Genomic DNA, 60,948 nt, shown 5'->3' with positions numbered 1-60,948 from the left:
GTCCGGACGCCAAGACATCCACATCCACGGAGAACCGAGAGGAGAGGCTGGTAGGAACGACGGAGGGTTCACCGACCAGAGGACTGTCTGTGACCACATAAGGAGTCGTGTTAAGCGAAGATAATTCCCAACATTTCTATTATTGGCTCCCAGAGTCACATTCACACAGCGAGCTAGCGGAATGTAATGCTAGCAGGTTAGCATCGCGTTAGCTGGCTAATTAGCTAGACGGGCTCTTTGATCTTTTACTTAAATAGGTCATTGGTGGCGTTTTTACTTTTTTTTTTTTTTTTTTTGGGGGGGAAGAACAACAAGCTGATTTTAAAAGGCTTCATGCTGTTGGGATAATGTTCTAGCTAACAACAAGAGACAATAACCAGGAGCAGCTGCCTTTATTGGTGTGAACTCGCTGTTATTAACACACAGCCCCATTGTGAGCATCGAAGCAGAGGTAAAAACAAGACTTTTGACTGGTGACTGTCTGATGTTAATGTCGACCGACGTTGCATCCATACTGCTGCCCGTCAGTCGGGGGGTGATGGACAGAGACGTTGATACGGCAGCCGGACCCCTCGCCAACGCGGCCGGGGGTCCGGCTGCTGTCCGCGGGATGAAGCGAGGAGACCCGGAGCCCGACGCCCAGACAGCCGCTGCCCTGACGGACGCAGCCGCGGCGGAGTGCAAAAGAGCCAGGATAGACGGGACCGGGGGTGTTGTTGGGGACATTGGACAGGTAAGAAGGCAGAGCAAACACGTCCAGTGGATATGCATCCTTAAGTTTCCATCACAGTATCATCCTCCTCTTCTTCTTCTTCTTCTTCTTCTTCTTCTTCTTCTTCTTCTTCTTCTTCAGTGAAAGCTTTTGTTCTCAAGCATCAGCATCAGTGGTGATAATGTTTTGACAGGCCTTTTTTTTTTTTTTTTTCCCCTCATCTACAATGTAACCATGTATCATTGCAGCAAATACAAAATCTCTTTACTTGAAACCAGATGCCAGATTTGTGAATTACATTTTCTTTGTGAGGTGTGATGATGGTGAAATGTGGTTTGCTGAAATGCTCCAGGAGCTCCTCGGAGAGGGAGCATGACCAAGCCAGACAAAGGTAATATGATACAGGCTCCATTGCTATGACAGGCAGCAGCACAGCAAAGATCAGATCCATTCATCATGCCTGGCGTACGGAAAGTAAACCAGTGCTTTCTCACACTATTTCTTTATTTTTTTTTGATTCACGTGGATGAAATGACTCCGAGTTATGATGATGGTTTACAGGGAGCCATGGCATCAAATCCTGATACACACCGCATGTGCCATTTATTCCCCCCTGATTGTCGCTAGGTGTTAAAAGAGAGAGGCAGACAGGGATTGGGGGAGGGGTCACCACAGTGAAAGACAAAGAACAGCCTTTTGGTGGTGGCTGGAGGAGCAAGGGGGCTCAAGGGGGGCCCTCCTTAACTCGGGTCTTCCCTGCTTACATGACTCGTCTGCTGAGACAGCATCAGCAGCCATTCCTGCCTCTGCCGGACTGATCGGTGCATGTTACAGTAAAACCAGGGAAGTGCCGAGGCACGAGGAGGGGGGGCACCGCTCTCGCTTGCCCTCCCTGGATCTATTACTATTTATCCCCCTCTCTCTCTCATAAATACATTCACTACACTGTCATTCTTACACCTACGCACACATGCTTTTCAAGCCCCATAATCCAACAGCGCTAGGGCAATTTCCATCTGATGTTTTAGTCCAGGGAAAACAGCACGAACAGTAGTGGAAGGGCAGGCGGGTGCAGATAATTCAATCCAGGGGAAATGGTCAAATACTTTAATTGGCTGTGCGGTCGACCTGGTGCAATGACAAAAAGGTCCCGCTTAATGCCGTGATGCTGGGCAAGCTGCACAAGAGAATGGATGCTGATGATGGTGGTGGGGGGAAGGTTACAGCCACCGCCGGCGAAGATGATGTGACAATGAGCGGTGTGGCATGGGGAGGATGCTTGCTGCCCATCGGTTGTATTGATCGCTGGGCACTGGGGGGGTCAGGCTGGAAATAGGACAGGGGACAGGAGAGGGGGTGAGTTGATGGATGGAGGGATGGAAAGTGATCGCTGGATGCACATAGGAAGAGAGAAGGGGGGTCAAGGGGGTGGAGGACAAAGAGCGATAAAGAGTGGGTTTTTTGATTGGACACAATATGTGGGTGTACTACAGGAGATAAATTTGAGGGAAGAAGGATGGAAGCCAGGAGGGAGCGGACAGAAAGGAAGCCATTAGATTTCATCCATCAGGGACTCACGATAAAGGATGAGAGGGAAAGTGATGGATGGCAGGAAGGACACCGTCAGTTGTGGTGGGGGGGGATAAGCAGGAGGACAGGCCCTCAATGATGAATTGTAGAAAAACACTTAATGCAAAGGGTAAATAAAAAGAGAGACTGACATTGAGGGCTAATGCAGTCATGGTAGGAGCATGGCAGTCTCTCACTGTGTGTGCACGTGCTCAGGATGAGGATGCTCCCAGAACCGAACCCACCCAACATTACCATAGTACTCCCATCGAGGACTGGAGGTAGTGGAATCGCTGACTGTAAATCAGGACTGTAATAATAAACCAGAGTGCAGCCCTCTCTTCCTTTTGTTGCTCCTGCTCTCTCCTTCCCCCGCTCTGCCTCATACCTCCCCTCACACCCCCTGCTCCCCTCTAGCTGCCCTCTGATTTCTCCCCCAAGCATATTTCCAGATTGCTAATTGACTCCTGGTTCACAGGCTTTTTTAGTGTGCCAGTGAGGTGCGGCGGGGGCGGCATCGTTGATTATCTCTCCCTTTCTCGGTCCACCTCCCAACACTCAAATCTATCTACCACTTTTTATCCTTGTATACGTAATTTCTCGTCCCTCCTCTGTCTATTTTTATTTTTGTCCCGCTCTATGTACTACGATGCTTCCCCTTCAGGCAGTGCTGCCGACCACTCAGATACAGTGGGAGTACAGTTTCTCTCTCTCTCTCTCTCTCTCTCTCTCTCTCTCTCTCTCTCTCTCTCTCTGTTTGGGAGAGCCGATTTGTCCTATCGTTGGCAGTAAAGAGGCTTTGTGTCGCGCTAACAAGATCAAAGCTCATTTAGGAGAGGGCATTAACCAGACTGATCGCTTTAACGGGCCGAGGGGGGGTTTGATATGAACGGACAGATCACTGAGATTACCAGACTGGGAGTAGGTTCTGGTTTTCGGATACTCAAAGCCACAAGCAGTTTTCATACCATTGCGTGCGTAAACTTTTTGTTGTTGGTCCAGGAGCCCACTGAGAAATTTTGTCTGTCATATTGGTCACTAATGAAAATGTAGTGCTGCTAAAAAGTCTACTCCAGAAAACTTCTCTTAGAAAACAGGCATTTATGTGAAATGTTTCCTGACTTTTCTCCTTGGAGCTAGAAGTAAATTGGACCCAAAATTAAGTGTTCAAAATCTCATTCTCTGGGATATCTCGTTTTGATCTTAAGCTCATACAGTATTTTATTTTTTGAAGTCAAATGAAATAAGTCAGGGACATTTTTTCTTCAATTAATGGATTTTTAAAATCACCCATTCAGTAAACATATCAAACCGTGGCTGGATACGGCTTTATAAATGTTACAAGTATCATTTATCAGTTTCATATATTGTAAATCACTTAACTTTCATTTGACCAGAGGGACAAACTTTACAACATCAGACATCAGTTTGGTCTTCTTGATGGGAATTTGTCGTTATCTTTGACATTTTATAGACTTGGACGTTCCAAAAGAGTAAAAGATAATCATTGCTAGGTTTCCCTGATCACTGACTGTAAAATAGCATGATAAAAAGCCATTGCTGCGTTCACTCATAATTTTCCCCGATAAGCCTGATGGTTGCATCCATATAGTCTCCAATAGTAGCCTCTATTTACCCAGAGAGCCTGTGTGTAACTGTTGCCTACAAGTCCAAGAGTCCTTCAGCAGTCAGCCGCCTGAGTAACTCCCAGAGAAGAAGAAACATGCAAAGACTATCACAGAGAAGCGGAGGCCGTACTGACGTAGGTTAATATTTGCTACGGGGTCGTCGGCGATCCTGCCTCGTCTCACGTTCTGCTCTCCGCTGCTGATTAATGAGCACTGTTGAACTTTGAGCCGTAGCGCACAGTGGCGGAGTCACCCCTTGACTTTTGAACCGTTAACGATAAGCTAAAATATTTAATATTTTCTCTCTTGCGCGCTCCCTCTTTTTTATGTGTTTGCGTGTGTTCAGTTCTCTTTCACGGTGCGTTGTTGTGCAGCCGGCGTGTTGCCAAAGCATACAGGAATATTCAGATTGAAAACAAAGGAGGAAAAGGCACCATTCATATAAAAAAAAGGAGAAGAAAATAGAGCAGAACTCTCTCTCTCTCTCTCTCTCTCTCTCTCTCTCTGTACTCTTGTGAAGCACACTGGTTTCAGCTCCTTAACATGACACTTTCATGCGAACTCTCCCTTTATGGTCATCATGTCACCACTACTCCCCCACCCTCCACCCTCCTCCCCACGGCTGCCCCCAAACTGTCACATGTGCTCCCATCTCCACCCACACGCCGAGTGAAATGTCAATTCAGTGTTTCCCTTACATGGGGGGGGTTGTTATCATCTGTGATGCACTGCCACGGCGTTGTCACAGCTGCCACCGCGTCACGAATGATGACAACTCGGTTTGTGAGACCTACCTGGGTCCATTGAGTTGTGTTTGTGATGATTTTGTCCTCTTTAAGGTCAGCCATCCATCAGCCGTGTCTAATACTGACTCCAAATCTGTGTACCAAGTACTTCATTAGGAGGATCAGTGGATGCTGAGTGCAGGGATGTGACGCGTTATCAAATAAGTATACTGCTGGCGATTTGTTCGAGCGTGAAATGAAAACTCAGTTTCACTGTAATGTAATGCACGCCCCGTGGTGCACGACTGGCTTTGTCAAGACTGACTGAAATAATGAGATCTGACAACAATGAAGCAGATTCTGCCGCATATTGGCACAAATAACTGGGCCATTTTCGGACTTTTTAAAGACGTAAAACCTCAATAATGAAAATAAATAAATGAAACACACTGCCCGCATTTTTGTAATTGATTAATAACTGGCATTGACATTACTCACATATTCTGACTCACGGGAAAATATCTTTATTCCACAAAGGATGTGTGATTCAAAGTACTAAGAAGCTGTATTGTTAAAAAAATATATATATATATTTATAAAACTTGAATTCAATAGTGAGAAAAAAAGCAGCACTACTGCGGCTGTCTGCTTCGCACGCATTAAATGCACCGCATGATGGGAGACACCTAATATCACCACATTTTTTTTTACCTATTTATTATACTTTACTGTGTGATTACTTATTTATTGTACTTGTTTTCTATCTTGTTTTCTACTTATGTTTCTTATTGTTTGTTTGCGCTATCCACTCTGCTGCTGTAATCCTGCAAATTTCCCCACTGCGGGACTAATAAAGGATTATCTTATATTATCTTTTCTTAATTGTTGAAAATTAAAATGTAACGTCATACTGAACGAGGAATGATTCAACTATTTCTTAACCAATTTTGACGGCCCTACCGTTGGCCCACACATCAGTACCAGGTCATCTGTTGTCAGTAGCAGGACACACACTCAGAGGAGAGGAGACAGTCATCAATAAATCCAACCAGCAAATGCCCACAGCCACATGTTGTTTATCTGTCAGATTGGAAAAAGTATCGGAGGTTTCTGACACTCATATTCCTTTCAAAGTACATAAACTATACCTAAAAAAGAAACTGTTTAGCTGTAGCTTTTCCATTTTGAAAAATAAAGGTTCTGTCTTAAGAGATAAGCCTTCAGTCTGAGTGGAAACAGTGCAATTTATCTTGGCTTTCTTCCCTTCCCCCTCGGTTGTCTTTGTCTGTCTTTATGTCCCCAAAGTATCGCCAATCTCCATTGAATTCTTCATTTTCAACCTCATCATTTGGCTTTGCAACGTTTCGGAGAGTATCAAATTGACAAATTACTTTCATTGCTTTTTGTCCCGCGCCCCTTTGGCCTGTTCTCTAAATTGCTTCTACTTCAGTTTTTTTGCATTTTATTGGTGGCTGTTTGATCCTCTCATCTCCATTTGTTTCCATCTCAGTTGTGATTTGTTGACTTGGTAGAGTTTTGCAGTTGATATACTATATATACACTATAATATGCCAAGAATCTCCTGTAACATTTTGATGAATGATTGTTAACTGGTGTATCAGATCCTGTGATGTCATAGTGAGGCTGTTAAAAGTAATTTGAGCAGATTCTGGCTCTTAGATCTCCATCACACCTTCTGTTTAGGTGCCTCAGTTTTCTGCAGTAATGTGTGTACTGTTTTTTGTCAAACATCATTTTGGTTCTTTTGAGTTATGATTTGTTGGTGGCGGCAGGTGGGATTTTTTTCGTACATTTGCTGATATAATTGAGACCGTAATAAAGCCAAACCTCGGCACAGTCCACGTCCTCAGGCTGTTCTGTCGGGGACAACTGAACGCCTGCAGCAGCGCCCCCCCCCCCCCCCCTTTAATTACCCCAGCTCCCCTCCTCCCTCTGTCTCCCTCCCCTCTTTCTCCATCTGTTGACCTCATGTCATTTTGCTTTCCCTCACCATCCGCTGCTCCGCTTTTTTCTTTCCCCTGCTCCTGCCCGTTTGCTCCAGCAACTCCCCAACTTCTTTCCCTTCTCCTAAAATAGCAAGTCGGAGAGGGAGTGAAAATAAACAAGAGAGACGCCCTTTAGTTTTTGCCCTCCGTGGAGTCAGAGAGGGGGACAGAGAGAAAAGAGAGAGAGAGTGTGTGTTTGTGCGTGTGTGACTGGTTTTCTGTGCTTTTGCTGATCCCTGCCAGAGCAGTCTGAAGCTCTCACAGTCAGCCAGCCGGCGCCTTCAAAGGCTCCTCCTCGCTCGCAAACTATATGGAATTAACTTAATGGAAACTTGCAGAAGTGCAGTAGGAGAGCCCAGCTTTCAGCCCGGCATGTAATATACTTACAGAGCAATGCCATGCAGAAAAGGGAGTGTGTGTGTGCATGTGAAAAAAAAAACTAGGTATCAAGTTCAGGACCCCCCCCCCCCCACACACACACCACACACACACACACACACACACACACACACACACACACACTCACTCCCCTCCCCCACCCCTTAAGAAAATATAAATCACATGGCATTCCTCACTTATGACTCATTGTCTCCATTTCGCCAATGTTTGACTGCTTTATATTTCTCTCTCTCCCATTTTCTTGGCTTTGGCCGTCTTTTTCCCAGCATTCCTCCACCTCCTGTGTGCATCTGTCTCTGCCCTTATTTTCTGTTCTTTCTTTTCTTCTCTCTTTCTTCTCTGTCCCCCCCCCCCCCCCCCCATCCATCCTGCTCCCCCCTTTTCACTTGCAGATAGATTGATTCCAGATGTTGCTAAACTCTACCCTCCTCTCCCTCCTCCTGCTCTTCTACGTAAACTCCTCCTCCTCTTTCTTCTTTTCCAACCCTTTCCACTGCAGAACCAACAGTGACTCTATAATTTGAGGGTTTGGGTATACTTTGGTTTAGATTTCACTGTCATTCCAGTGTTTTTCCTCACTGTTTTTGTAGTTAGTGCGGCTCCTTCACCCTCACTTTGACTGCAAACGGATAAAAAACACTGATTCTCAACATTTTAATAACCTGCTGCAATTTTATGTATTTTGAAGCAATAGACCTGAATTATCAAATAGCTCCTTTGGTGGCCGACCAGTACAATGTTGAGCGCCACTGAAACCAGAATGTCCTATTTGAAATGCACCGTTGGTAACTCCCAACATGCATCTTTTTCTCATTCAGAATAGGAAGAGTTTTCTCGTCCCTGTTTAAGTTGCCCAAGGCTTCGTGGACTTGTGCAATGCCGACCTGAACAGCCGGCCTATACCGCCTTTCCATCTGTGCCGTGGCGAGCACCAGTAGCTTTATACACAGTCTATATTTTGCTGAGTATAAAGCCTGTCCACTGCCCTGTAATTGCGGGCGCACCAAGGAGAGTGTTCCCCCTGGGGACGAGGCACGAGGGGGAAATTGGTTCCAGATGAAACAGGAAGTGGAGAGTGGAGACAAAGAAAGGGTTGTTTCAGACGGGGAAAAGAAGGACGGATCTCGAGTTTAGAAGAAAAACACACACGGAGTCAAGAGTTTACTGCTGTCTTTCTCATTCTTCCCTATTGTTTATATCTAGGCCCCTAAACCTCTCGTCTCATTCCCGCTTAGCTTCCCTCCATCTCACTCCGTCTAGACACTCCCTCATGCATCCATACACCATCACCACATCTGTTTTTGGATTTAGCCAACACAAATCCACAAGTCCTAGTCTCTGAAAGAGTTCCACTGCATGAGCCAGCTCTTCGGGATCAGCTTTGATAGCTGTGTGTTTAGAGAAGCGTGTGTGTCATTCCGCTGTCACCGTGGACCTCCGTCTCAAACACTTGCCCCACAGATTGGCTGGATGAATGCAATCAAGACGTGATTTCCGCTAGGAGGCAGCTAGAGGTCAGGGCCAAGAGGTTAACTCTGTTGACACTCAAGAGCTTAATCTGCCCTCCTCATTGCCGCGGCGCTACGCGGTACCACACTCAAGCTGTTTGCTGAATGGACGAGTGCATGCAGGCCGAGCGGCGGCACACGGACGGTTTTAAAAAAAAAATTGTCTGCCTCGCAGTCCTGAAGATTAAATGTAATGAAAACATCAGCCGTTCTCTGGGACTACAAACTCCATCCCCCACCCCATCCACACATTTCTCCCCCCCCCCTTTCTCATCTCATGAGACTCATCCCTCAAGGAGAGCAGAGGCATGAGTCTCACTCGGCGGTCATGTTTTCTCTGTGAGGCATGCCAGCAGGCTAGATTGTGCCGGTATCATATCTCTCTCTCTCTCTCTCTCTCTCTCTCTCTCTGCTGTCAAAATATCATCGTTTGGTTAACTAAATCCATTGTTCCAGTCCCCCCCCCCCCCGTCTTTTCTTTTGCCTCCTCCTCTCCTAATTCTGCCGCAAACAATGGCTGCTCACGCCGGGGCAAAAATTAAACGGAGGGGGAAAATAATAGTTGGAGAGAAAAGAGATGGAGAGTCAGAAATAATCTAATTAAAAGTAATTACCGAGCAATTAACCACAACACTGGTTTCTGGGGCAGGGTCAAGGGGGAGGGTCGGCTAGTGGATTTTGATTGGTTAGTATGTGTATGGATATGAAAGCTCTGCCGTAGTGGTTCATCAGTCATACTGCTGATCACTTAGTTCACTCTTCCATCTTTTTTCTTCAGTGTCTTCTGTGCTTGTTTGTACTTCTGTTACTGAGCATTTCAGTTATTCATAATCTTGTATATTGGAAAAACAAAAACCCTGTAATAACATTTGGGGATTTATTAAAGTTTTTAAAATGGTGTAGTGTTGTAAATGAACTATATTGCCCTTTTCAGCCATTGTGACTGACTTATTACAAAATCTACCAGACAATCAACGTATTGTTTTTATGGCTGGTCAGTAAAGCAAATCTAGTCACTTGAATATTTTACCAGCATTTGGCTTGTGCTTCTTTCCAAACCCTGGTGGTCAGTTGAGCTTTTAGATTATAGAGACAAGTTGTCAGAATAATGCCTCATTTTTCCTTTACTTACTTTGAAAACACACTAGGTGGAAATGTTTTGTCTCGGAGTACCTTTCACTGGTTTTGGTCTGTCATGCTGCATCCACTCATTTGTCAAAAGCCCAGCCACTTACACCGCTCTCTTCCCTCCTGTTGTCTCTTGCAGAACAATGAGCCTTTAAACCCCGGTTTCCATGGATACCCACCTCACAGTCAGGTAAGAGATTAGTGTTGGCTTGCAAAACCTTTGTAACAATGAATTAAAAAATGATGCAATACAGAATCCTTGAGTCACTACAGATATTTTTCAGCCACCCAGCTACCTTTAAATTACCATTAATCAAATGCTCATCATTTGATGTAGAAAATTGTAAGAAAATTGAGACTGAATGAATGAGACTGAAACTGTTTAAGGTTTGTTCCAGTCTGTTCTCTTTCAAAATGTTGAGCAAAATTGTTTTGTAAACAGTATAAGGCTATTGAATAGTTTTAACCTTGGACATTCCAAATATTTTTCCATTCTTTTTTGCATGCCTAATCGTTGTGTTAAGTATTTTTCTGCAGATAAAGATAAAGATCAGGTTACACTTTTATTAGTATTGTACTATTTGAAGGATTAGTTTCCAGTGGTGGCTGCATATGATTGTTTCTGACTCAAGGGAGCCAAACACCTCCAATAATTTGCAGTTGTAATGTACATGTTTTTATCCAACAAAATATCCTGCTTCCAACCCATATTGTTGGCGTTTAGCCTTTCAAAAACATTTACACTGCCGTCAAAAACGCTTTGCTCTCCCGCTTGCCGCACGCGAAAGCACTGACGAATGATATTCATTGAAGAAAATGTATTTAACAAAAAAAGACTTACTCATTACATCTGCTGAATTACTTAAAGGATTTTTATTGTTTTTCTTTGGGTGATGTCAGCATAAAATCTGCCGACAGACATTTGAAGCTTCGTTCAAAAATCTCAATAGATGCTATGAATGTCAAAACAAAAATGGCATTTGACACACGCCCTAATGCAGTTTAACGTAAATACTTTTGGAAACCAACTCTTAACTTTTCTTGGCCAGAGGAACGCAGTGTTGTGGCCACTTAGTCTTAGATCCGTCTCCGTTACACAACGACGCCATTATCGAGACAAACCTGAAGTTCTGCCCTTTAAAATTTTCAGCCTACGGTAGCATATAAATGATGTCTGTTAGAAAAATTGATGAAAGGAACTCTGGAAGCAACTGAGCTACTCCATCAAAGGCTTGACCCTTCAGAAAGAGAAATTAGGCTATCAACTTCTTTAAACTAAGCTCTGCGCACTCTGTTTGCAGCACTGTTTCACTTTACCGTTTCTATCCTCTCACACGTCCTCTCTTTATACGCCTCTCTCTCGGCCTCGCTGTCTCTGTCTCATTCTAAGTGGCTCTCCATGCATATTGCTCTCAGTAATGAGTGCCGTGTGTGTGCAGCGTAGCGGCAGGGTAGCTGACTATTTCCTTATCTACCTCCGAGCAGCAGAGCACATTGAGCGGCTCAAACCAGCTCAGTGCTCGTGCGTGTCGAAGCCCATCTGAGCGTGTTTGTGAGAAAAGGCCTCTGCATTTGAGAGCTTGCGTGCGCCTTTGTCTCTGTCTGCGTGCGTGCATGTGTTTGTGCGTCTCTAGCTGGTGTTGGGGATGTGCAGCTCTCTGGCAGTGCCACAGGAGGGGAGTGTTGGTCCGCATCCCTGTTTGCCCCGGCCTCCCTCCCCAAATCACAACATGGGAGATTCTCACAGGCCTCATCCCTTCTCATGTAATCTTTTTTTACCCCCCCTCTTTCTTGACTCACCAATCCTTGGTATCTCCTTTCTTGGGAATACAGCTCTCTGAGTGTGTGAGAGGGTAAACGCAAAAAGGACGACCCTGTAAGAATTTGGCTTTTAGGTTAAAATTTTTAACATTTTTATGTAGATTTAATTTCCCCCTCCCTTGTGTCAAGTATTTTTTTCGGGGTCTTGATTGATGCAACACAAAAGTAAAGATTGTGAGAGAGATTACAGGTGTAAAAGAAAAAGAGAGATGAGAGGATAAAGCAGAGAAGTAGAGCAGAGGTGAAACAGAAATGGAAGCAAGTTATTTAAGATGGCTCGCCTGCAGGCTACGGAATCACACAATAGTCTGCAGCACAGTTACAGCAGCCTCGTGTCTCCAGTCTTGGCCCTGTCCGGGTTCATCTGCTTGTAAGACCATCACCTGGGCCGTTTCACACCTGTGATCTGCAGCACGTCTGAACTCCGCTTTTTAAACCCTCTGTTAAATTCAAAGCCGGCGCACACTGCTGCGTTTGTTTAATAAATGATTTAAAAAGTTGTCCCCCGCCTAATGTATTCTGCCCTTGAGCACACACACACACACACGTTAGGAGACTCCTGCACACCGGCTGCTGGTTATCATGCAAATGAAGCTAGCACGGGCCTAGCTTAGCCGCCGGGTTGGTCTCATTGCTGCAGCACATTTGTCTTGGTAATGCTCCTGTCTACTGTTATGTATGCGTGTTTGAACTGCCTGTAGGTCCGCCTGTGTCAACATGAATGTGTTAAGTGGTGACAGGCGTCTGTGGGTCCCTGCTGCTGCACACTGAGGGGTAAATGTTTGTGTGTGTGGGTGTTGTGTGTGTGTGTGTGTGTGTGTGTGTGTGTGTGTGATGGACTATTCTGTCCCCTGAGGCTGTACATGTCAGTCGTCCACTGTTTAGGTCACAAAAAGGATCAGGGTCAACAACAAACACATAAAAACCGGTAATATAGGCTTCAAACCTGAGCAATTTTTTTTAGCAACGGCAACACTGTATTTAAATGTAATTGCCGGTCATAAACTTCACTTGGGGCAATTCTCCTGAAATTGTCTTAATGTATTCCTATAAAAAAGTTCAGACTAAGCTATTGATTATCTGTAGATGCTGCGTTAGGGAGAGCAGGCCTTTTGTTTGAATTAGCTGACGTGTGTGTGATAGATATAGCTCTTAGTCTGGGTCCCTGTGTGTGAGCGCCAGCCAAAGTGCAGCAGCATGAATATGATCACAGCACATCTTTGTGTACATACTGAGCATGTGTTTGTTGTATGTGCGACCGTGTGTGTTTATCTCAGCGTGCTTAATCCTCAGATCATCCCCTATTCATCCTCTCATCCTCCTCACTTACAGCCCTAATCCCGTCATCCCTGGCCCTCTTTTTTTTCACCCAGCCCTTTATCCATTTATCCCTCTATCCCGTTATCTCTCAGCCCAGCTCCCCTTCTTTTTGCCACCCTGTTTTCCCTCCACCACCACCTCCAATCACTTATCTTGCATCCTCCCTGCATCCCTCCATCCCTCTGGACCCGGTTTCTAGCCAGCCTCAGCAGATGCCTGAAAGCTTGGCATCATGGCTTTATTTTTTTTTCAGTCCCTCCCATATATAAATGCGGTGCAAGGAACTGCACTCTCATCTCTGCAAATTAAGCACCTCCTAACAATACAGTGGTGGGAAGTGAGGGAACTGAGCCCGAGCCAGAAGATAAAAAAAAAAAAAAAAAAAAAAAAAAAAAAGGCGCAATGCAGCGAAAAACAGATTCATGTGCAGGTTGAGGTTTAGATGCTGGCGCTCCCACAGTTTTGTGAGACTTCCATCTGTGTGATGAAGGCAGTTGCAGCAGAGAGATGGCGATCTAGGAGCCTACCCACGCAGCTAGCTACCTAGCCGTCTACCGACTGGCCTTCCCACCGCTGCTTTTTTGGAGCTGACAGGCTGCCACGCAATAAATAAATCATCATCAAAAAAAAAAAAAAAAAAAAAAAAGAGCTGCAATGCAGTGGGGGTCGCATTCGTGTTCCGTACTCTCAGTCAGCCAGTGCGTGGATAGAAGACAGCATCTCCTTCCTTTTTCCTGTTTCCTTTTTCTCTCTCTCGGGGGGGCTTCGAGGAGACGGCAAACAGCAGCTTTTTGACTCCATCCAGAAGCAGGGTTAGATGGCTTCATGGAAGGATGGATGCTTTGATGGATAGGAGGGACTGAGGCTTAGAAGGAGGGAAAGTTTTAAAAGAGGGGCGGGAACGAGAGGAAAGCAAAAGGGGGGGAGCAGCAGGACGAGTAACGCAAGCGGTGTGAATGACAGACGCAGAGCAAAGAGAAGAGAGAGACACGGGAGGGAAGAGACTCAGGCTGTCAGGAGGAGAGAGACGGAGAGGCCCGAGGGGGATCAGAGCAGCAGGGCCGGGGGGAGACGCAGAAAAGAGAGTGACAGGCAGGCGAGGCTTGCGTGAAAAAGGGACACCGGCGAAGGGGAAGGGAGGAGGAAGAGGGAGTGAACGAGGGAGAATTTGAATGTGCGAGACAGACGTGGACTGAAGCCACCGACAGCTCATGGTCTAAGAGCACAGTGAGGGGAGAGGAGGAGCAGGAGGAGAAACACAGACACACAGGGAAGAGGGAGAGGAGGAGGAGGAACGGGACAGTGGAGAGCTGGTCAGCAGTTGTTCCTCTAGATCAGACGATGATGGGGCTGTACTACCAAGCAATGCTGCCGGTAAGTTGGCTCTCTGAAGCAGAGCTCCTTTCTTTATAACAACTTTTTGTGCACATGTTGAGAACGGCAAGATCAGAACTAGAGAAAGAGAAGATTATTAATGATTTGGTTCCAGTAGTTTAGTTTGGCTCGATGAAGCGGTAGGCGGTGCTGGTTATGATGTGGCCTGTATTTGGTTTGAAATCATTTGGCCCAGGTGAAGGCCTTTGTCAGATAGTTGGCACGGCATCAGAGTAACAGCAGGGCTTGTCCCTGCAGCTCCGCTCCTTTCACTTTTTAACTCTTTGCGCTCGAGTATCTCTAATTATTTTGGAAGAAAATATGCTAATGGTTCATTACCGCTCTGTAGTTATGCAACATTTTGTCCTGGTGTCACTGAAGTGGACACAATATACACATAGAAGTCATTAGAGTTGCATGCTGCTGAACGACAACATTTGACTATATTAAAATAGTTACTCAACACTTGACGTGCGCTATGCTGCTCTTAGCATATGGTGGGCGTGTCTGTGCTACTTTAGCCGAGAGACAGCCCGAGGACGAGAGCTGCTCTCTGGCTCTGTTCTAGCATGTCCTGCACTCTGGTCTTTGGTCCCTTTTGGGCCTTAAAGGGGGTGGGTGGGGGAGCTGGAATTCGGGGATGTACATGCAGACACGAGGTAGCAGCCGCACTGACATGCATGTGCAGTTGGTATAGCATGCCCTCGCCATGCCGACCGCGCACACAGTGTCATGTTAGATTTCTCATGTGCGCCGCGTGTGTCTCGTCACGTCATGTGCGCAGAGGGGTGGAGGCCGAGATCTTGTCAAGCGATTCAACGTTGTCATCCAAGCTGTCCATGCGGTTTAAACTTCATCTGCCTCTGGATTGAGGGAGACAGGTGTCAAGGCACAGTTGTTTCAGCACACACACACACACACACACACACACACACACACACACACACACACACACACACACACACACACACACACACACACACACACACACACACCAGTTGTTGCCAGGAGTACTTTACTACCCCCCTTCATTTATGGCACAACAGACACACATATTTATAAATGAATGCACACAGCAGCAACCCTGTCTTTTGCTAACAGACACACATACTCACAATCTGCATTTGACCTGTTCATAGGACTTTCTCTCATTGGTTATTCCCCGATCATTAGTGTTGACACAAGACCTGCAGTTCCAACCACATCACAGCTCAACCACAGAATTACAACAGAGAGATGTGGACACTCAATAATCGTGGTCTTTGTTGTGTTTCCACTCAAGATCCAAAGGACAGACAGTGGTTTAACTTTGTACATTAGTTTTCTGCATTTGTTCCACATGGTGAATTAGAGGTGTAGGTTGTTGCTCTCTTTTTACTCTCACCTGTTGTCCTCCCCCCCACCCCCTCCCTGCAGGCTAGAGCAGCTGTAATCTAAACACATTACTCCTCTTCAAAGAGAATGAGGATGGTGGTAGTAACTAGAGGGGTGTAAAGGGGGTGGGGGCGTTAGTTCCATGTGGGAATGCACTTTAAAGGTGACACACCGCCAGCCAAACTGTCCTACGTAAACCTTTATGGTACCGTCCCCTATTTTGTGTGACACCTCTCTGTACTGTAGTTTAGATCCTTAGTGTGACTTGTGTACCAGGACAGCTCACATTACCCTACTTTGGAAGTTAGGGCTGGTTGATATATTAAATTAATTGGATAAATTAAAAATGTTGTCGCAAGAAGGCTATTTAAATCATAAAACTCAAGTTATTTCAATGTGCACAAAAAATATGGAAGTATCATAGATGACGGTTAGTAACTTAAGCTGTCTTGGCTCTAATATGTTTGATACCGGTTGAGATGATCAAAGAGGGCGTGATGTTGAGACTGTGTGGACCCCCTCTCACTGGGTTAGCGGTGGACCTGGCTCCATAATGAGCCTGCCAATGTGCTGATTCTGAAATCTGTTAAATTGCCTAGTCAGCATCTTCACTGCTGCAGGATGGCACACAAGCATCCAGTCTGCCTCTTCCATTTCTTTCTTTCTTCATTCACAGTTCAATCATTCTGCGCCAATTTTTTTTTACATTTGAAGCATCTATTGAGGTTTTTGAATGAAGCTTTGAATGTATGTCATCATATTTATGACGTCATCACCCTGAAAAAAACATATACATATAACTGTGATTTTGGTGCTCTTAGATTGCTGCTAGACCGCCCCGTCAATGCCCTTAGCTTTGTGAGCATGCAAGCAGGAGAGCTTTCTTTAGCAGCACTGTAATTATCTGTTTTTGAAACGCTAAACGTCAACATATATTGAAACAAATCATTTTGTTATATAAAAACATCCATTTTGACTTTTGGACCTTCTAAAGTTCTTGAAAATGTTTGGATCAAGTTAGTCAGAAACAATCCTGCGTAGCCACCACTGGAATCTATTCTACACATAGTATCATACAAATAATAGAAACGTGCAGAAATACCGGCTTTAAACATAATGAATAGACATGCAAAAAATAAATAAACCGCCAGCGCGGCATTCAAATATTGATTTGGAATTGAAATGTCAGCCAAGCCGCTGCTGCACTGCCGTGCTTTGCGAGGCAGCGAGTGGCATCCGAGCGTTAAGACCGCTTAACTTTCCCACCTCCCACATTATCTCCTCAAGATGGCTTGGTTAGCCAGCAACAAACACCACCACAGGCCTTAAAGGAATTTGCAAGGGATCCACACCCAGAGATCTGTCACCCTCAGGGTGCTGTGTGTGTGTGTGTGTGTGTGTGTGTGTGTGTGTGTGTGTGTGTGTGTGTGTGTGTGTGCGTGTGCGTGTGCGTGTGGGCGTCTGTTTGAGAGAGCGTAGCTGCACGCCCATGAGGAATGGACAGCTGCGCTCTCATAACAAATTGACAGGTACCTGTGTGTTTCGCTGTAAGTGTCATGTCAACACCCAACTACTCACAGTTTAACCAACATAATATTTAGCTCTATTCATGATAATTATCCTGTGGGATTATGATTATGTTTTACTTGTGTGAAGCAGCTGTCACGTCAGAAAGTGACAGGAATTGTGACTTCCGGTCTCACAGGAACACAGTTTACACCTTTTACAGATTAAGCAGACAGAGTCCTCAGTATTGGTGGCTTAATGCACTGTGTGACTCTCCTCCACCTCATGTTTAACTGTTGTTTCTCCGTTGCAAATACAGCCATGATGATATTGTCTAACACTAAAGCCGCTCTAACTGCCACTGCCCTAGGCTTTGTGCATCGGGTCGAGGTGTGAAAAAACACTCTGCACATTACCTCACACCAAAGCACACATACGTACACACAGTGCGATGAAGTGGTGCAGCGGAGCCCCTCAATGTACGCGGTATCTCTAAGGATACCCACTGCTGCATGACAAGCAGCGCTGTACCTCTGCACTCACTGTACTCTATCTTACACTGCAGCACTCCAGTCAGTGCCGTTGGGTTTTTTCAAATTTGAACTTCTTATGCAGAAGCCGTGACAGCCGTGAACACATTCCCCATCTTGCAGCATCCCCTTAGGATAAGCCGTGCATGATTTTCTTTACCGTTCTTCTTGCAGATTCGGGCAGTGCAGCAAAGATATTACAACGTTTACATTTTATCTTTGTGGACATCTTATCCTACTGTTGCATTCTCTGTAAATCAGTCTGGATTAAAGTAAAAAGTGTAAATGTCAATCAGTGATTATGTGCGAGCGATTTAAAAAGATAGTGAGCACATTAATGCGACAGAGGTAGTGATACCCACTGACACGTGAACCATCATGACTCTGGACGAGGTCAGGCTGAGAACTAGAGGGCGGTTAAGTGTGTTTGGACTGAGTTTGTCTTTTTCATCGTTTAGTGGAAACATTGTAGACACTTCAATTCATCCTGTTTTTATCTGAGGGTTGTCCGCATCCAGTCAGGAATATTTACCTGCAGTATGGCTTATATGTAAATAACTGAGTTAAGTCTAATAAAGAGGGGAACTATATTCTGTTTTAGTCCACTTCAATTGTATTTCGGTTGGTTGTTGTTGTTATTTTGATTTTGGTTCACTCTTTAGTTGCACGCTTTAGTTTTTATTGAAATTAACTTTTTCTTATTATTTGTATTCTGCTTTAGTTGTCATCAGCTATAACAACTAGGGGCTATAACTAACAATTATTTTCAGATTAATCTGCTGATTATTTTTTCAATCGATAAATAATTTTTACCCTGTAATAAAATAGTAATTATTGCCAGTTATAATTTCCTGAACTTTTATAAATATCTTGTTTTGTCAGACCAATAGTATAAAGAAATTCACTTTACTATCGTTTATGGCCAATAAAAGCATCACATTTTCACATTTGAAAAGCATGATTATTTTGGTTTGATTAACAAAACAATTGCAGACAGATTTTGTCCCCATCAATTCATCGACTCTTTTTGCGGCAGTCTTGGGGCACAAATGCCACATTTCCACTGCAGGGTACGGAAGAGCTCTACTCGACTTGACTCAACTTGCTCTTTTCTGGTTTTCCATGAACAAAAGTTGCACCTGAAGTGAAAATGAGTCAGTAGTTCCCTAAAACATCAGGCATGGTTGAGGGTCTCCACCCTGTCCCTGCCCTGTTGCCCTTTTATTAGCAGCTGTCTGGTAAAGCCAGAACATCTGCTGTCTTATAGTACTATTTTATTTTTATTTTATTTTATTGTATAATATCTTTTATTTATCTTAATCTGTTTACTCTGTACTGAGCTGCTGCAACACCCGAATCTATCTATCTATCTGCAGTTGTTTTGTAAGTCTGTAAGTGCACAAGCAAGTCATGCTGCCACTGAAAACACAACCTATTTTCTGTTTATTTCTAATTATTTGATATCTGCATATGTCTCAGAAAAAGAACAAAGAGTTGTGCATAGGAATTTTTTTTTTTTTTTTAGATCCTCTTGCCTTGCCAAAAGTGAGTCAGAGTGTAGGAGAAAGGGCTGTCAGTGTGATTATCATAATGATGCTGATGTGAAACTCATGAACTGAACTGTCAAAAACAGGCGAGCTGTTTGTCACAGATCCCAGTGCAGCCACAGAGCTGCTGACACTGACAGACAGCATCACGTTTGCCTGTACTTTAAAGCGGAGTTAAAGCATTTCAGATTCACGTTGATACATAATGGCACTTATCTGTTTGATGTTAGGAAGGCACATGTTAGATTCCCCTCTGTTTTATTACATTACATTACATTACAGGCATTTAGCAGACGCTTTTATCCAAAGCGACTTACAGGAAGTGTACTCAACATAGGTATTATTGACTACAACATACTGAGAGCTTCAACATAAAGTTTTTCTGTTAGGCCATTTGTCCTGCCAAATACCCATCCATGTGCTGATTCCCTGGACTATTGATGTTTCTCCAATGAACTGCCTCTCTGTAATCTGATTGGTCCACAGTCAGGAAGGAGAGACAGGAGCTTCTGCACAGAGGCAACCGTATAAGGAGATGGGCTGCGGCTTACGCTTTGATGGACTTCTCAGTGCAGTAGAAGCTTTGAGGGGCGGGTGTCGATGGTTTTAAAAGGAAAAAAAAAAAATTCTCCCTCTGGCTTTCATCAAGAGTGGCAGGCAAGCATGAGGATAGAGGGAAGAAAAGCAAAGGGGGAGGTGAAGCAGGCATACTTAGTTCTCCGACCACAGGAGAAGAAAAGAGACTGGTTGCAGAGGGAGACGAAGCCGTAAAGACTATTTCTATCTCCAGCTAGGCATCTTTACAGGCGCTACATGGCTCCAATAAACAAAAACTGTTATGAATTTGCATGATTGATAAGTTTCAGTAGCATCACCACTTTTCTTTTTTCTCTGTGTGTCTGTGTGTGTGTCTGTGTGTGTGTGTGTGTGTGTGTACTTAATTTGGGTGTTAGAGGTTAAAGTGTGCAGACAGACATGTGTGTGTGGTTGTGTGTGGTTTGTGTGTGTGTGTGTGTGTGTGTACTTAATTTGGGTGGTTAGAGGTTAAAGTCAGCAACAGACATATGGTGTTTCAGGTAACACAAACTCCTGTGTGTGTGTGTCTGTGTATGGAAAAACATGTGTGTGTGTGTGTGTGTGTGTGTGTGTGTGTGTGTGTGTGTGTGTGTGTGTGCGCTTATGCATGAGGGGAGAGTGAAACCGTATGGATGGGTAGGTCCTTTCTCCAGATGGTCCTCGTTATTTAGTAATATCAGAAAACGTTTCAGTCGATACTTGGTCTCCTCTGTTTGCAGATCGCATTTCTTGTAATTTTAATACGGAGCCTAGCTTGTTTAAGTGTATCTCGGAGTTACACAATTCTGTATCTTATCTGACTGTCAAAATTCGGTTCTGAAAGTTTGGACCAGATATAACTCTAATAGAGAGTGTCATTATTTCCCATAATCCCCTTTCCCCCTCTCGTTAAGCCCCATCCCTTGTTTCTTTTCCATTATCCCCCCCTCCTTTTGACTATATGATGCTGCCATGTAGGGCAGTGCTGCTCCTCAGTCGGCGGGTCAGGAATGCCTGTGTAGACTTAAGGAGGTGCTGTTCTCAACTCTTAATCCACTGACAGCTTCCATTCGTCTGCCTGTTTATGAGTTCCTCCATTAATCCAGTTCATGATTGTTTATGCTATGTTGGCTAAAACAAACCTTCTAGTGAACATGGCTCCCGGTCACACGCACATTGTCAGTGTTCTTTAAACTTTCGCTGTCAGTCTAAAAATTCTAAACCCTTAAAATGCTTTTTTTTCACATGACTGATCATGTTAGAGCTAGAGATGAGATGCTCTGATTGCAATTCTCTTGTCTGATTTGGGGTAGGTTGACCTGGTGATTAAGATTTTCTGTCCAAGAACTTTAATTAACGGCAAGACTCCAGACTAACTTGTTTTTACCACCGTCCTGGAACTGTCCTGAAAAATAAATATAAATATCCCAAAGTCAGTGTAAACTGTCATTAATTGTAAATGTTCTTCTTTTACTTTGTTATAGTCATCTTTAGAAAAAAATTCACACAATTTGAAAATAAATGATTGCTTTTTTTGTTTGATTGATAAAAGCATTAGTTCTACATTGCTGTGAAAACATTTCCTTTACACAACTTTATTTGTTCTCCCTTTTTACAGAAAAAACTAAATTTTACATGATTACATTTGAACATATGATAACCTCATAATTTACCCACGCTCAATACTCATTTTCCCTGAGTAGAGCCTGAACGCATCATAATCAAGTCTTATTAGGTTAGTTGTTCCTAATGTTTTCAATGTTGTTCCTCCTCGGCTTTTGCAGTTTTGTGTGTTCTTCACTAACGCTAAAGAAATTGTAAGACATGTTGTGTGTGTTTATGTGATTGTGGCTGTGACGTTACCGTCTTTGACGCTGTGTGCCGACTTTAAAATATCATGCACACGTCTTTTAATGTGAGCGGCAATACAATCTGAAATAAGAAACTGACCAGCTGGTCGCGGCCAAACAGCTGAAAACCAATCGCTTTTGATCAATGGCCGATCGATCGGTGCGTCTCTAGTGGGAGCATTGTGTTGTGAGATCTAGTCCAATTGCTTCAGGCTTGGCAGTGCTTTATTCAGCTATTAACCATGAGAAAGAATAAACAAAGCTGCTTTTATGAACCTGCAAGTTGCTTCTCTGTTGCCCTAAAGCAGTCTCTGCTAAGCACATGATGATCCGTGTTTGTGATTTGGCATCCTGTTAATAAAATATCTAATTCCAGTGAGTCCCTGACAAGGCAAGCCAAGTCAATTTTATGCATATAGCCCTATATCACCAAAATCACAAATTTGCCTCAAGGGACCGGCTCTCCTTGACTCTCTCTCATGCTGTGAGACTTGAAGCATAGATGAGCACTCTTGTTCATACATGATTATTTCTAATCATAAGCTTTAACTCTTTGTTCTGTTGTCACCTTTTTTTGGAATTCTTCTTCTCCTCTTCCACTGCATTTTGGGTGTTTGTTACTCATCCCTGGGCCTGGATGTGCCTACAGGACACACCCTTTAGTGACTGAATGCAGGCTACTGCATGTTTATGAGCTCACATGCCCTAACAAGAACACTAAAGCCTAACCAATGAATTTAAATTGCGTATCAGCTCTTTTTTCAACAGCTTTTTGATGGTTCCTCTGTTATCACTAGATACGTTAGCAGATGGGGAACACAATCGGCTTTGGGGCGTTCCTCCCTAACATGCATTCACCCTCACCGCATCCAGAGTGGCAGCGGACCAGTTTCCCAGATTTTTTTGGGGGGATTGTGCAACCCTCTCTGATGCCGCCTCTATATCTTTTTGGGCCAGACCCCAGACGCTGTCTGTCTTGCAGATGGGCCTTTTAGCCTCAGCTGGCTGTTTACAGCCAATGCGGTAGACACTGCAGAAGAACAGTGAGCAGTCAGGCTAAAGGATTAGAGCACGAGAGAGAGCTTGTTCGCTTTTTACGGCATCTTAGTTACTCTGTCTAATTAAAAAGGCTGTCTGGAGACGAAGCGTCTTTAGGCGTCACCCAGCTCAGATCAGCCCACGGCAGAGACCAGACCAGTGGTTAATGGTGTCGAATGCAGTGTGTTGTGCTGCCTGGCTTGATGTGGAAGGAGCAGCCTTGACTCCAAACCTCTCTTTTTCTTTTTTAAAGCTTTCTTTCCTTTACAGCTCATTCTTTACATCTACTGTCTCCCCTTTTTTTTGCTCTTAAAGGATTTTGTGAAATCATCTGTGTGTGTTGGAGCAGCAGCTATAAAGACTCTGTGGATGATCCTGCTGCTGATAGAGTTGTAGCAGTGCAGAGAGAGAGAGAGATCCTGAGGCTGAGGTCCCAGCTGATACACAGTTCATCTGAATTATAGATGGTCTCTTAAAGAAATCCAGAAAAAAAATGCAGAGCAAGCGTTCTCACAATGCAGCAGCGGCTGTAAACATGTCACGGTTAGCACGGCGCTGTTGTTGCTGATCTCCCTGCGTGTCCATCCGTCCCATAAGCATCGTTGTATCTCAAACCGTGTATTGAATTTTCTTACACTCAATAATAGATGTGTTTGCTGTAAATATTTCATGGTCGACTGAAAACTCATGCCTGTGAGAGAGAGAGAGAGAGAGAGAGAGAGAGAGAGAGAGAGAGAGAGAGAGAGAGAGAGAGAGAGAGAGAGAGAGAGAGAGAGAGAGAGAGAGAGAGAGAGAGAGAGAGAGAGAGAGAGAGAGAGAGAGAGAGAGAGAGAGAGAGAGAGAGAATTTTAACCCTCTCATTCTGCCTTCACCAGGCCTACAAAGCACTGCTTACAGAGAACATATGTTAAGTTGTCTCCTTCTCTTCTTCTTTCCTCTCTCTCCTCTCCTCCTCCCCCTCGCTCCCCAGGGCTCTCAGGATTCGACAGGAGCACAGGAGGGACTGGTGGCCCCACCCTTTTCAGCGTTCCCCCTCCACCCCCTCCTCAAAACGGGCTGCCAGGGACAGAGTTTGGCCCCGGGGCCATGTTTGGTGCTGGGGGCCAAGGTGCGGCAGACGTAGGGGCTGGTGCTAACGGAGCCCCCTGCACCACCACCACCACCACCAACAGCAACAACGTAAGCACTGTCTTTAAGAAAATAGTTTAGTTATCTGTCTGACTTGTGGGATGTTGAGGTGTTTTTCATTATAGTTTATTGAGTCGGTTTTTTTTCCTTCATACTTGATATCTTGAAGTTGAAAAGGAACTGTAAGATTTTATTATTTTTATTTAATAAGATTGCAGACATAGACCCTGGCTTATGACTGCCATCGGCGCTATGGATGCACATCTTGCTCCACCACTTTCACCAAGAGTGGTTGGATTGCCATGACTTTTTTTAAGACATTAAGGGTCCCCAGAGGATGAATCGTAATAATTCTGGTGATCCCCCACTTTTTTATTTAATAGTCAAATATCTGAAGTGCTACAAGATTGGATTGGCATGAAATCTAGCACAGATGTTCTTGGTCCCCAGAGGGTGAATTTTAATGACTTTGGTGATCCCCTTTGGTGAGCCGTACATTAAGTTTTTTAGAAAAATACCTTAAATACTTTGATAATGGATTGCCTTGAAATTCATATTAATAGTAGTAATAGTGCCATCATCTACGGTTTATGACCAAACCTAACAAAACGTTCCCAGCTGGACTTTGTGTTCAGGGCTAATTAGTAATTTTTAGCATGCTAACAAGCTAAACAAAGATGGGGAACATGGTAAACATTATACCTGCTAAACTTAAGCATGTTAGCGTTGTCATTGTGAGCATGTTTGCAAGGTTGGCATTATAATTTAGCTCAAAGCGAAGCATTGCTAGCTAATAACCGTCATAATGTTTATTTCATGATGATATCAAGACTGTATGCAAGTAGATTTCTGCATTGTTTCCATCAGGGTTGATTTAAAAGAAGAGGTGCAGCATCGACCTATTCCTTCTTCCTCACCCACATTATTTTCTCCCTCCTTCACAGGGAAAGACAGAGGAGGTGCCCCAGGGTGAGGCGGGTGTACAATGCGGTACAGGAGGCACGGGAGGAGGAGGCTCCGTGGGAGACCCGTCAGAGGCAAAAGGGACCCCCAAACGTCTCCACGTATCAAACATCCCCTTCCGCTTCCGGGACCCTGACCTCAGGCAGATGTTTGGGGTAAGAAGCTGGGAATGCCATGGGGCCTCATTTTTTAACGGGGTTCAATAAATCAGTCTAGACACGCGGAGGGGCCAGCCCCACGAGGGGTGTGGTTCAGAGAAGAGACTAAATAGTCAAACTACAACAAAGGAAAGAAACTCATGGGTGTTCTCTTGGTGCGATTTAAGGGGCAATTAGCAACAAAGTGTGTCAGTGTGTTAACATGAGTGACAAAGTGAGAGGAATAAGGGGGCAGAGCAGAGTTCAAGGCAAACTGATGGGAGACACATTGAAATCATATGGGAAGTGGTCCTTTGTGTAATAGTGACACCTAGTGCTAAGCTGTTGTAATTCACAACATGTATTCAAAAGACTGATATGTGAGGATCCAAGGGCCATTCAAAGATGTCAGTGAATGCTGTCTTTGCTTTTATATGTTTGCTAATTTCTTCCCTCAAATTGATTTGCAGCAATATGGGAAGATTCTGGATGTAGAGATCATTTTCAATGAGAGGGGCTCAAAGGTAAGTGCACAGACGACACTTGATTCACCGAAACTACACCACAATTCTTCCATTCTGTTAACAGTAATTCCCACTTTGCATGCATCCTCTGTAAATGTGACGCTTTGTGGGGTAATATCAGCCCGCCACGTGGGGAATCTATGTCACAAAAAACTCCAATTATCTCCTAAACAATGTCAGAGTGCACCCCGAGGTCTAACGATTCACAGATTCTCCTCTCCTGCTCCACAATCCCTCCCTCACTCACCGCCAACCTCTTTAACCTCTGCCGTGTACCACAGGGTTTTGGCTTTGTGACATTTGAGACCAGCGCAGACGCAGAGAAAGCCAGGGAAAAGCTCCACGGCACATTGGTGGAAGGTCGTAAGATTGAGGTAATTTTCCTTTCTTTTCTCTCTCTCTCTCTCTTTCTCTCTTCTTCTCTTTTATCTTCTCTCTGTACTCATAATTCTGCTTGATCACTGACTGCTAGCTAGCTCCCATCCTCCCTGTAGTGATATGCTCTGATGCAGCCCACTGGTATCCCTCTCCCTGGTCCTCTGCAATATGTTCATCTAGAAATTTTCAAAAGACTTGTTTGTGGTGGGAATGATCAGGGGGGGTTGCAAGAACATTACATAAGGCATGCTGTGTACTTTTCCTCTGCAACATTTTTTTTTTTTCCACATTAAGCTGTTGCCTCTTCACCTTTTCCCCCTCTCCCCCCTCCCCACACTGATTCGCAACACGGATGTTACAACATTTTCGCAACATTGGAATGATGTTTGTGTATTTGGCACCGGAGGGGCACGGGAGGAACGCAGTGAAAAGGATGATGCATGGCAGATTGCTGTCAGATGCTCTTATTTTCTTCCCTAGTGTAGAAATCCTTCTGTGTTCCCCCTCTCTGCCGGTGCTGTGGCTAAGTGGTTGTGACAAGCTTATGGCCTCCTGGTGCAACAGCAGCATGCTGGGAAATCACAGCAACACCGACGCATGTTCACTCTATGGGATTCTTACAAAGATCTGTGCACTTGAGTTTTTGATGTATGTTAAGTTTATGTTTGTTCAGGTCATTTATTTTGATTAATTTGATTGTTATTTTATTTTTTTATTTTTTTACTGAAGCATGTGAGTTTTTTGAAGCAGTGTTTCTTCTCTTTTTTTGGGGGGGGGGGGTGTCAATCAGCCAGTTGTCAATATTGGATCTTTTGCCCTATGTAAGCCGGGATTTCTGCATGGGCTTACTGTGGTGATTACCTGTGTGTGTGTGTGGGTGTGAGTCAGTTCCTGCATGATGGATGAGGCTGGCTGGACCCTTTATTTATTTATTTTATTTAGTTCAGTACTCTCAGTTCTGCTGCAGTGTGGTTTGAGAATGAAAGACGGCCACCTGCATCCACCGGTTCAACACAGTCCCTCCGCCATCTTCACCTTCGGTCAATCAGCAAGCTGAGCGGATACTGATGGAGCCAGTTCACCCTGCATCAGTCCTGCCCCTTGTTCAGTCAACAGCCTGTGTTGTCCCTGGCATCGCCGTGACCTGATTATCTGTCCCCCCCCTCCACGTTTTGCATGATATCAGTCACTCGTATTAAACAGCGAGCAGTTGGTCTCTGTTTTGAGTTCTCACTCTGCATGTACTCTGTCGTGCTCCAGTAGTGGTGTCGGGCTGTAGCTAAGTTGTGCATCAGCTGCATGGCGGCCCAGCTACAGGAGTCCGTAGAGTGTCTCTCTCTCTCTCTCTTTCTCTCTGTCTGTTTATGGTGCATGGGCTCGAGGAGACAAAAGGCTGGCGCAGGACAAATCGTGGATTTGCGTTTACACATTCTTTAAACCGAGGAGAAAGGGCCAGAATTTTCTTTCAGAGGCGATGCCATCTGGCAGCTCTCCTTTCTTGCAGATGTTGCTCTGGCTTTGATTGGTTGTATCATTTCAGAGTTTCTTGAATTATGATTTAAGAGTTGAAGACGGCAGAAAAAATAGCTATTGTAATCAAATGTATATTAATGATAATTCATGAACTCTGAAATATAGGCCTACTGTATACACTGGTTATACATAATTACTTAACTATTATTATTGTGTGCCACTGCAGTTCACTGCTATCCACCGGCATGAGTTGAGTTGATGTAGGCTGCATGGTTGGTGATTTAATGTGGAGATGTGGAGCTGACGGAGGACCACAGACAGCTGGATGTTTTTTTCCCGTGCATGTTTCTTCTCTGCGGCCATATGTTGAACTCGTTTTGGTGATGGGACTGTTAATAACTTGATCGGTTGGCATGAAATCCGTTGCACCTGGGTGCCTCATAGGTTTGCTCCACTCACTGAGAAAAAAAGAGGTTGATTATTTGAATTCTTAGTTTTAAGAGTACGTTTTGATTGACCTTAACTGGAGTGCTGACGTTTGGTATTCTTTGTGCATGCCACTGGGAGTTGGTTAGTAGTTCTTCTCCTAGCTTAGCTTTCCCGTAGCGTGCATGTGTGTAGCCTGTAGGAACAAGAAAGAGAATTGTTGTGCTTAAAGTTATACTGTACTTCTCTTTGTCTGGAATAAAACTCTGCGCTTTGAAGAAGTCAGTTTCCTGTGTGCTTCCAATGTATCCATGTAAGTGGCCCAACTACGATTCACTTTGTCTCTACCTGCTTCTCTCTGATCCCATCTCATCCCCATTCATTCTATATATAGAGTCCTATGGGCCTATATATAGATGCAACAGTGTGTATCTTAGTGTGCACTCACAAACATACACACCGTAATGCATCTCCACCCACTCAGGGCTGTCTCTGTGATTGTGCTCTAACATGACGTCTCATTGCATCTCTCTGCCTTGGGAAGTAACAGTTTGGCTGTCATTGACTTGTGTTACTTTGACTGTCGGACACCTTACTAAGCTGATGATAGAGAATCTCTCCAGACCATTTAGTCACATGTGTAGTCACATATTTCATTCTTACCCTGCATTGACTGGCTGTACAGGAAGTGCATTAGAGTCCCTTCATGGTCTTGTTTGTGCAGCCTCAAATCCCGATCAGGAAATCATTGAGTTAATGTTGCATAAATTTATTTAAAAAAACAAATAATGCGGTCAGTGCTTCTTGTCGATGATGAGTCCTGCATTGTGACCAACAGCTCTGATCAGCTAGTGGTGCAATTCCATGCTTCTCGATATCAAATTTGACACAATGGTAGAAAACAAAACAATAAATCCTGTGTATGTAAACATACACAACTTTATTACCGTTTGCCTTCTTTTTAAGTTTATTATAATCCCTGATGTTTCCTGCCAAAAACAACGTTTTTGATTATAAAATTTGAGCACATCATGATAAAAGTATAATCAACATTTTCCCAATACTGATTTTTACTGAACAAAGCTTGAACATATAATTGAATTCAATGCGACCTCCATACCTGCTGTAAGCTCCGTTATTTAGCCAAGCAAGACTGGGCTGCTAAAAGCTAACGTCTACTAGCTCTCCTCCTGCCAGTTTCAAAATGGAGTTTTTTTTCACAATGTAGCATTTAAAGGGAAATCTTCTATCGTCCCCGGGACTCTGGGATGCTGTTAACCTTGAGCCCTTATCCTCAGCATTTAGGGTACCAGCATTGTAGTACGGTAATAGTACCGTAACATTTAGAGATTTTGGGCATGGACTTGGTACCTAAGTATCGATTGCCGTGACGTCCCTACTGGCTATTAGAATTCAAATTCATTATAACCATAATAGTTTCATTTTATTTGGGAATGCAAGACAAAATAAATAGAACGTGGTGAACATTTATTTATTTATTTATTTAATCAGCATCGAACAGTGAGCATTGTACACAAAAGATTTACCTTGTTTTAAGCTAACCCTCGTCTACTGGCTGTAGATTGAAGTGTACAGAACAAAAGCACAGCAGTTTGTACACGCCATTGGTTGCACACAGTGTGCACACGGCCACCGAGGAGATTGCGCTTGGGCGGGTACAGAGACCATGCCAAACCCTAAAGACTCCCATTCACTAACTCCTGCTCTAAGGTTGTGTGTTTGTGGTTGATCTGCTTGAGTGTTACAGGAAGTGACTGCTCCTCTGCAGCGCAGAGTTTTAGTCAGACATTTGAACACAACAGCGTAGAATAGCTGAGGTGTGTGTCTGTGTGTGTGTGTGTGTGTCATGTGGTGCAGCTCTGCATGCAAAGGGAGGGGGGGTGCTGCTGTTGAGTAAAGTGTCTTCATCAGTGCATGGATGAATGCGGTGAAAAGGATGAGAAGAAGTTGTGCCTGTGGTTCTGCATGCCTGACCGTGCACATTCTCACCATCCACACTCCTCAAACGGGACTCAGTCGGCCTTCAGCTCACATAAACCATACTCACTCTGAACCTGTCGGATGCTTGTGTTCAGTAGCATTAGTTCCATAGTTTTGAATTTGTACGATTGTGAGTCGTTGGGTGGGCCAGAGGTGAAGGCTTACCAGCTCCTTGTGTCCCAGTTTCACAGATGACCCTCCCTCCTGCTTTGGATTTGACCGGTGCCGTTTTGTTATTGGAACATTCTCTTACTGCATGGTTTGAAATTATTTTTTAATGAATGAAATGTGTGAGTATCCATGTGTGTTTTGCTTTGTACGTGAGTGAAAATGTATAGAGAAAAAAAGGTTGAAAGAAAAGGGGAAAGACAGTTTGCACTTTGCCCTTTCCAACCTTCTTTGTGTCGGCTCCATTTTCTCTCTCTCTCTCTTTCTCTTCCTGATTAATTCATTCTCTTGTTGCCAGTCAAGTTTGTCTCTCTGTCCCTCTGTGTTTAATTTAAAGGCAATCTTTAGCCGTTCTCCTTAACTTTAACCTTCTTTGTTTTGCCTTCATCTCCGTCCGCCTTACTCTGTTTCCGTTCATTGTCATCTGTTTTGTTTTTCCAATTTTTCCGTCTTATTTTTATTGTTTGACTATCAAACAACCCCTCAGTGTTTTTTCTTTTTTTTGTGGTGACAACAAGAAATTGCAGCCGCTCTACCCACAACCAATTTCCAGACGTTTGCTTTTCTCTTGTGGCCTTAACCTCACCACACAGGAATGAGTCACAGCTAAAATACATCCACTTGTCCTTTTGACTGTAACAGAGCCAGACAGCGTTAAACCAACCTTTTTTTTTTTAACTGTTACTGCTCTTATGAAGAAAGCAGCTCTGCGTTTGTATCCTGGAAGTGTTCCAATTTGCTGCACATCAGTCCCTCGCTGTACAGGCGTAGTTTTTGTGGGTAAAGCAACGTTCTCCTTTTGTTCTCTAGAGCACCGACATGCCTTCCTGTCACCGTTCTGATCGTTGTAATGATGCTCTGAGCTCCATTAGGCACCGAGAGCTAGCATCCTCTCTCCCTTTTTCTTCCTCTCTATTTTCTCTCATATTCTGAGCTGTCACACTGCTGCTATCAGGTTTTTTATTTCGCATGGGTCAATGAGGAAGAGGATGGGGGGGGGGGGGGGGTGCATTTAGGTTTCTTTTGTTACTAGGATTATTTGTTCCTTTATTTATTATATTTTTTCTGTTTCCCTGACGACTTCTGTGTGTTGTTGTCAGTCTCCACGGTAACCACTCGCTGTTTCTACGGCAACGGTAAGTTGTGTTCAAACATCTATCAATGAACTGATTCCCCCTCTCCCACCCCACCCCCCTTAAAATGGGCATTTGATACAGTAGAATGTACAGTAGAATGTTAGTCTATCTATCAGCTGATTCTAATGTGACGGGGAACACGCAGCGTTCTGCACTAGAAAAGCTATGGCTGTTATGTAACGTTCCAGCGCACAACACAGTATCACAGCCACACAGACAGAAGGACACTGCATCTTCCAACAGATTGAGTATTTTAGCAGTAATATTTCCTCCACATGCCCGTCCCCCACCATGTCATTAACACCTCACTGGGAATGACCGAATGTAATCACCCTCCTCTTTGCAATGACACGGCTTTCCACAATCCATCTGATTAATCCTCCATTTGGACTCAATGTACGTAGTATTCATTTCTACTTGATCAATGATTGGAAAAAAAGTAAAATCAACAGAAATGATACCAAGCTCTGCTCCTCGTCGCCGCCTACGATTGCTCTGACTGACACGCAGGCCCCGAGCTGCAGGGCTAATATTGTCGCTCTGGCTCTGAATTTCTTTATTTAACTGACCTGTCTGCTTTTTAGCTTAGTGCGCATTTGTCAAATATTAGACAATTTGACTCAATGGGCATTTGGAGAAATATCCAGGCCTTGAGTTATTGTAGATATGTTGAGCATGTGGCTAGCCAGCATCTGCTAAAACCTTATTGCAGAAAGTTAAAGGGAAGCCACAGCCATTAGAAAAAATTCATACATTAGTCCTATTGTCTTGAAAAAGTCCCATATATCTGTAAATAACTCAAAATCAAAAGCTAAAGTGCATAAACTTGTGCCCACGACACATGTCAAACTGCTTTGATGCCTCTACTCCATCTTTGTTTAGATTGTGGAGCCTCAAATGAAGATCCAACAAACACCGTTGCTTTTCCTACAGCTGCAGTACCTGTTTGGAGAGAGCTCAAAGGCTAAAACACTGTGGGTTATTCCCAAGAGGATGATTCTTTATTAAAGAAATCAACTACTAATAAATAATAATACTACTACTGTCCCCTTTCAATGGTTGAAACGACAAACATTGCCGGCAGAGAACTCAGATCAGCTGTCACTACTTAATGTAAATTCCATTTATAACTTGATGGCCGGTTTGTGTGCTCTCTGCAGGCTGTACTGTACTAAGCCAAAGATTATTCATGGAGGCAAGAGAAGCTTCACTCTGTAACACTACTGTACAACAACTTGTGCTCGAGTGTTTTTGTACTTCCAAAAACCCCAAAAGAGTGATACATCCTCCATGTAAACTTTCATTCATATTACATCAATGATTTAAAAGATAAGATGTCAAGGGGTATCTGTAATATTCAAAAATGTTCTGACAGCGACCACAAACATTCGGTGTCTCCCATTCATTGTCTCATTGGAGCAGCTCCAGACGTTTATCCCTGATGACATCACACGTTTGAGACTTTGAAAGAAAGCAGCTCATGTTCATAAAAATATTGATTGAACTTTACTCGGCCGAGGAAATAAAATCCTGTAATTATTAAAGTAGGTGCTGTTCCCCTTTAAAGGAAGCCATGGCCCTCTTGTTTGGATTGCCTAGAAAAACTTTCCAAATGTACAACAAAACAAAAACATACAAATTTTAACTGGAACTGTTATTTCGTTTTTTTTAAATGTATTTAAAAATGAAAATAAGTTTAGAACCCACGCTGCTTCAGATGTGGTTCCTTATCAAATCAGTGTTGTGTGACCATATGCATTTCAAAACCGATATGGGGTTTACCTTACTGTGTTTTTGGGTCTCTATTATGCTGCCATTTTGTTTTTCTCTTTTTGGTTTGGTTTTTCTCGTAGTGGATTGTCTGTGTACTAGTAGTAGTCGTAGTCGTAGTGTACTGGTCTAAGTTTGTGACACACAGTTTTCTAATGCCTGGCATAGTGTCTCATGTTTATTTGATTTTTCTCTCCTTTTTTGGGAATGAGGACTGCTCTCTCTCTCTCTCCCTCTCTCTCTCTTTCTCTCTCTCTCTGTTCCCTCCATCCTTTGGTGCTCTGTTTCTCAACCCACCACATATAATGAGATTTTCAGGAGAATGGTCACCAAATCTAATTGCTTTATTTGAATGATGCACCTTGGGATTTATGTTTTGTTTTAAACAGATACTTGTTATTAGTAATTTTTTTGTGTTGCTCATGTAATATGTTCGCCCGTTTTTTTTCCTCTTTCTCTTCACTCCATCTTGATGATCTCCTGTTTTTTTTTGTATATGGACTGGCTCTGTCTCTACTTCTCACCTGCATCCCTTCCTCTTAACGTATCTGTCCCATCTTTGTCTCGTACGTGTTCGATGTGGGAGTGCTGCGATCGTTTTGATTGGTCTCTATGCTGCATCCGACGCTTGCTGATTGGCTGAATTTTTTTACTTTTTATTTTGGTTTGTTACTCACTCTTGGTCGTGTGTTGCGCCCATATTTGGCTGCGTGTAATCTCTGTGTTATATGACTATTCATTTTGTCAAGAAAATGTTTTTGCACCCCCCTCTTTCTCTCCCTCGTATTTATTTTGTTGTTTTTTTAATATTTTTCTTTTTAGGTATGTAAACCCCACAAGTTTGGTTTCATATGGAAATGTGACTTCATTTTATCCTGTTTTTTTATCGTTCAGGCTGGACTGGGAGGGCAAAAGTGGGATGAGAAAGGCTGAATGTTTTTGAAATTATTAACACTTTTAGATTTGCCTCCATATTCTGTTGATTTGCATGTGTTCCTGTCGACCTTTCACCCAGTTTAATTGATTGCACATGATTCAAACACGGGTATATGTGCTGTACACACACAGACACAACACTAAAATAGGCTTAGCTCTTCAATATCATTAACCAGTCAACATAAAACTTGTAAAAAAAAGTCCAGATAAAATGTCACCGTGACGCAAAAGAAATGTGATTCATTATCTTTACATTTCAAAATGTTTCCACTCAGACACATGTGGACAGTCGCATCAGGAAGCTAGGCTAATTGACTCATTTGCAGCCGACCTTGTCATTTGGAGAGAGAGAGAGAGAGAGAGAGAGAGAGAGAGAGTCGAGGCCTAAATGGAGAGCGCAGCGTGTATGTGCACACAAGCACTCTCATTCCTCGGTCTGTCTTTCGCTCTGCTTTGTCTCACACTCTCTCCCCCTCATTTAGCCAGAAGGTCATTAATCTTCAGCTCGCCACAGTCAGATGTAGAGCTCCGACGTCGCATTGGGACTGCACGGGTTATTAAAGAGGGCTACAATCTCCTTCTCTTAAGATCCATCAAAGGAAGATGGGGATAGATCAAGGGACTGGAGTGTGAAGCCTTTGAAGCTCAGAGAGGAGATTATCAGCCATCTTGGATTGAAAGCCGAAACATTAGACCGAAATGTCAGCCGGCATGCGCAGAACATGCACACGCACTTCACAGAGAAAAAAACCCTGCAATACTTTAACCTGAGCATGCCAAAGACAAAAACAAGTACAGCTCAGTTTTCCTTTGCTGTGCCCTCATCCCCCTTTACAATTAGTCCATAATGAGTCACCAAATCTCTACTGGGCAATTGGCTTTTTAATTGCATGATGACTAAAAATCCCCCTAACAGCCCCCTCCCAATTTAACACCCAATCAACAAACACTGAACTAGTGAGCAGCCATGTCAATAGTTAAGTTCGTTCTCGTTGATCGCACCAGTAAAGTAATACTTTAAGTTTTAGACGTTTATTCAGTCACATTTCTATTACACACGTGTGTGCTGTATTTTACAAATGACACCAACATTTAAACCAGCTAAAGTGAGCATTTTCACACTAAAAACTAAGGCCGTGTAGCAGGCTAATCATGCAGGACAGAGTAATTTTAACTAGATGTTGACAAAAGTCCAAATGACACATAATAGCAGACATGTTGATCAAAACAAACACATACATAGTAGCCTTGTGATCAAGTTCACTGCGTTTGAGTCTGTTTTGCACTTCTTTGGTTTCCTATGTTGATCTGTCTGAGCGTCTGCGTCTCTGACCGTCCTCTCCTCCGTCCCCCAGGTGAATAACGCCACCGCCAGGGTGATGACTAACAAGAAAATGGTCAGCCCCTACCCTAACGGAGAGGCTCTCAGCACGCTGCCTTACGGTAACCACCACACACAGACTCACACACTTAACAGTGAAGCGTGCACCGCCTCGTAATCCAAACAGCGTGGGTAGACGCGGGGAGAGGCAGATGTAAAATACAGCCTCAGCGTTCCCTCCATGCGGGCTCCGCTGCAGAGACGGACCGCGTTATGTAAGGCCGTTTATTTTTTGCCACCACCTACCAGCCAGGAAGTGAGCTGAGAGAAAGAGGTGTTGTTAGCTTAGCCCCAGGCCCCCATTTGTAAGCATTTTAGCAGAATAATAAACTTGTAATAAATGGTTTATAACACATTACAATGCAGTAGCATGCAGCTATTTGGACATTTAATTGTTGATTAAGATGTTGTATTTGCTGCAATTACAGCTTCTCCTATGAAGATATTTTTTATATAATTTTACCATATTGCTTACAACTACACCATAGTGTGTTATAAAAGTGTATTGAATGTTTGTATACTGCTAATAGATGCTAAAGAGGTGGGGGGTTAAAATAAATCTCTGCCCAGGTCGTCCAGCATCCCTGCTATTCCTCAGTCATGGCCGCTCTCATTTTCACCGTCTGTTTCGCCAGACAGCCCAAAGTCCCCCAGGCACCTCGCAGATGATCATAGGAAGAGCTAACAGTGTAGTTTAGAGTTAGTCTTGCAGAGGGAATCTGTCTTTATGAAAACAAGGTTGTGCAGCAATAACAGAAGCAGCCGTCACGGTCAGTTTTTGAAAGAAAACGCTGCTCTGTGGCGCTCGACTGTTATCCAATTCCTCCTTTCGATTTAACTGGGCGTGAAGCACCTAGTGTGCTATGAGTGCCAACAGGAAAGGTGACTGACAGTAGTTACGTTGTAATGAAAGGGCTGTCGAGCACCTTTCCTCATATCTGTTTTATTTCTGCTAGATATTCCTTTGATCCAGCACCCTTCCTATGGGACACTGGATGGGCCTGCTTTTTTTATTGTTCTTCTTTGTATATAAAATCCCAATATAAGTGCAGAGGGCACACACTGTAGGATCGAATGCTCTTTGTGATCTGCCCGTATTAATGAAGTGCCCCTTCCTCTCTGTGTGACCATCAGCGGGGTGGAAATTGAGTCCTATGATGGGGGCCATGTACGGACCAGAGATCTACGCAGGTAAGGCCAGTCTCTGTCTCCCTCCCCCTCTCTGAAATCTGTCCTCCACGGCCTACTCTACCCTTTAATCACACTCCAAAATCTTTCATTTATATTAATGCTCTACATGCCCAGCGTTTCTCCCCACTGACACTTTTATTGACAGCCTCCCTAGATCACCTGCTGACTCTTTCTCGTCCTTCAGTCCCAGGGTTCCCATACCCCTCAGCAGCAGCGGCCGCCACTACAGCAGCGGCGTTCCGCGGCGCCCACCTCAGGGGCCGAGGCCGGCCCGTCTACAGTGCGGTGCGGGCCGCCGTGCCTCAGCCCGCCATCCCCACCTACCCTGGGTAAGAAAGATACGCCCGCTTACAAACCAGAGTCGCTGGCTTCAGATTATTTGTAGCCGTCCCATATCAGCGGTACGCGTTTTACACGACACATTTAAGAAATAAAACGAGTCGAGATGAGGTGTTTTTGTTTAGTGCCTAGTAAATCTACTGAGGAACCAGTAGATTTCATGAATACCATTTTCATAATATTTTTTTCCAGATCCTAATTGACCAGCTTAACATGCACATGCTCACACATTATTCACACTTCACTCTCTTCAGCAGTCCAACTGGCACATAGTCAGTTCTCAAAGCCATTCAGCAGAGTGACACGCTGATGGGATTGCACCATTCAAGGTTCATTTGAATAAACTCTCTGATACCCCCATCAGCAGATTGGCATAGAAACACACACAAACCACATCCGTCATTACACAGAAGCAGTCACATTTGCTGTGATCCGTATTTTTTTGTGCGCACCGTGCATGTCGATGCTGTGCTGTGATGATTGGCTAACTGGGGGGGGTTGCGACTGCCACGATATTCAGATCAAAGCGGAGTTGATTGGTTAATGGCCTTGCGGCTGCTCACTATGATGATAATCAAATGAAGCTAAACAAGATGATATTGGTTGGGAGGGGGGGTTGCTGCAGGAAATACCCTCTCCATATCTGCTCCACTGAAAGCCACCATAACACCATCCATTCACAGCCCCTTTTTACTGCCTTGATTTTCTGGTAGCCGGGGAACAAACAGCACTAAATGATCTCATTTCAGTTCAATGAGCTCCATCTATTAGCCCCACGAGCCCCTTGTTTAATGCTTTTGGTTTCAGTTATGGAGCTTAAATGGAAGCTGTATTTCCTCTGCATGCTGCATGGGTGTGAAATAACTACTTTTATCTCTCTCTCTCTCTCTCCCCCACTCTCTCTGTCTTTCTTTCCCTCTCTCTTCCTGGACCATCTTTTGTTTGTTTTGACCTCCATCCACTCCGGTTTCGGGACTGTGCACCACTACGTTTGCACCCCTTCTCCAATACACCACCCCTCCCTGTGCCCTCCTCCTCTTCCCCCTCTCCCATTTCCTTCTCCTCTCAGTGTGGTGTATCAGGATGGGTTTTACGGAGCTGCAGACTTATACGTAAGTAAACTCGCCTCCCACCGACACACCCTCTTTCCCCCTGCTCTCTCTTCTTTCCCTCCGGGGGTGATTTTGCATGAGCGCTGCAAAGAGCTGCCTGCATAAAGGTGAATGAGGAAAGCTGTGTTTTTTTGTTGTTGCTGTTGTTGTGACACAAAAAACTCCCAAACGCAGCTTGGGTCAAAGTGCGTTAGATCTTAATGATAGGATGTAAGGGTGTCAAACGCCACTATGAAGGCTGCTCTGTGGGCGGGGGTGCGTGCGTGTGTGTGTGTGTGTGTGTGTGTGTGTGTGTGTGTGTGTGTGTGTGTGCGTGTGTGTGTGTGTGTGTGTGCGTGTGCGTGTATCCAGGTTGACGACGGTTGTTTCTGTTCTCTCTATAGACTAGTGTTTCAGGACTCAGTCCTTAGTCCCAGATTGCCTCAGGTAGGGTCAACTCACCACCAAACCCACAGTGTGCATTGTTTTACTGTACCTCCTCCTCCTTATTGATCATCCTCCGATCTGATCCGGAACATGTTGTCTTTTAGTTGTTTAAAACTAAATGACCACTCCTTTTGAATTTTTTTCTTTACTCCTCTACTAACTCACTGGAATGTACACTCTTTTTAATTATTGGAGAACTTTGTTTGTTTGTTTGTTTGTTTGTTTGTTCACTAAACTACTAAATTGTACTGAGTGTTTTTTTGTTTTGTTTTTCTACCATTTTGCTCTAAAGAGAACCTGGTCTCTTTTTTGGGGGGGGTCGCATAGTTTTGGAGCATCTCTTGTCAACAAAAACAAAAGAAAAATGGAAAATACAAATTGGATGCAACCATGAGGGTTCATACTAAACTATAGGTTTCTTGCATAATTCCTTTAAATTTGGATGTCACCATTTCACAGAAAGGGTCGAGTCAATGTCGGGATGTGCGATATCCTTCAAGTTGAAACAGGGATCACGGTCTCTTTCTGAATTAACCACTCCGATCCCTCCCAGGATGAATACTGAAGCATGCGCTGATCAGCTGCTGCATGCAGGCATACTGTACACTTCTTCTGCTCAATGCCACTCACCCAGAAAGCCTTGCTCTCTCCCCCTAATAACCCCTGTGTCCTTTATCCCGCCCCTCCGCTGGTGTCCTCAGAGAAAGCCGGGGCGTTTCTGTTGTGCTTTTGCTGTCTGCTCTGTTCTGATCAGGTCCAAATGCTGTGGTGTGGTGTTGTATTTTGCTAACTAGGTTTGAACTTTAATTTAATTTGGCTCATGCATGCGGTCTCAGTGCGAGGAGATGATTTCCAGTCAGCATAGGCTTGTGTGGGTATGTTTGTGTGTGTGTGACTCTTTTTTTTCATCTTCCTCTCTTTTTTTTTTCTGTCTCCAGAATCCACGTGAAAACAACACAAATAATAACAAATGCAGTTGTTTTAGTCATAAATGTCTCCACTAGAGGTTCTGACTGCTTTAGTGACGTTCTCTTGACGAATGCGATCATTACTTGAATTTTTCTGAAGAGACACTGAGCTTTCTATTTGGCCTCAGCTGTGTGAACATTTTGTCTTCCACTGTTTTACCTCCCCGTGTCCCGTAGTGGAAATAATACAATCTAACTCAACCTCGACAGTCCAATTTCCTCTCTCTGTCTCACTGATAAAGCTCTCCTGTCCCACATCCAACACCACCCCAACTCCGCCTCTCCCCATACAGAAATGCAATATACTGATACATACTGCAATTCAGTTGTGAATGTGTATATATATATAGAAATATTTATATGACAAGCAGGTTTTGGCATACAAACAATATATGTAAGGACATGTTATTATTAAAGTTGTCTTTTACTAAATACAAAGAAATATTATTTCTAAAAATAATGTATTACTTAATATGTGTTATTTTTTAATTGCACCTTTTGAATTGTGCATGAAATATTACATAGAGTAACAATATATAGTCCATGGTGTAAAGTCTACAGAATTTACTCTTAAAAAGAGGTAGTCATTCATAACACTTAATAATACAATAATAAAATGTCAGTATATTCTATCTCTATATGCCCTCCCCCCATTTATTGACACACCTTAGCCCAGGTGTCTTCCTCCTCATAGGCATATGAGTTAGTTTTCTTGTGTGTGTGTGTGTGTGTGTCTTTAGGGAGGCTATCCTGCTGCTGCTGCTGCCGCCGCCGCCGCGTATCGCTACGCACAGCCTGCGGCAGTAACCGGAGCAACCGCCGCAGCCGCCGCCTACAGCGACAGGTGAGATCAACCCAGGACACACAAGCACACCTCACTGTACAACACAAGATGGTCTGTAGTGTCGCAAACCAGCAGAGGTTTCCTTAAGCAGAACTGAAGGATAATCAAAAGAGGAATCCAAGGCCTCAGGATTAATACATAATACCTAATGAATGGATACAAACGGATAAGAACGGAGTCAAAGCCAGCAAGATTTTAACCGTTAAATGTAGTCCTGTGTGTCAGGAGAAGAGTGGATGCAGTGTAACATCTGACGCGGAGGCTCAGTTTTCCCCACATGCACTGAAACACCAGGCATTATTAATATTTACACATGATTGAGGCCGTTCTGGAAAGGGTCAACCTTTGGGTGAGAACACAATGAATAGAATCGTGTATCAGTGAATACATTTGTATCATCACATGTGCATCTATGCGTTGTGTGACCAAACAAAACGATGACCCAGTCAAAAATCTTCGCACGTATGAAACTCCACAGGGGACCTCTTTTTAAAAAAAATAATTGAACAAATGTGTAATTTCTTGTATGTTGTGTTTGTGTTGCTAGTTATGGCCGGGTGTACACTACAGATCCCTACCACGCTTTAACTCCGGCCGCTGCTGCCTACGGCGTGGGAGCCATGGTGAGTGAACCGACACGAGCTCTACAACACAAATGAGTTGTGTTTTTAAGACACACAGAACTGTCTTTATTAAGAGTCTGCACGTTTGGCTGTTCTTCAGATCCACCATTGGACTTTTTGTGCAGTGACCTCAAGCACAGAAAAAATGTCATGTACACGTGCAGTCTCAATGAATGTATCATATGTGGATTTGTAGTTCGAGTGTGTACTACATTTATAGATAAACTAGATTCCTATTCACAGCACTCATATATAGTTGTAACTGTTGTCCCTTCTGTCTCTTTCAGGCCAGTTTATACCGGGCAGGATACAGTAGGTTTGCTCCTTACTAAAACCACAAATCACACCCGAGGAATTTCACATCGCTCCAAAAAAACCTATTTTTCAAGCTCTTTGTTCGGCAGCAGCTCCCCCTCCATTTCTCTGCAGGCGGACTATAGTGACAGCTCATGTGTTTTTTTGTGTTTTTTTTCGTGGCGAGGGAGGTCATTTGCCACATCATCAACTCGAACTCTGTTTCTGTACTTTTCCGTCTGTCGCTGGCGCGGAAAACAATGACAAAACTGCCAGGAGCGTGTCCCACATAGAGAGCTGCAGCCTGCTGCTTTGAACTACGCGGGCACAATTTTGGACGGTTTTTAAAACACTACGGGACCTGGAAGAGAGAGAGAGAGAGAGACTACCGATCCTGTGTGATCCTGCACACCTTTTTTTCCCCAACAAGTCTGAACTTAGAATATATACACTGCCCTCTAAGACCTAATCAGACCTATATACACACTTACATTCAACACCAAGTATACAGTTTCCTCTACATTCTCCTTTTAGAGTCGGTATGCACAGAGCGATGCCACAGCACAGCATTCTTATTAAAGGTACTGATCTTTTTAAAACACTACATCGACGTAAAGCGACACCCCCCTGTACAGCAGACGTCCCTCTGGTTTAGCATCGTTGTTTAATTATGAAACTCTGGACAGCTCAAACAGAACATGTAGGAATTATTCTTGTTATTGTGTACAGCTGGAATACCCAACATTCAGCCAGAGGGAGTTGGGAGAGATCTGGCCGACAGAAACCACCTTTGTCCTGGCAACAACAAACACTGCATGGAAAAAACAATTTTTTGTCATTTTCAAACATTTCTTTTCCCCCCAAATTTAAAAGGAAAGCCAAGAAAAACAACAACTAATGTTCCAAAAAATCAAAAAAGGGGGGAAATGACAAGGAAAAAAATGGAGTGACTTTTTTTTCTGCATTACCTCAGATTTTCCTTCATCTGTTTAGTTTTTTCCCACCAATGAGAATTTGCATAGAAATGTCATCATATAGAACATGGATGCGTTGGAACTGTCCATTATCTCCAGCGACAGAGATGTTCATTTGTCCTTCTTGCTGGTCTACACATGTCTACACTATAACTGCAACACTAAGATGGGATGCAGAGTCATCGACACTATGTTTATCCATTCTGAGCATTTTAGTGCATCCCCCCTATAAAGGCTCATCCTCGATCTGCTCACAATGGTTCTTCCAAAAAAAGGACTCGGCCCATTGCTCCTAAACCGTCGGACACTCCAGCCGTGGCAGCGAAATGAGCGAGTCAGATGGACAAAGAACCCATCGAAAAACAAATGAACTAGATTTAGCAGATCTGAAGCAGGAACACCCACTCTGGGAAACGGATCATCTGCCAGCCAGCCAAATGGGAATCCCTCCTGGCCAACTGAGATATTTCTGCCGACAGGCTTCAGGCAGAGCTGCTCTGTGCGTTTGAAACTCAGCAGAACAGTAGATCCCAACAGACGGCCCAGATTAGAAAACATTGGAAAAACAAAGAGAAAGCAGTCATGTAATGGAGCCATGCAGTCATGAGAATTTATTAGTTTTCTATTTATATTCCTCATATTTTTAAACGTGACAGGATGCCACATGTCCACATCATTTTGGAATTTTAAATCCGTCTTTACGCTCTCTGGGATTGTTCGGTCCGGATAGTTTCCAAGTTCTACTCGCCAGTCTGCATAGAGCGACTGGCAGCCGGACAGCTTATAGACCACGTCTCTGTCCTGTATGTATCACATCTCCATATACTCTCACTATGTTGTTATTGCTATTATTTGCCTTTTTTTGGTTCCAAAGATTTTCTGAAGAAAGCACATTTTTTTCTTGGTCCTGATGTATTTCTTTTTGTGGTTGATGTTTTTTTTCTGTGCCTTTTTGTTATATATATATTTTTTATCTGTGGGTTGAAGCTGTATTTTTCAGCACAGTGTTTGAATCAGCACCCTGGGAAATGCCAACGACGCAGCGTCTCCAAAAAAAAAAAAAGAACAGCAATTTGGGAAATACTGTCCAACACACAGAAAAACAACCCCGGTTAAATTGAATTCAGTATACACACTCATTTATTGCCTTTTTCTTTTTTAGTTAACACATGAAACACGCTGTGGATTGCGGAGGCGTTTGCTGCAGACAAGGGAAATGAGAGCAGATGGAGTCATGAGGGATATGCAGAAAGTCTGGAGCAGGATATTTTGAATTATGTTTGCCATTAGGGGCCAAATTGCTGGCAAAAGTAAAAGGAGGGAGAACATCCACACAATGTCGATGGTGCCCTGTGGCCCAGCGGTGGCCACCTTTTAGGAACAATGTGTGGGTGGTTGGTGGAGGGACATTGTGGCTGTGATGGTGAAGGTGAGAAGCTGAGCCATAAATCATTAGCTGACAGGATAACAACGTCCCCTGCTGTCTTTTCTTTTTTTAAAAACATTTTCAGGGGTCCACTGTGCGCTCAGGGTGGCGCGGACAGTACAGAGGAGAAAGGGGGTGGGGGGGTGGTAATGTTTTTGTATGATTGTGAAAAACTGTGTGCAGTAGGTCCAATGAGTATTTTTGACGAGCATTACCTCTTTTTTTTTTTTTTTTTTGTCTTATTATTCCTTACAAGTATTATCAGAAGTGTTGCTATGCATGCTTTTGTGAGGGAGAGAGAGAGGAAAGGGTGTCAGCCTGAGAACCTTTTTTATTTTTGTGCATGAATTCAAATCATAGTGCTGGAGGAGGAAGATGAGAAGGAGGGAGGGGGGTGTTTACAAAGCAGGTGGAGGAGAGAACTCGGATGTTAATGTGATGGAGGTGACGGAGGGGAGTGATCTCGGTAAAGAGAGGTAGAGGCAAGCCGCCACGGTCCGACTCAATCATCCGGGTTACTGCTGCTCTGTGGCCTATCTGATGTGGACAGTTTCATTTGGTACGCCCCCCTCGTGGTTTGCTTTTATAATGACAATTTAAAAAAAACAAAAAAACTGCCCCACCCTAATGATAATTCTGCGGTAGGATGGGTTAAAAAAAACAAATAAAACCAATAAAACAATCATGCGTGCAGACTAGAGATGCGGCTGGTGAGCGGGGTCGTGAACCCAACACCAAGGACTGCTCGTTTAGCGGCGTCTCCACCTCGCTCCGCCCGGTCTGTGTACAGGCGGTGCAGCTGCAGTGGCTCCTGCGGGGGTTCGCTCGTTTCTGTCTCTTTCTAATTGGAGCGCATCTCATACGGAAGCCTGCAGGGACGAGCACAAAAAGAGAGAGAGAGAGAGAGCTCCCTACTCACTGTGCTCCAGTCAACCCAGTGGGAGTTACTTTTGTTTTTTTGTACAGGGATCTCATAAATGAGTTTGAATTGCATGTGGATTTTTTTTTTTTATTAAACGACACATGCTCTTAAAAAGCTCATTTATCCAAGTGATTTTTTTTTTTTCAATAAGTGGCATGTATTTTCTCACGTTTTATTTTGCCATCCTTGTGTCTGCCTTTTGTTTATTCTCTTCATTATTATTGAATGTATATAATAAATAAACTGTTTGGTTTTTAAACTGGTTTGTGAGTATTTATTACTAACGGTTATCAGGAGGTGATACTCCCAGATACCAGTCCTGATTCTGCAGCTGGTAACCAGTCTGGCATTTCCTTCCCACCATTGTGTAATATGCTTATCATGTTCTCTCCGGTGTTTGGCTGGAATGAGGCTAGCCAATCAGGAGAGAGAGGCCGCTTTTTGAATTAACACCCAAAGGAGACAGTTTGTGACCTTTTGATTAGAGGCCAAAAACCAAGGTTTGCTTCTCATAACTGCACAAACTTTTTCCTCCTCACCGGTCAGGGTGAGTCAGATGACTGATGGAGGCAACAGCGATTAACGACCGAAATCTACTGCAAGATAAGCTCTTCCGCCACCTCCAACTTCCTCATAGCTGCCAAGGGAGGGAGAGTGGGAGGGAGAGGGGGGTGGTGGACAATCTGGAACAATCTTTAATTGCATCTGGGGTTAATGGCCGTAAATGGGCTGGATGTGGCGGGAAACCTCATATCCCTGCTAATTGCTCTAATGCACAAGAGGCCAATTGGCAATTTGATGGCATGCTCTTTCTGAGTAATTGGAGTTGGGTTAATTGGAAGAATAGATTGAAAGCTGTCTGATAAGGGGGGCTGTGTGAAGATTGCATCTATTGAAGTGAGGAATTGACCCTTTTTGTGGGTGGCAGAGTCACTACAGGCCACATAACAGACTGAATCTAGTTGAAACTTATTACTATTGTTGGATTTAAATCATGTTGTATATTATCTATTGCATAAATGACATCATAGGCAGGTGTTATGTGTTTATTTTATTGTCAGACCTTTTCTTTCAAGTTTAGCAGTCAGTTCTGACTCGTTTTTGTCTTGGTACGACTAAACACCGCACTCTGGTGGTTAAAGTATGCTACTACACCCCTGCTCCCTGTGTGCTGGAGCCTCTGGGCCTTGCTGCCATGGCACTGACTCTGCTTGAGAGCTTTTTGGTGTGCCAGCTGTGCAGACTGTGAGTGGGAGAAACAAAGCTTTATGACAAACACATCGTTTATAGACAAACCTTTTATTTAGACCACCAGCATGTGTCATTAGAGTAGAGAGTACTGTGTTGCTGGAAAGAGGCCTATCTTGTGTTTCTTGTATCTTTTTTTGTGCATGTTGAAACATCCATTGTCTACGCTGCAGTTGTGCCAACAGAACCCAGTGACTGTAATGTAACTTTGAATATGAAGATGTAAATCAGTGATGGCACGAGTCTAGCACGGTGCTGACGGGTCTCCTGTCCTATCCTCCTCCTTTCCTGTCTCATCTGATCTAATCTCCCTTACTCGCTCCTCTCTCCTCCTTTCATCCTTCCTCTCTGCCGTTCACAGATGCCTCTGCCCCGCTCAGCAGTTTGGCACCTTCAGAGTCACAGTTTCACGCCTCCTCTATCTCCTCGGGGCTATTATATACCATCACAGAGCTACACACACTGTCAGCATCTTGAAGTCTCCTTTTTGCTAAGCAATTGATGTGGATTTCCCACCAAAGGAAAGCTGTACTATCTGCACCCATCCAGCCTCCTTGAGGAAAATCAAGCAGATGAGTCATTCCGTCTCTTTTTTATTACTTTTTTTTATTCTTTTTGGGACAGAATATTTAACATCCTACTGGCACATATGAAATAACAACTCACAAACAGGATATATTTACATTTGCACAAGAAAATAAAATGTAGAAAAATTGTGCCAGGTACAGATTAGTGCATGAGTTACCCGCAGTTTTTGTCTCATCTATCAGTTTGTAAGTGTGTAAGAAGCAGATATGAAAACCATTTCAATCAATATTCATCATAAGGTTCCGCGTAGTTGGTGGTCTGCGGGCGAGGAATGGTGTAATCTCTCTCAGGGTCGATGTCCTGAAACACACACACACACAGTGAGAAACGTGGAATCACACATTCATCTTGGCAGGGCAGTTCGTAAGCCATGATAAACTGAGCGTTCATTAACCTTACAATATGACTTGGCTTTAATTGCTTCCAGTAGTGTAAAGGTCACGCCGCTTAATTGTGGAGTTAGATTATTAATCCTAATGCTTTAATACTCACTGTCACGCAGAATCCAGACTCGTAGGGCGATCGCAGAGATTGCTGAGTCCTCCTGCCTGAAGGGAGACACATGATCCAGTTAGTTCATTATCTGTTCATTATGTACTGTTCATCATGAAGAAAGGCACACTTTGAGAGCTGAGTTGGCAGTTAGTGGAAATCATTTTGTGATGTTGGATATGGGCTCCATATTAATTCTGGCTTGTACTTATATTTCCAGTGAATCTGGAACTGGCGGCCAGACTCCGCCACAGTTGTTTTTTCTCTTTTGTTGGATGGTAGGGTAGGATTTCTACATTTTATCTGTGTTATTTGTATAGAAAGTTGACTAAAAAGGCCTAAAAAACAAGACTGAAACAGAAGAAATAAAACATCTTTCCCTTTTCTAATTAGTCATTTGAATTCATAAGTAGTAAAACAGACCAGTGCTCAATTAAGCAAACTCAGGGGTTTTGCTGCTACAGCTTTCCTTGGTCTGGTATAACCTCTAGCTTTTAGCGGCTAATGTTTGCTAACGTTATTAGATATTGTGGTGTAACTGATATTAAAGTCAGTTTGCCAATTTTATAACTCTTTTGCTGTGCATTCGTTTTATCATTTACTATTATTAAAAAGTAGTCACTTGTGGCCACAGTTCAGAAAGAGGTTACATACTGGTAGTCTAGATTTCAATTTATTAACTCACTGTAGAAACTGCTACTAGTTGGGTTCTAGTCCTGTCAGGCTACATGCCAGTTTCTCATTATTGTGCCGGTATCTACAATTAATATAATTGTTTATGTGACTTTATTACATGTGTTGTTAGTATTCTTAGAAATGAAGCAATGAATACACAACTATTTAATAACTGAGCAATCATTTAAGTATTTTCTAAGGAACAGTGCCAAAAACTGGTTCGTTGTGTTTTGTTTCTGTTCAAATATGAATATTAACTGGTTTTATTTATAATTTTTTTAATTAAAGGTAAATATGAGATTTGGAGCATTTCAATTGCCTCTCTGACGGCTCTCAACAAGGTGACGCCTGAGCATGGCGGCTAGCAGCTAACAGTGCAAATATAAGAAGCAACGGTGCTGACAGAGCTAACAGTGTTTATCTGAGTGTGGGTGCTACGACGGCGTTATCAGACGTAAGCACCGTATGAGAGCATTGCAAGGCGGCAACTCAGGCCGAACAAGCAATGTTAAGAAGTGACCTTTTGATGGGGATTTTATCTTTTTTTCTGACATGTTATGTACCAAATAGAAATTGTTAGTTGCAGCATTAATCATTTTTATACCCCTCCTCTATCTTTGCCCCTTAGCTCGATTCACTAGCTTTCAACTGAGCTCCTATCAGTTTGGCTAATGAGGAAAGCGTCTCACCTCTCCTCTTCTCACTATCACTCTCGAAGCTTCCGTTTTCTTGCCCTTCCTTCGGGCTGGCCAGTCCGGGGATATCAGCACTGGGGCTGGTCCAGCCTGCGAAGCTCAGAGGGATATCCTTGGACTTGGCCTCCCCCCTGCAGAAGACGGCGATCTGGGACAACCCGTAGCCCATCAGTAACACCCAGCCATTTGTAACCAAGGCGATGCAGAGCACCGGGTCATCCCATCTCGGCCGGTGGCCCACCTCGGGGTTCCCCCTGACAAGCATGGTGATCCACACCACCCAGACGCAGGCGGAGAGCAGCAGCGTGAGGAAGAGCAGCGTGGCCTGTGTTCGGCCCTGCTGGCGGGCGGCTCCCGTGTAGCTGTAGCTGTACGTGAAGCAGGAGCGGCACAGGAAGTGCAGGGAGAGGATCAAGCTGATCGCCAGCAGGCACATCACGTAGATCTGCAGCATGACAAACTCCTCCTGGCTGTACTCGCAGGGCTTCTTGTCCCGAACCAACACTACGATCAGCCACTGGGTGGAGATGATAACCTGGACCGTGGAGAGCCCCAGGGCCAGGGCGGGCTCCCCCCAGCCACGGGCCGCCGCAAAGCCCAGCAGAGCGAGGCAGCGAGCCAGCAGGCAGGAGAATGCCAGGGCGAAGAGCACGCTGAAGAGGAAGATCCTGGTGGGGCAGGTCTGAGGGGTGAGCCTGATGATGAAAGAGAAGGTGATGGCAAAGATCCCAGCCGTGGCCAACAAGAACATGGACATGCAGGCCACCGTGCCTCCGATGCTGCTGCGCTGGTTCCGTGATGAAATACAGATCCAAAGGGACCAGAGCAGAAGGCCGAGGAGGAGACCCAAGCTGAGCAGGAAGCCTGCAGAGGCCAGGGTCTCCAGCACGATGCCCCACGCTGCCCGGCGGTCACACAGGTACCTGTAGATGGGGTTCAGGTCTCTGCCGCAGCCTGGCATGTACCTCGGGGGCCTAATAATTGAGGAAGGAGTGGTGGTGTTGGTGTTGGTTGTGGCATTGATTGAGCTGCTGTTGGTTGTCTGGCATAGACAGGTGAGAGGGACGCAGAAGAGGAGGACGAGGGGGAAAAGGAGTTTGTGCATCTCGGATAAAAAGGCCATTTTCAGATTTAGTTAGTAATCCACTTGGGGATCCAGTCCTTCCTTTTAAATGTCCTTCGATATGGAGGATATTTACTCCTGAGACAAAAAAGGCACAGAGTTTTAGGGCGTTAAAACAAGTGGGGTGAAATGGATGACAGGATAACACAGAGGTCACAGCAAACAGGAAAGCGGTTTGACAGCCTGAGTGGAGGAGCGCAGGAGGAGGCAGTGCATAGACATGCCAGAACAAGGCAGAGGAGTGTTTTCGACCAACGCTAAGAATGAAGGGAAAAAAGAAAAGAAGACTGCAACAAGGAGAGGTGAGACATACAATGTAACCATTCTGCTGCATCAGCTCATAAAACTGCCACGAACAGACAGGGACACACACATACACAGGGTTTACAAGCAGTTCAGATTGGAGGTGAGAGATATTCACTCCTGATAGCTGATTGCTGCTTCCTCCAGTCTGTAAATGAGCCTTTGTTTGAGGAATCAAAGACGACCTTTAGTAGAATTGCCACTCAATGAATATGACCCCCGGCCCTCAACTTTGCCCTCACACTGGCTTTCATTTGTATAGGTCAGGGGATCAAACAGTGGGGGAAAGGTTTGTACAACAATGGCTGGAAATCCACCAACTTAAGGCAATTACTTCCATCTAAATATAAAGGCATGGAGGTTTTGATAAGCCTATTAATGCCATTTTTAGGATGATTTTTAGCCAATTATAATAGCAAGTTATTAAACAAAACCGATAACACAGAGTTCACATGAATTCCTCACACTTAATTCAGTGATTTGAGTTAAATAGATGTACATGTTTGGTGACTAAACTATTAAAGGTTAACCACACAAAAAGAGGCCATCTTTATGAAAAATAAACTGTGAAAACTTACCTTTTACCCTTTGGGATGCGGAGTAAATGCTTCCAAATCCCACTTCAAAAGTGTTGATTTTTAAACTTTGTCTTTAAGCGTTGCACTAAACAGGCGGCTTAATGCGCCTCCTCTCCTGATGCCATATCCCTGCAAGCCCCAGGTAACAGGAAGAGCACGAGATGAGGAAGAGTGGGGCGCAATGGAGTCTCTGAGGTCTCCACTGGGAGAGAAGATTGCTTTACGCCCTTGCAGCAACAGGTTAGGTAAAAGCAGAGAAACCTGCACCAATACTCATACCTTCCTGTCAGAGCCCTCCTGCCTCTCGGTGTCCCTCCCTCACACTATAGGTGGGGCTCACACACCTGAAGGGGGATGATGCACACAGACACCCACAGGGAGGGTGAGTTCACTCCTCCCTATGCTCTGAATCTATTTCCCATAAGAATTTGCATCCCTGCTCTGGATCAACGTTTGCACTTTATGTGGAGTGTGTGTGAGAGATATTCATGTGAAACACATGCTCAGAAGGGGTGAGAGTCTCATTGTTGTAAGGGAAGTCAAGGTGAGATTCCAACTGACTCATCCCAGGTCTAATGGGACACAGAACAGAACCGGTCGTCACCATAGTTACTGGTAAATCACAGCAACAACATTTGGAAGTGGCGAGTTAGCCGCAGGGGGAGTTGCGTCAAGAATGGAGACTGCTTTCGACTGTTGTCTTCTACAAGCCCATACGTAACGCCTCAACTCATGCCTGTACAAGTAAAGAGTTTATAGGGTGTGTTCAGTTGAACCTCAAGTCACTCTTCAACTGTAAAGTCACTCTGCAAAACACAACCTTGTCTTTTTAATCATCAAGCTTGTTTGCGGCAGGAGCAGAGTGTAACCACATACAGTATATCTCTAAATGTGTGTAAAGTATGTGACGAGATTAATGTCTATCTACGGAATAATTCAAACCTTAGGTCTCCCTGATGTGTCGCCTAACACCAGAGGAATTCAAGCATGACGTCATGTGTTTTAAGTATCCCACACAAATCCCCGTGACTGTCATTGTTAGGCTGGGCTGAAATGGGAAGAAGTGATACATTGGCGTGCGACTCATAAGTCACTCAGCGCTGACAGCCGTTCATTATTTTGAAAGAGAAACCATAGCAACCAGATTGTCTGGGAAAGGTTGTTGAGGGACAACAGTGTTAAAGGATGTTGACAGAAGCCACGTGGTAGTTGTTCCTGTGGTGATTGTTACAGTTTCAGAGCTCCATTCTAGCATCCTTGTTGCTCTTTTGAGTCGGTCTCGCCACGCTAGCACTATGAGTGTATCGATGGCGATGGCATTCAGTCAGATGGTTGGTCAGCCTGTTAGTCCAGACTCTTAAAAACTATTGTATGAATTGCATATTACTTTTGTACAAACCTTCATTGAATCCTACTGACTTTAGTGATCCCTGACTTTTCCTCTATTGACTTCTGAGAGTTGATATTTGTTGTTTTGAGCAGCCTAATGTTATTTCTCAACAACTATGGGATGGATTGCCATGACACGTGGTAGAAGCATTCACTTACACACATTCAAGCATGAACTGTAATAACTTTGGCCACCCTTTAACTTTTCATCGAGCACCATCAGGTCACAATTTCAATCTGCCCATTCCTTTGGTTCACGACTAAATAGAGTGCTGCAGGGATGACGTATTTTTGTAGGCCAACCAGGAAGCTTGCAACCCACTGGTTCCCTCGATAAGCAAATAGGATTTTTTAATCATCAGATTTTGGATTATTACATGGGAACTTTTCAGCCGCTAGGGTTTAAGGTTTTAGCTGGCAACGCACAAATGCCAATCTGCATTAAAGCCATCCTTATCATCAAACTCTAAGTCTTTCTCATCTGAATTCTTAAGTGCTTACATTTTACCTTGAAGCAGTGCACAAGTAGTTTCTTTAACCATGGCAACGTTATAAAAGCTGTTATGGCTAAAGTTTCAGATGATCACCACTTTCACCACAATTTTGAAGCATGAATGCAATTGAAAAGTAAAACGCTAACGGCTCTATACAAACAACACCACGGTCACATGAGTATGAGTGTGCACAATGAGGCTGTGAAGGTGGACTACAGGCGTGATGAGGTTTTTGTAGTCTCATTTAGCCACGTGTTAGCAACCACCTTCTTTAAGAAACATGAAAGCTTCAAAACTCTGACGTGTTTCATATTGTAGCACAAAGTGTGTGTTGCTCAGCAAATGTTAGCATGGTAGCATGACTGAAGCATGCTGATGTTAGCATTTAGCTCAAAGCTTTGCTCTTTCTAAATACAGCATCACAGAGCTGCTAGCATGACTATTATTGCTAATATACAATATGTAGGGTATATTCAAAAGTAGAAAATAATTGTTATTCTATATAATGTCTACAATATAATGTATTTTTTTAACAGAGAGAGTTTGAACATTGTAAGGGTTATTCACTGTGAGCTAGATCATATACATCTGGTATAGTAGTATACCAGCTGATTTATTTTCCTTGTGCGATGAGAAAGAACATTGTTTCTTGGTAATTCCATGATTTGTTTTACTTTTCCTACAAAAAGGCACGTGGGAGTGTGTCGATTTGAGGAAGCCTTCAAATGAGCAGAAATTATTATTAGATGTACTCAGACAGCATTGGAGTTAAGACACAGAAGGAAATGTCATCAATTTGAGTTAGAAGACTGCCGGGAAAATAATAGAGAGAATACTTTCATTTTGTTTCTCATCCTAGATCCCTATTAGTGATATTAAGTCGTGATTGTTTTTTGTTTCCCTCTTTTTGACATATTTTTGCTTGAGATAAATTCCTTATTTTCATCCTTTATGTAGGTGTTCCCGAAAGAAAACAACAGACAACATAATTACTATAAATATACACATTTTACTGCAGCTATCAGAACATACCAGTTCATAGTACTTTGTACTTTGCACTTTGTATTGTGCTTGCAACACATAACATACAGTATATGCCTTTGTTTTCTCTAAGGAGGGACATGGGTTCAGATAGCAGCAAGGAGAGACGGACAGACGGATGGGATAGAAAGGGAGTCAATCCTCCATGATCACGTGAAAAAGTGCTTTGTAGTTTTCACTGTTGCAGCATATCGCACACTCCTTGAATCCCTTGGTGTTGACAGTAACCTTGTGCACAAGGGGTAGAAAATACAATGCAAAATAGAAGCAGGAGGACGTACAAAAGGTAGGACGGGAGACAAGGTCAAAAGGTTCAAACGCTGAGAACAAAATATTTACATTTTAATAGACAGCTAGAAGCAAATACATGCTAGTGTTTTGCTTGCGTCCATTGCCGTGGGTTGGGAGTGGAGGGGGGGAGGAGAGAGGGGAGTCCGAATGACGAAGGTGTGGAAGACGTCAGGAGAAGACTATCATAGATGGATGAAGGGAATTGGGTACGTGGGGGTTTCTTTTTCTCGTCTTCTCATTCAAGTATATATATATATATATATATATATATATATTATAAACAGTATCATATAATCATATAAAAATAAATGATTATGCTCTCCTTCCACTTAGTGGAGTGAGGCACGAGGTAGATAGACGAGAGGGCATTAGGGGGGTTGCCGGCAGCCTTATGGCGGCGTGCCGAGCTGGGATGGAGAGGAGGCGGGGCGGAGGGGACTGGACGGAGGAGAGGTGCAGGCCGGCGAGGAAGGCAGGAGGCAGCAGGTTTAGATGATGCCGTATTTGGCCAAGTCGCTGAGCTCCATGTCGCCGAAGGCTTCCCATGGGCACACCACTGTGATGTCTGTGCCAAGACCCTCCATGCCGGGGATATCGTCACCAAAGCTGCAGGAGGGAAAACAAAAGAGGTCAGTGGCCTGATGTGATTATTTGCATTTAATACATATGTATAAATATGGGTATGTGTGGTGTTTTTCTATTACCCCTTCTGGCCTGGCTTTGGGGCCTTGCTCTTGAATGTACGGGCCTGCCTCTGCTTGAACTTGGGTGGTCCCTTCTTGGGCGTGGTGGGGCCGGCCGTTCCACCGGGGGCCAGGGCGCTTCCTGCAGGGGGGTTGGCGTTCATTTCTGCTGAGGGTCTCTAAAAGACAGATGACATGTTTTTAAAAAAAAATAAGTTACATCAGACGGAGATCACAGTTTTACTCCTGTGGCTTCATCTGCCTTCTCCTCTTTTGTCCTCTGCCCTTCCCTCGCTTTCTCTCTCTCTCTCTCTTTCTCTCTCTGCTGCCCTCTGTTAATCCTGTTTCCTTCCGGCCCTCAATGCCAATCAGAAGAGATCATGCAGATTAGTTTAAACAACCGGATTAGCTCTAATCCCACTCTGATCCGCAGTGGATTTATTGCCCTTCTTGAACAACAGCGATGCCATGTGCAGTGGGAGGTCAGACTTTTTCCATTAGCTCTTCATCTTAGACACAAATTCAACTGCTGATGTTTGATACTTAATATATCAGGATACTGAATACTGAATTAAGAACTATTCCAGTGACGACATCGGTTTTTTTCTCTTGCTAACCTAGTGAGGCTGCATCACAACACATTTCACGGTGTCGTTTTCTGCGCATGGACCTGCTGATCTCCTGAGTAGGACGTCCCTGTCTGTCCCCTTTTGTCCTCATCTCTTAAGCAGTATCCTGTCTGATCTCCTGTTCTCACTCCCCTTCCTTTGACATCTGACACTGGTAATCCTGGTAAGGCAATTTGACAGAGTCGGACGAGATCCTGCTTTGGCACGTTATGTAACTCAAATGTATGTGCCACCTGCAGCAGCAGATCTAGGCTGCCTATGGGGAGGGTCAGAATGGCTCCCCTCAGCAGACTTTTGTGTGAAGCCGCTACCAAACATGTTATCAGCCTACCTGCTGTGACTGTTGCCCCTAAAGTCAATCCTCTTTACACGGTGCATTAGAAAACACACACACACCTGTCCTCTCCTCTAAGTTTCTACCAATGCCTTTCAAGAGTCCCTCTTTTCTGAACTTCATCTGTACTTCAGCCTACACGCTTTAAACCACGTTGTTAGCACGGGACAAGTAACATGTTATAGTTTTCAGCCACATTGGTTCACAAATGCAGATCTGCATTAAATCCATCCTTATCATCAAATTCTAAGTCTTTCTCATCTAATTTCTTAAGTGCTGACTTTTGACCTTTAAGCAGTGCACAAGTAGTTTCTATCACCATGGCAACATTATAAAAGCTGTTGTGGCTAAAGTTTAAAAATGGAATTAATAAGTCACGTCAATAAGGTTGTTCTCACCTGTTGTCACAGATATCCCAAGAGGCCACAGCCAATCTCTACTCGGAGAGATTTCTTCTTTTGTTCTTCTTGAGTTTGTGAAGCGCGTTGTTCGCGTTGCGCCTTTATATCTCCGTCCCTAATCCCCACATCCTCCTCTTTTCCAGTCACATGGGCTACTGAAAAGGTCAAAGTTCTCCAACAAAGGCCAGCATCTTCTCCCCTCCTCCCCTCCCCGACTCTGATTGGCGCCCTTAGCTGCCCTCCCTACCTGGGAGGCGGTGAAACCTACCGGGTAGACAGCGTCAGAGATCAATCTGGAAGGATCTGATCAGGCTTATCCCTCTAAACCCCAGCACGCCTGCGATAGGCTTTGCTGTGAGGAGGCAACCTTGCAATTCAGGTCCATGTGAGACGCTGTTTTTCACGTGTGGAGCCATCAGTAAACAAAGGTCAAACCCTTATCACATTTGTAATATGTAATTATATAGTTTATTGTGACTTTAATTTGATTTAAAAAAAAACACAAGCAACTTCTTCTTTCTGTAATGAAAGTTGCGTGTTGGTGAACTCGAGGACATTTTTGAGCAATTACTGTACTTAGAAAGTGTTTTGATAAATCATTCCCTTAATCAGGTTCATATTAAAGTGTTGTTATTGTTATATCAACAAGTGTAGATGTCGTCCCTCTCCCTTCACCATTATGTCAAACATCACATTTATGCTAAATCAAAGATAACTGTTTGGTCGTGAGGAATCTTCTCCCAAATGAACAAATAGCAGGTCCTGTTACCTTTGAGTTCAAGCCTCTACATGGTTACTTAATTCTTCTTTGGACAAGGTGAAAGAAAATCCTCACAGACCACTATTTTTATCTTCATTTAACTTCAATATTTGAGAAAAGGGAACACTGCAATGATTCAAGATGTAAGACAACATTAGACTATACCTTACTTAATCAGTACAGTACATCTAAACTGGTGTGAAATAATTTTCGAAGGTGTTCCCTTAATGCTTTGGCTTCTGCGTGTGGAAAATGTTTATTTACAGGGAGGATCTTGGATTAGCTTGTTTGGAAACGGGACAAGAAGGCTACTGAAAAAAAGCCATGACACAACCACAGAGCGCTGATGGGAAGGTATTTAAGCAGACTTTTGTGTCTGAGTTCTTCAGAGTATCCAACCATCCATTCTTTGAAAACCAAGAGTCCTTTACAGACTGACTTTACTGCCAACTCACACAGACAACGGGAAAAGTCCACACATAAGGACTCAGTCGCCTTTGTTCCTTGTGTCATTCTTTTGTTCTTCATTTCCTGTATTCATGGATTATTTGAATTCCCTTCTTTTTGCATTCTATCTTGATATATCTTAGCTAAAAGAGGAAGAACGGGGGACTAGAGGAGGCTAGAAGCCCTGTGAGGCTGTTGTAGTCACAACGGTGCTTTGAGCTAGATGCTAAAGTCAGCATGCTAACATGCTCACAATTGCAATGCAAATATACTGATGTTTAGCAAGTATGATGTTTAGCATGCTAATATTTTGTAATTGAAAAAGCAGAGGATTACCATTTGTTCTCTGGGGAACATTAATGTTCATATCAAATATCATGACAGTTAATCGAGTAGACGTTGAGATATTTCAGTGTGGACCAAAGTGGTGGACTGACCAAAGGGTGATAGCGCGATGCTCATGAATACAACTACATCTTTAATGGCTGTAGTTACTAACCACAGTTATTAAATATCTATGCGATCTGTATCTTTTACCATCAACTAATTAACTAAAGCGAAAATGAAAGCAAGGGCCAATAAATGGTGATTACAGTTATCTGAGTTTGAGTAATGATACAAGTAACATAGTTTTCAAAGATGGATATCCTTTTGCAATGATTTACCATTTCATATACTACTCTGGGATTTGGGTCAGCCATATGCTGCACTTTAAGCGGCTGAGGTTTTGAGCGCAAGGTGGCCCTAAAGCAGGGCAGGGTGAAGGCTAAGCCTATTTAACGGTAGGCTATGTAGCCTAACGATGGGAAGAAGCTGGCCTCTTTAATGACACAGACTTTTCTGCACTATGTAATGCAAACTCTGTATCAGTCTGTAGGTTGGGGCAATGCACAGTGCCCAACAGGCCTGTTCATCAATGTAATCGCATCACAAAACCACTATACTTGCCAGTGTGCTGAAATGTTCCAGAAATGCTTCTGTAAGTACCGTTGACTCAGCTAAGCTTATTTGCCTTTGGCCTCTTCAGAGTGTGCAGGCAGATAATTAGCACGGCTCCTCAGTAAAAACAATGAACTAGACTTAACTGTAGCCACACTGTGAGATGTCGACATGTCTACATTGTAGATCAATATGTCAGTCTTTGAGCCCACTCGTCTTATGTCTGCTAGAACAGGCTAATACCTCGGCTACTAATTAGATTAACGAAGGGACTCAGTGTTGAAAATTAGCAAGTGGCAGCCATATGACGCATGGGCTGCTGTGTTTGTGTGTTCAGCTACGCAGGCAGCGTTTAACAGCATGTCAAACATCAGCTAAGTACAACTTCAACAAACAAATCTGTTCTTTCATGAAGCTCAGGAATTCAAATGTGTGTGTTAAGAGGAAACCGTACTCTTTTTACGTCCAAGCCCTCTGGCCTGAGTACCACCATATACAGTGCAGGCATACAGTAACCTACATATGATATATTGCATGTATAGAGGTTTGCTTGCTTCCTACTCCGCAAAAAGCTCAAAGAGACCATGAGTGACTATTCTTGGCTTATGAATGCCCTTTTTTTTATTTATCAAAAAGGGTCTAGACAGGACTGAACCACAGTCTCTGCTGTAACTTCGGACTCAAATGCTGAACTCATGCTTTATGTCCAAGACAAATTTATGTGTGTAAATCCACAGCCATCTCCCCAAAAATAGGAGAAAGTGACCATTAGCGCAAACCGTTTGAAATCTTCCCTTTTTTAAAATATAATTAAGGGTATTCAGGAAGAAACACCAGACACATTAACATTCACTCAGCTTCCAGTCAATCCTTCATTTTGCTTTGATCCTCTCTGCAACCACATAAGGTGAAATAAACTTTATATACCCTTCACCCTAAATAATGACCCATGTATTGGAGAAAATATAGCAATACAGCAAGAAAGACGTACAGCCACATTTCAAGCCTTCATGGTGTGATTGTTGAAATATCAGCTTAAATGTTTGTTTAATGAAGCAGCTTTAATAATAGTTTTGTGAATGAACCACACGTATCCTAACATGTCTACTCCATATGTGGCCAGGAGCTCAGACTGTCTGGTTTGCTGGTAAAGATGAGGTCAGATGGTTCCAGCGATAGTGTTGACAGTAATAGGGCACGTTCAGAGAGCCATGTACAGCAGATATACAGGTTAAACATGGGACACGTCCTAATCCCAACACATGCTGACGGGGCATTCAGACCTACACCCACAGCCCCGTCAGATTATCAAGTAGCCCTTAAACAATACAGTGTTTGTTCCAAGTATGTTCATTGCAGTTCATTGAAAAATGTCATACAGTTGAGCTGTCAGTGTATTCAAGTTACTTTTGTCTTATTACTGGCAGAAGCTTGACATATTTTCATCCATTTATCCATTACTTTTAGCAAATGATTCAACCGTTTTCCTGTTAACTAATTTGAGCTTACTATTTCAACTGTTTATCCATTACTTTGGCTAATATTTCAACAGTTCATTCATCAGCTTTTAAACTAACTAATTCAACTGTATGTATTATGTTAAGCAAATATTTTAACTATTTTTCCATTACTTTTGCCAACTTCAAAATTTCAATTTCTCAAATTTTATTTTATATAATTAATGTACATTTTAATTCCATGCAGGCCTATCCCCCAGCAACAGCATGAGTAGGCTACCAGCTGTTTGGGAATTATTGTGTAAGTGACACACAAGCTTACTTGTGGTCATATGCATGCTCACTAAATAAACAGTTACATGTAACACAGATGCGTGGGCTACTCTTTGCTCTTGTGTCTGGGCCATCTGTAACAGAGTTTTTCATATTTACCCCAAAACATATTTTGGATGGAATTCAGTGTAGGCGGGTTCATCATTGGGAGATCCTGTTTTACATGAGACACCACTGAGACTCCTGACTGTGTGAACACTGTTTCAGAGTTGCAGAACACTGACCAAAAAAGCTTGATTTACCCTCAAAGAGTCTATAGTATCATCCTGTTTTCAATCTCTTCCTTAAACCTATTCTTGAAAGGTTTCTTACTCTGTTTGATCTACCACATATGTGAAGTCCTTTTTCATTTGTTATGGCCTTGATGTAACAATCGTCTATTTATTCCATTTTATATTTTTGAGTTGTTTTCCTGAAGTGTCATCTGCCACATCTTTTTATATCTCTTGATTAGGCTACTTTGTAACTGCTTTTCAGATGGGCTACATACATTATTCATAAAGAAATCACGACTGTTTCTGTTACATTAATATAAGATATTAGAATCTTAACAAACCCAGCTTTGTACTTTACATAAGTCATTTTCTTTCCAGCTCAGTCAGCATTCACAGGCCTCTCCTCTCACTTTAGATTGAAATTCCCTGGCATGGCTTACACAAATTCACTTCAAATACAACTAATGATTTTACCCATTCATGCAAACACATTATGCATTTCCATTTCCTAACTGCCACGCTTCTTTAAGCTTTGAAGTGCAAAATCCCTTCAGTTTTAGCCTAAATCTCTTACTTTCATGGCTACTAGCAATTTTTTTTATACATGGATTTGCCTGCAGTAAATATATTCATTTTTTATTTGATTAATATGTTTTTTTCATTAACCTTATATTCCCTTTTAAAAGCATTCGTATTTTTTCTCTGCTGTTGAATGAGCTGTAAAGAAAAACATGCTGGTGTTCCTTGTACAATGTCAGCATATTGCTTTCAGTAACTTTGGCTTTATTTAACCAGTTTGCTTTAAATAAAGACACATTTTTAATGCACTAATAATGGACGACTTGTCCTTTTCATTGTTACTGCATGTATATATTTGTGTTTTTGGTATCTTTCCAGGGATGCCGAGAATTTTCCCTTTGTGTGTCAGCGTTATGTAAGACTTTAAGAAGCCAGCGTGCTGAACTAATTGGACAGTGGGAAGAATTCTCTGAAGGGCAGATTGACCTGAATCTCATTTCATAGGCTTATGTCGATTGTCGTCATGAGGCCTTTTCTTAAAACATTTTCAGGAACTGTTTAAGTTCTGTCTCCCTCCTTGCAGAGCTCAAATACTTTTCAGTGATTGTCTTTTTATTCCTTCTTTGACATTATTTTTGTCAGGTGAAAATCATATAGAAGACATTTATAAAGTTATTTATCTCAGGGAGAATTTCTTCAACTGGTACAGTTGTGTTTGTGTGATTTTGTGTCATGTTAAGACAGAATTGTCTGTGAAACTTGTCATTAGGTATTTGTTGCACACCTACCCATAAAAAATATATATTTAATTTTGACTCTTCTGTGTACACATGCATTGTGCGAACATTAAGAGTTTTTTGCCCAGCTGGCATTTTGCCAAACTATCCCCCTTTTCTTCTGCAACTCAGACGCCAGTCTTAAAAATTGCGATTACGCTGCAGAAATGCAGAACTTATCACAGAAGCGTCACCGCAAGGACCCCGCTGCCATAAAATCCTGTTATTTTCTCGCCTCACAGACTGAGGCGAGCTGTGAGCTTCATGTGCAGCAGCACGTATGTGGTTGTGCAATTATTAATATGCCATATTTAATTTGAGGCAGGTATGAAAACCTTGTGCAGAAGGAAAGGAAGGAGGCAGTGGACGACTTGGCTATCCTACAGCCTGTAGTCAGAATATAAAACA

At 43.4% G+C, this 60,948-nt stretch overlaps 3 protein-coding genes across 3 annotated transcripts; 1 reads left to right on the top strand and 2 right to left on the bottom strand.

The window, feature by feature from the left end:
• The first annotated feature begins 283 nt into the window (after positions 1–283).
• On the top strand, positions 284–44,337 carry LOC129098192 (RNA binding protein fox-1 homolog 2-like). The gene is given in 14 exon segments (XM_054607177.1): positions 284–733; positions 9,815–9,865; positions 23,561–23,615; positions 23,618–23,769; positions 24,663–24,836; positions 25,289–25,342; positions 25,624–25,716; positions 34,986–35,073; positions 36,146–36,202; positions 36,387–36,531; positions 37,611–37,653; positions 39,788–39,891; positions 40,439–40,514; positions 40,802–44,337. Coding segments are annotated over 14 exon segments (1,386 nt in total). The 5' UTR covers positions 284–484; the 3' UTR covers positions 40,847–44,337.
• Positions 44,338–46,188: 1,851 nt separating this feature from the next.
• On the bottom strand, positions 46,189–48,951 carry LOC129097916 (G-protein coupled receptor family C group 5 member D). The gene is made up of 3 exons (XM_054606813.1): positions 47,823–48,951; positions 46,459–46,514; positions 46,189–46,266 (listed from the first exon to the last, which is right to left on the bottom strand). Exons 1-3 carry the CDS (start codon positions 48,949–48,951, stop codon positions 46,189–46,191), a joined length of 1,263 nt encoding a protein of 420 aa, XP_054462788.1.
• A 4,584-nt stretch (positions 48,952–53,535) lies between these two features.
• On the bottom strand, positions 53,536–53,894 carry LOC129099005 (retinal cone rhodopsin-sensitive cGMP 3',5'-cyclic phosphodiesterase subunit gamma-like). Its single transcript, XM_054608155.1, has 2 exons — positions 53,752–53,894; positions 53,536–53,653 (listed from the first exon to the last, which is right to left on the bottom strand). The coding sequence occupies exons 1-2, from the start codon at positions 53,892–53,894 to the stop codon at positions 53,536–53,538; spliced, it is 261 nt and encodes an 86-aa protein (XP_054464130.1).
• Between the last annotated feature and the right edge of the window lie 7,054 nt (positions 53,895–60,948).

The sequence above is a fragment of the Anoplopoma fimbria genome, chromosome 11 (genome assembly GCF_027596085.1).
Source record: "Anoplopoma fimbria isolate UVic2021 breed Golden Eagle Sablefish chromosome 11, Afim_UVic_2022, whole genome shotgun sequence".
NCBI classification, from domain to species: domain Eukaryota; kingdom Metazoa; phylum Chordata; class Actinopteri; order Perciformes; family Anoplopomatidae; genus Anoplopoma; species Anoplopoma fimbria.
The sequence above is the reverse complement of the archived record's forward strand: the minus strand, read 5'-3'. Positions and strand labels throughout refer to the sequence as shown.

What these genes read in the sequence shown, in the direction of transcription:
- LOC129097916 (XM_054606813.1), bottom strand. Translation starts at nt 48,951, where the DNA reads ATGGCCTTTTTATCCGAGATGCACAAACTCCTTTTCCCCCTCGTCCTC. An exon ending in TGATAGTGAGAAGAGGAGAG is followed by an intron (nt 46,515 to 47,822) that starts GTGAGACGCTTT and finishes GTCTCCCTTCAG; the next exon opens with GCAGGAGGACTCAGCAATCT. An exon ending in AGTCTGGATTCTGCGTGACA is followed by an intron (nt 46,267 to 46,458) that starts GTGAGTATTAAA and finishes TGTGTGTTTCAG; the next exon opens with GACATCGACCCTGAGAGAGA.
- LOC129099005 (XM_054608155.1), bottom strand. Translation starts at nt 53,894, where the DNA reads ATGAACGCCAACCCCCCTGCAGGAAGCGCCCTGGCCCCCGGTGGAACG. An exon ending in CCAAAGCCAGGCCAGAAGGG is followed by an intron (nt 53,654 to 53,751) that starts GTAATAGAAAAA and finishes TCCCTCCTGCAG; the next exon opens with CTTTGGTGACGATATCCCCG.